Genomic DNA, 53,491 nt, shown 5'->3' with positions numbered 1-53,491 from the left:
CTATTAAAATTATTAAAAACAAGGGGGTTTATTCTGAAGCAGGATAGGGTTAACCAAATCTAAAGCAATTGTCTAGTTATGCTTACAGGAATACTATGAAGTAGGTGAGTTGTACTATTGTTACGCCCTGGCATATTTTGAGCCCGCAGTGCATATTTTGTTTGGCATGACTATTTAAAGTTATCTATGTATATTATCTAAGCTATAAACAGGTAAAGTAAATTCATACTGAAGTTAAATGCAAGGATTTGTTAAGATCGGGAAGGTACGATGCTTTGTAAGAACATGTCTTCATATTTTATCCACATATGCATTTTTTACATGACCAGGATGTGTGGTAATCGTTTTTGGAAAGAGAGATCCATCGTGATATATCGAGTATCATCTCCCATCCTCTTTATTTTCACTGGAATATCAGTCTCCATCACTTTCTTCGTCTCGCTCTCGCATTATACTATATCACATTGGAGACGTAGCCTATTCACATTAGCACAAACGTTTTATTGAACCTAACTTCTGAATACAAATTACATAAAACACAATCATATTTTTCAAATGAATACAATCCTATTGCACCAATCACTTCCATGACTAATTTCAGCTGAAATCAAATATAGCTCACGTTTACCTTTTCTACCCTGCTCACTCTTGTCTTACGATAGTTTGAGTTAATATTTCACATAAAAACTTATCTTTGATACAGAAAGCACTGTAAATCAAGCCCGATATTTGTTAAACATAGTTTGAATAAGGTCTTTAAATTAGTTTTTAGGGATGTGCCTTTATTTTGCACATTATTTTATGTATTCTGATTAATCTTGATTTTGTGTAATACAAACATTGCATGTTCTAGGAAGAAACCTAATTTTCATTTTATTCGAAACATGAGAGACGTCAAAGCATGATATATGTTCTATCAACGCCGTCTGTACCAGGATGGGGAACCCTTGCCCCGCCCCCATATGTAAAATCGAATATCCAAACTGATTTTTTAATTTTCATAATGATCTTGCTTTAGTTTAAGAGCATCATTCAAACCTTCTTACGAGTACATAAACAACATAGCAGCATAGCAACAGTAATATTTTTTTCTGCAAGACTCTACTCAACAAATTGCTGGTACGTACACCTATATCTATCACATCTGTGCTGTTGATTTTGTAAGTCGTGATATAGAAAATAAACACGAGTGCATTGTGTTTAATACAGAATGATTTAACTTGAGTAGCGTCATCAAAAGAATTTACTGGTAAGCACACTTTCTAGGATATCATCGAATAAACATATATTTTTTTAAAGTGAAGGGTTTTTCACAGCAAATTAGTCTACCTAGTCGTAATTCACAGCTGATATTTAGTTGAAGTATGAACATTAATTAAAACAAGTGTCGAAGACATGAGTACGTGTCATACTTACAATAGAAAAATGAATTAATATTTACGCAACTATCTTATAGATAGCACAGTATACTTTCACACCCAAAGGAACATTATTATTGTTGTTATTGACATCAAAACCAAGCACAGTAAATGTAGGAACAAGTACATTATGGTTAAAAACAACCATTATTTCCAAATCATTAATAGAGTAAGTCTACCCTGACATCAAGTATATTTCAATACAACATGAAAATGAAGAAAAAATAGTCTGTGAAGGTTTGAGAAAAATCTTAAACAGAATACAAATTATTATGATTTGTGAAAGTTTCGAAAATCACGACAAAAGTTTGCATAATCATTGATTACATTTTAGCTTACTAAAAGATCCCAAGAACAGCCATGTCAGGATAAAGTCACCTTCTAATATTTAAAATGACTAGGTATATTTTACATATAAATCTGTTGACATTCAGGATTAATGTGTACATCATAAACGATTTTAACTACATAGAATCATAACCAACGCATTCAAATTGCTTCGGGTACTCGAACAAAGGTTTAATTCGTTCAAAGGTAATTGTGTAGTATTATTAACTAACAATTAAAACATACAATATCTCATTTCTATCCATTTTGCTTTTTCAGTGCCATTTTTTTTTTACAAATATTTTTATTTTTTAAACAGTGAGAACAAATAATTTGAAAAAATTCGACATCTTGGAGAGATAAAAACTTGTATCAATTTTTTTTTTTTATAGACCTCATCCCCAATATTCATCACACCATTATGTATTTTTGTACGATATTTATTTTAAAAAAAGTGCTATAGGATCAAGTGATATTGAGGGTGTGATGTTTAATGCAGCGATATTTTGGACAGATATGTCGCCGTTAAAGACCAACTAGCAAGTAATCCTAAAAATGCATCAGGAACACACAGGGACACAATACCACAAGATAATACAATAAATTATCACCATTATTCAGGTCAAATAATCTTTGAAAAATTGAATTTGAGGCTGCAGAACTCAGCTTTTTCAAATTGCTTTTTTGCAAGTAAATAAGTTTGAACAATATTTACAGTGTTTGTATACAAAATACGACGTTTTCTTCTGTCTGCCTTGTCAAAATATATCATCTCCTTGAACGTATAGATCATTGTCTCTTCAGGAACTAAATTCAGGTATTGCATAAAGGTTCTCCTCTGTGCTTTAAAAGAGTTTTATAATTTGTGATTAATTTATCTTTTTTCCAATCTCCTCTGAGCGTTAAAAGAATGGTAAAATTTGTTTCGAATTGTCCTCACAGTTATGTGTCCGGTTGTATCTTGTCTCATTCACACTTTTGTAGTGGCTTCGTCTAGAACAGGTCCATTACTAGCTTTGGCTAAGTCCCATGCGGTTCCGTGTTCACAGTCCATGAGTTGTTCCACACCAGGCGTTGATGAGTTGTGAATGGCTTTCTGCGGAACCGTGTCCCTACCATTGTGAGACCGCTCAGCATCTGGTACATCTTCGTTTATCATTACAATAACGCCATCCTGTGAAGAAACGTCGTTTGCCGCCTTCCATGCCGCACACTTTGAAATACTCGCATTGAACTTGATTAGCTCATCCTGCGGTGCCATGTCCTGAAGATTCTTATCAGTCTCGGTACTTACACAGACCTGTCCATCTTGGCCAACCACTTGACCATCGGCTATTCTACTTCCAGGATCATTGCCAGTGACGTCAACAGGGCTTGATACACTCTTTCGGTACACGACGTCATGTGGGCCGTTAAGCTTACAACTTTCTTCCTGATAATCATTTCCAATAAGTGGCGTCTCGCACTCATTCGATTCTGGTGATTGACCCACACCATTGGTGTTTCTACCGACAGTCTCAACATCAGTCAATTTTCTTGGTGGTTCATCATCCAAGAACTTATGCAACAGACGCTCTGCCCGTTGCTTCCGTTCAGCTTCCTGTACCGTCTGGTTGTTGGCCATCCTTCGATTGTTGTTGTTGGAGCTGTTTCCCACTTTCCCAATCTTAGTCATTCCTATGCGATCCTCATCGTGGTCAGAGACGGCAGAGAACTGCGTGCTCTCGCGTCGGAAGAAGCGGTTATAACCGCGCTTTGCAGTTTGCCGCTCGGTCGCTACCTCTGTTTGTGAAACAGCGGTTACACTGCGGCCGCCACCGCTTCGGTTGCTTGGTCCGACGAGATCACGGTACTGAGGACAACATAGGGTCAAAATCAACCAGAATCCGGTGCGGAAAGCCTGACTCATCAAGGCGTATATTACAGGGTTCATGAAGGAGTTGGCAAAGCCGAAAAGATGAATGAGGAGAAGAGAAAAGATGTAGTTCCTATCATGTAAGAGTGTTGTGAACTGAGCTATCATGCTCACCAGAAAGTACGGGAACCAGCAGATGAAGAAACAAAACACCACGATCAGAACCATCTTCGCCACCTGAAATTACACAAAAAGCAAAATCAATTATTACAGAAAATCATAAACGAAACGTCAATTTTTATATATTTGCTTTTTTAATACACACACATCGAATATATTGGTCAAAATAAAACAATTAATTGTTTTATTTTCAATTGAAAATTAGTAATATTTGAAAACTAAACCCGAACCCCATATAAATATGCCTTTTTTCGTCACCACGTTATACACTTCGTTTTACTTGATGACACATTTTATCTTGCTAACCTCCCTAGAACGTACACTGCCTGATCATACGGACTCTATCAACAGGAGAAGATTGGGCGATAACAGGCCTAAAAATGAGGCTAATACTTTGATTCGTCCATGGGTTTTGTTTTCTCTGGGTATGCATGTCTCTAAAGATACAGGAGCAAACACGTGCACGCGACTCTATTCCCTACCGGGTGTCTCAAAGTACAGCTACATCAGAGGAATATGGACTTTTCAACATCAGTTAATAGAAATGAAGTAAAATGCAATTCACGGGAAGCAGTGATACACAAGTTCAAGACTGTATGACACATGCACTCACGTTTTTTGTGATAAAACAAAACACATGACGTTTTATACTACATCGTCATTTGCATTACTTGTATGTGTGACACATATCTATACAATATATATTCTTGATGTTTACAACTTTTCGTTACATCTTAGTAAATTAAGGTGATCACAAATCGCTCCCTAAATCACCACTCAGAAGATATCGAATATTCGTTCTGTATATGTGATAGTTTATACGATTTCTGTCGCTACAATCTGTATAGATTTGCAGAAAGACACGGGCTAAGCTGATAGGCCTAGTTCATATGGAAACACTCTATATCATGCCCTCTTTAAACATTATGATTTTCCTTTTCCCCATCTCGCTAGAAATCGATGTTTGCAGATACCTTACACATTCACCACTATCAATCATCCTCGCCAATCCCTATAAACTCAGCTCAAGTGAGAAGTGATATCTATAGAAGAGGATTTATGAAGATTAAGAAGTGCCTCTAAAATGAGCAAATGATGATCGGCTGGCGTTTTTTCACCTTGTGCTCCTTCATTTTACTTTTTTTTCCCAAATTTATTCACATAGTTTGTTCTTCTTTATTTCCAATGACTCAGTCACCACTATGATTTCTAAACTGTTCCGAGGGCATTGTATGATCCTGGTATGATCACATTGCAAACACAGTGGTGTTTTCTGCAGCCCCAGTGTGGCACGCAGTCTGAACACAGTTTTAATACAGTGTTTTTACAGTGTCACCACAGTGATATGACGGTGTTCTAAATTAAAGTTATGTTCTCACTGTGATGCATACACACTGTGGTTCAGTCTGCAGCCCCAGTGTGACACGCAGTCTGAACACAGTTTTAACACAGTGTTTTTTAAACGGTCACCACTATGAAAGTGTTCTAAATTCAAGTTATGTTCTCACTGTGATGCATACACACTGTGGTTTAGTCTGCAGCCCAAGCTTGACACGAAGTATGAACAGAGTTTGAATACCAACATTTCATGCAATCATCGCTCTGACAGTTTTCCCAAATCAATTTTTTTTTAAACTTATAGAGCATTTTTTATGTGACTACAATAAGTCACATAGAATGTAAGTTTCAAATCTATTTTGGCCGCACCGAGGTGTGTAGGCTATCCTTCATGGTTTTCTCTGTGTTTTCTATGGGTGTTCTTTCCATGATCATCACTATGTCAACATTATTTAGATGTTCCCAGTTCCACTTACAGGTAACACTACGGTACGCAAACTGTGTGGTTTTATATGTGACCACACTATGTCATATCATGTTAGACAAACGTATCGTCATGTGGTAATTATGTTGTGCGCATATTACGTGATTCTCTTCATGACCACAGTGTGACATTAAGTTTTTTAAATTGTGTAAATTTGTTCACGTGATCTCTCAACACCCTCAAAGTGTTCCAAAAATATCCACTGTTTGTTCACACACAATGTTTATTTTAACCGGATTCGCTTCCACATTCCAAATTCAAAAAGATATTACTACGCATCTTCTTCCTATAAAAAACCCCAACGTAATACAAGTTCTCGTATCTCAGTGGTTGGGATACGGATTACCTTTTGCTCCAACAATCTTTGCGGAATATAACGAGAATTTGTCATAAAGGCATAAGTGAAATTACTCATTAAAAAGACACGGTTGTTTTAACCCTACTTGCTCTTTAAACACCTATTCTAAAACGAAATTTGATTACTATTATTTCTGCAAATGATTGTAACAGGGCTTCGAACAAATCTTCAGTAATGACAAAAGCGTCACAAAAGTGAAGAAAATAAAGTTGATCCTGAACATTCTCTGAATACAGACGTCTTTCAAAGGCCTTTGAAATGAAACCCCTTTTGTACAAATTTGGTAACCGTTAAAAAGAAAGAGGAAGACATTGATGTTTTATATACAGTGATCACGGATCGAAATTATTTCACCTCAAATTCCGTTAGGAGGAAACTGGAAGAAAAAAAAAGAAAGATTTTTAGTATTTTGCTCTAAACAAAATAAAATGACAGAAACAATCAACAAAAGTTTATTTTGGACCTTATTCAAACAAGTGTTACGGTGATGCGATTGGTAATTTTTGATTAAAAATGTGTAAAAGTTATGCTCCATTTATTATGTGAAGACAAGACTTTCTTTCTTCCAAAGTGCTTTCTCGCTGAATTAGCATTGGAACTGTTATACGAATTAAAAAATGTATTTAGATAACTATTCGAGACGTGTAAACATCATCATTTCAATTTCAGTCTTCCTCAACCGATAACCTTCACTTAGGATCTCCTGATGTACCATCCTAATTTGTTTGTCTTGGAGCCGTTATGGGCCGTTTGAACTCCTTAGCTCTTTCTTCTTTTAGTTTTCACATCGCCTTGATGTTGGAGAGGCAACTTGTAACAGGTTATTTAATGCATCGAGTGTAACAACGTGTCCCGGGGCTCGGGAATACAAGCCAACTCTCTTTATACAGTCAGGTCGTCTGATCCAACCAACACAGTGTGCAATTGTGCAGAGTACCAATAACCCAATTACCCACAATCATAATTCTACACTATGCAAACCTTTGCTGAGTGATAGTAAAAGGGGCCACTTGCGCACGTTCCCACGTCCCTGTACGCACGCACGCGCGGAAGAAGCCGCCAAATTTGCACACCTGTGTTTTGTTAGTGGGACGTGGTGTCGTATGCATGAAGGTTGCGAATAGGAATGGGAGGGGCTGCAGTCTAAAACAAGGTGACGCGTCGTGAATCGTCTCCTTTTATTTTAAATTATTTCATCACAAATCTCTCACTTCCTTTAATCAAAAATAACATATGAAATGAATAGCCAAATTTAGGAGACACAATAGTAATCAAGTCTAATAGAGCAATGAACCACATTCTAAATGGGGACACATTGCCTGTGTTAATGATGAAATGGGGACATCTGGAATGGAACTCATACACAAAGAACGTTTTTTTTTCTTTTTGAGGCCGCCATCCTAGTCAAGCTTCGCTTATGATTGCGGTCTCTTGCACTTTTTTCAACTGATAGTTTGGATAATACTTTAAATTCATAATAATATGTTAAGTTTCGATATTGTACATAATATGTAAAAAAAAAAAAAAAAAAAAAAATTGACATGAAGTTATCATTATAATTATGTATATTTTGTATTATACCTTACGTTTATATGTTCTTAGTTATTTTGTTATTTTATCAATTGGAAAAATGCAGAAATAAAATCAAATAAAAAAAAAAGTTAAGTCTTTTAATATGGACAGAATTCGACGGAGGCTACCTGACAGGGGTCCCTCTGCATGTATGGTTTTTGAGATATTGTATGGTAACCGACGATAGAAAGCTTTTCATATATGGTGATAAGGAGGAGCTCAAACCACAACTTAACTTTGATATTCTTTACCTCAAACTTAAAAGTACATTCCGTATTTTTCCTGCTTCACCTCGGCTGAACTTGGAATGAAATATTTGATTTTAATTCCAGCTACTACTTCAAATGGACTAATTTTATTCTACATCGACGCTCCACCTTTACTGACGTAAGTCACGTAACTAGTTAATGGTTAAATAATACTTATGAGGCAACAATAATAACTAACATTCCATTGGAACTCGAGGTGGCTTATGAACGTCTCATTATGTTCTCCTAAATAGTAGGCAGACAAATAAAAATGATTTAATGGAGAGCAAATATTTATCACTGGATGGCACACTTCATCATGTCGTCTTTAAACTCTAACGACGATCTAGAGAGAGGACCATATGGGCACTTCATTTCATCTTCCTCTGATGACGTTCTTATGACAGCCTTTCTACCGCAATGATTTGTTTGATAAAACGATTTATAATCAAGCGCGTCGAATCCCGTTTGGTCGACGACGGCCATTCCTCATGTTAATCTTCCGGCCACCACACATCCCTTCCAACACGCACACACTTGCATATGGTAATCGAGTTCGACTGAGGGGAGAGAGATAATCCTTTGGGGACATATACCATCACGAAGATGAACATCCGATCGCATTACAATCCATAGATACGGATGATTTGGACCACGTCCCATCCATTACAACAAATATTATGTACTCAACGTCTAACCTGGATATAACAATGCTTTAGGGAGGGGAGGGTACCCACGAATGATTATTGTTAAAAATAAAAACAAATTAACCCAATTACTCGTCGGTGAACTCTTGAAATCCCTCAAAGAATAATTTTCTTAAAAGAATGAAGCGGCACTAAATAAGACAATATTTAAGTTGGAGAGAATCGCACGATGCCAAGAAGTAAACTCTGCATAGTTCAATTTAATGGGTGTCTCGTCTAGCTGTTATTGATTTATTGCTCACATTAATATTTAAAAGCAATATAAATAATGATACATGTACATGTAGTAACAAAGTCAGTTATATAGTGATTTTACACATAAACGTTTTCACGTCGTTTTCAAATTGACATACAAACAACAAAAGCTAACGATAATCATAGAATAAGAAAGTTTTGAGAGCCTTCTCAAAAACATCTAATGAGGAGAAGAACAGGCGGACAGATCGTGGCAGGTCATTCCACAGTCGAGAAAAGCATTATCACCAGCTTTACTGATTTTCTGGGCACATGGAGTATGAACACTGTGCAGTCTGAACTTGAACAAAGGACATAAGTTGGATAGGAACTATGGCAGGCCATTCATGCCACTGGTTGTCCTCACCATTGGTGTCTCAGGGGACGTCACAAATATACAGAATTTACATTTGTTTATAGTTTATTGTTAAAGAGTGGTAAGGAATGATGAGAGAGCCGAGATATGTGGGATCTTTACCATGGAGACACTTGTATAAAATAGTGAAGATTTTGAATACCATGCGTTCTCTGATTGGCAGCCAAAGCATTTTCTTCAGTAAAGGAATGATTTTGTCATGCTTACGGGCCATGAAAACGAATTTCGGTTCATATTAGTTACCTTGTGTGGGAAGGTGGCATTGCACGAAACTAAATCAAAATGAAGAAGGGGGCGATGAAGGTCACACTCTGTCCTCCATTTCAAATATTATTCTTCATCACTGAATGAAACTCAAAGTGAATAGAAACAAATCTGCAAGCTCATATAGGGATCAATTTCCGGATGTGTATCGAGGCAATTTGTTGACAGGAATCGATAAAATGCTCACGTTTTGATTGCGATTCAGTGAGAATGGTAGCAGGTTGCACGAGGCAGGAATTTATTTCTTTACAAACTTGAACGAGTTCCAATCATAATGATATCAAGACAAGAAAGATTGAGATGACCGATCAATCGAAATCGCTTTTATTTAAAGGAAAGGGTCACGGTATCAATGTGATATCACTTTTTATATCGTGCCTTGCGGAAAGTGACGAACACTACCTCCAGGATTTATGGTTGTAGCATTTTCTAAGCAACTCTATGTCCTCGCAGCAAGCATCACCGCCCAGTGATTTAATGAAATACAGGTGTTTTCTGCTTCTTCTTCTGCTTGTTCCCTTCCAGCATCGTCTCTGTCAAACATATCTTCTGTTATAAATCTTATCCTATCACATGATATATAAATATTACATTCATATATTTCATTATAACAGTATAAAGCAAATACTTTTTCCTACTGTTATAATGAAATTCAAGTAGAATTAATCGATATCCCGAGTATTCCACTTGTGATAAATAGGAGTAGGAAAGTTTCGAACATTTGTATGTTAATCAGGAAGTAATAATATTTTTTCTAGTGAATACTTGGAAGGAGTTGAGTACTACATCAAGATTTCAATTAATAATATGTCACTCCAACATATTAGTTTTCGTCAAATCAGCGTACGTGTTTGTAGCCAAACACTTGATCAGCTAATATCATGTTCAGCGATAAGTAATATGCATGTATGCATGCATGTATGTGACACTGTATTTTTAGTTAACATGATTAAGTTTGTGGCATTTGGGAGGATCCCAGGAATGACAATTTATTTGAACAATCGAAATATTTAAACTTTTCTTATGTTGTTCTGAAATATTTTGCAACTCCCGTACCATGCAACATGACATGTCGGCGAGTATTATGACTTATGTCTATAATTGTCAAAAACCATTTGAAATACTATTGTGTTTGACTTATCATCTCTCAAAAGTGTTATCATATTCTACATCTGCATTTGTATATATTTGTGTGAGCTGGTCCTCATATAAGGTCCTAGATTCTATACGTTTTCATTTTAATTTATGCTTAATTATTTAAAATAATTTGTATTTTGATGAAATATCCACAAATCCGAGGTATTGAATTAATCTATAATCGATAAATTATTGAACGAATATTCACAAGATCGACTGACAAATTTGCATATTCATAAATTCTTTCTGGAAGACCTCACCTTTAGTATTTTTTTCAAGGGTATTACTGTAACAAAGGGGCATTTTAAATGAGCATCCACACAAGGAGCTAGAAAAAAAACCGTTAAAGCATTAACGAATTCCCCTTTTTGGGTGATCAGTCACTTTTACTGAAGACTTGTTCTGATGCACTCCTCTGTCATCATACTTACACCGACAATCGATTTTCGGCAACTGAAAACAATCGACCTTCAATTACTGTTTAAATTGACTCTACTCAGCATAGATTACACGGAGCCATCAAAATCATGACGAGCTCTTATTTTTCAATCTGTCTTGGCCTATATATTTACCGTTTTGAAATCTCATTTTCGTTGATACAGAAGTATGATGAAAGAGAAAACCCTTGCGGAAAACAATCATTTGATAGAGGAGAATTATAGGAGCGCCTCAATTTACTGAGATGTACTTTTTTTCCTTCATATCTATCATATCTATTTTGTTGTCAGCAGACATTGTAGGACCTGGGGCTCCGTGTAATTTGTTTGATCACTTGCCCCGGGCCATGAAAGCCATCCTGTCTTTTCTTCCAATTTATATACACAACCTCGACGGCCCATTCACTGCAATTCAGCTCGCATTATCATTGTCCCATACCGAAATGAGGTAGGATTTCCCAGCCATTTAGAAGCGGAGCCATTACAAGTTGAAGGGGGAGCGTCGACCCCCTTAAACAGCGTCTATAACAGCTCTCTTTCATGAACACGATCCCGTGGTGGGACGCAAAGAGTTGCTAATCGCCAGAGGGGTGACAGTGATAGGTGCAGTCTTGGTTCATCCTACCTCTAGGCGCCACACACCCATCGGGTGACATGTTTTGCTGGAAGGGTGATCGGCTACAATTTTCCACTACCTTGTTCCTTCCTAAATAGGGGTACATCCAGACGCTATTGAGGCAGAAAAGGGGAGGGGTACTATTAGAAAGTTTTAAAGTAACGAAGTGATGTTGCTCTGTGTCTAGTTCTCTAGAATCCATCCCTTATCACTTTCCCTCATTTTCAATGATACCAACACTTTATGTCTTCCATTTCATTACCTATTATGTATCATGATTGGGAGGGTGTTCAACCACCCACCCCTAATCTTCGCGCAATAATGATCATAGCACGTAGGTCCACTTCACGTTGGGACCCGGTGACAAGTGGCAGGCCGTAACCAGATACAGAGCATCGAACTGTAGCGGCAAGCTAAGGTTGCGAGGCAGTCCAAGTTTTAATTCAGGGGATGTGTGTCGGAGAGGGAAAGAGACAGAAATGCTCCACCTCTATCTAATGACGCCAATTTTGAAACATTGAGCGCTGTATTATCCTACGACGATCAATGTTAGCTCTCTCGTGTTTCGTCCTAGGGAATTGATTATCACCTCGGATTTAATTCACTGCTTTATTTTCACGTAACAAGAAGTTTGTTTTTACATGGGGTGCCTTCAAACTCCGCCACCGCATTTAACCCCCCCCCCCAACAAACACCCACACACACGCACACACACCATATGTTTAATAGACATCCGTCTCTATTTCATCCATTGTCATCTCTCTTTCTTTCTTTCTTAGTAGAGGCGTCATGGTCTTGTGGATACGTCATCGGAATGTGGATCACATTGCTCGCGGTTCGAGCCCCGCCGCTGCATTAGTGTCTTTTGGCAAGACATTAATATAGCTTTGCCACTCTCCACCCAGGTGTAAAATGGATACAGGTAGGAAGGAATTCCTTGAACTGTGAGCAACGAGCACGGTAGCCTAGCAGAATCGGGGTAATATTGGAGCGCCTTAAGCACCTTGCGTTGTGCTCAATGTCGCTAAAAAAAAAGGTCAAATATTGTTATTACTCCATTAAAATTATTTTTTCATCCTTTCTTTCTATCTCCCGACCTCTTTTACTCTCTCTCTCTAAATCAACTCTCTCTATCTCTCAATATTCACCACTTTCTATTTTTCTCTCAATTTTCCCTTCTCTCTCTCTCTCTCCTTTTTGTCTTTCTTTCTTTTTCTCGCTCTCTCTTTCCATCTACCCCTCTTTTTGTATATCATATGTTAAGCATTATCACAATCAAGCCCTCTGGCTGCGAAGATATGTTTTGATAAATCTTTAACCTCACTTTCTACCGGATGTAAATATTCATATCTGACAGACAGCAACATTATGACGACTCCTATCAAGGAAAGGTTCGAGTATTATTAATTTGAAGGTTCTAAATTTCTTTGTAGGTTTTAGGATAGTTTTATCAAAATTCTTAAACATCTGCTTTGAAATGAAAAAGACTCGGTTTTAGCAAGTTGAGTAAAATATAGAACTGTGTGATTCAATAGCTAATTCACACCACAATATTCATGGCAATATATGTACCATAAGTATGAAAAAAAAGTTATGCATTTAGTACCCTTTCTGTAATTTTCTAACATGTTTGTTATACTTTGTTATGCACCTTGAGTATTATTTCCTGGGATGAATATTAGTACAAGAAATGTTGCTATTATAATAAATCTATAATAACTTTCTTACAACATCCTTTATCATCCGGTATGCATTATACTATAACACAGAACGGGTGGTATGGATATAACACGACAAAAAGTTAAATAAATCATTATTCTTCACCCAATAAAGATTTTTCTATTGAAGGCGCTTGCCTCAGGAACATTACTGTGAAAATCATGAAAACTGTATTAATTGAGTGTAATAGGTCATCGGAAGGATGAGAATTGCCTAGAGCAAAACCGAGATATTCGTCACAGGGGAAAGGAAAATAATGCTGTTGTTGATTTAAGAAATTAGATTTGAAGAAGGAAAAGCTACGGGTCCTATGACGAAAATAGGCAGAAAACGGGGAACTGAAAGTAGATATCATATTTGGGCTTTTTCTTTTTAAACTATATCCATTCAAAACAATTCTCCGTTGCTGAAAAATGCGAGATTTATTATCGGAGCCAAATGTTGAGCAGGTGCAACATTCTATTCTTGTGCAGCACAAATTAATACTTTGATGTGAGTGACAATAAATTCATTAGTTTTATAAACAGAACACGTAATAGGGTACAACGCAGAGTGGCATTCGTTCAGTAACGCTTTCAGCGATAGTACAGAATATCCTGTTAAATTCTTTGAACGTTGTGAGCGCCGAAAACGTTGTGCAACAATAAGATCAAGGTAAAAACTTGTCTTAAAAGAATCTTCACGGCATAGTTTTAAGTTCCTTACTAATTACTTTATTCCCGCTCCACATTCATAAGGAAATGCGAACAAGATAAACAGGCAATTCAAGGATTGTCGGTAATAATTCCAACAACAAATAAAATGCTTGCTTGGCGTCACTCCTTTTGGCGGACAACAAATAGTACAAATATTCAGCATGTTGGATGCTCGTACGTCCGACTGCGATGTAAAACGATACAGCTTCTGACACATTTTGCCCGTTCATGTATTTCGCATTTCGCTTTCAAATTCCTTATCCCTACAAGACTTTGTGATCGGGGAATTGTGAAAAACATAAATCTACAGATTTACCGACGGGGGTGTAGCAAAGTGCCTTCGGATGACGATTCCTCGAAAAAAAAATCACACTTTGTAGAGAGGTGTTGGAATGAGATCTTCTAACGACAAATATACCCAAGCTATGATTTCACTCAGTCTACTCTCGATTTGTTCTTCGCAGTGGCACTTTGGTTTTTTACATTTTCTTAGAATAGTTGGAGCTTTCGCACGCATGGTTCCTCCAAAATTGAATGATCAAATGAAAGTCAGCCAAATCGTCAGGAGATAAAGGAATGTCTTCGTATGTAGTTCGATCAATCCTGTAAAAATCTGTTTGTTGGCTTTTCAGTTTCTCTCTATGATTTTCTTTCTGTACATTGCGGCATATTGTCGCTGTGCAACGTAAAGACACCACGACAACTAAAGCTTGCGTCTATGGAAATGTTTAAAGGTGGCAATACATACTCGGGGCGCATAATTGTATCTTATAATGCCACAGCCCTAAAGTCCCAGAGTTCTCTACTAGAGTTAAACAATTGGGGTTGGGGTAACACGATTTAGGCCAATGTCGTGTCGCAACGGGATATCATCGTCGGTGATACCATCTGCTGTGTGTTTCGGCATGTATTGTCTTTTACGAAATTGTACACAATAGTCTCTGATTATGGGCAATATACAATTTACGTTGATCTTTGTTTTAAGGAAAAAAAACATTTAGCTCCCGTTCCTTTAAACTTTTTCAACATTCCTTAGTAGTGTCAAAATATTGTGAACTCCTGTGACACTAAATTGTTCCTGACCTTATCTCGGAGTTGAAGTGGATTTCGCAAAGGGAGCCAAGAGACTTCTTCATTGAAAATAATTCTGACCAGCTATGGTATTACCGAATTAACTTCTGCTGAAACAGTTATGGATATTACTGTAAATAACAGATTGTCAAAGGTTTTACCCCTGGCTGTTGCCTTTTAGTATCCTCATTGGAACACTTCCATACTAAACGCGATTAAATCCAACTCGTGTGTCAGTGAAACTAGGAGCTACTGCCAAAATGCTCTCATTGTTATTAACCAGTCATCTTAGATTCTCCGCAGCCATTTATCCCCCGGTGGCTTTCAATCCATCAACCGTCCATTTCTTGTTGTATTAGTAAGTTTATATACATTTTGCACGGTTAACCTGCCGTGAAGTTGAAGTATCCGTGGTGCGGAATACGCGGTGTCGCCTTCCAGAAAAGAGTGGTACTTGGCGATGCGACGAGACAGTTTGATTTATGTCGTGTCATGTGAAGTCATGCTTCCATTTCACGCACTTAAACACTCCAACGCCTTAGTAAGGTTCTGTGTCAAGATCTATCCTGGTCATGACTTACTGTGTACCAATTTCTCTCGTGCACAATGAATGAAGTGTTCCTATTTGGAACGTGCTAATCCTACTGATGAAAGTACAGATCATTCTTAAAGGCATATAGGGAGTCTCTGTGCGCAGGAGGTCATAATTCGCTGACACCGGACTTTGTGGAAATGCTATGTTTGGGTGCACAAGTCTCACAAGGTACCAGCACCAAATACCCCACTCATCTCGGAGAGTCTTCGGACAGGCTTCGGTTAAGGGAAATGTAAAATAATGAATTGTGGAAAGTGCAGAGCATTTACGTAAAAGTGAAAGCCATTCCCGGTGATTGACAACATCTGTATTGGGTTAACAACCGAGTGGTGTAAAATTCTCCATTAAGAGCCCACTACGAAGCGTCTTTAACATCCTTTTTTTGTTGACAACATTATACTTTACCGTTTGGCCTTTGATTAACCCGTTTTAAATGTTGTCGTTTCTTTCGTGATTTTCGCCGTCCTAAAGAAAAGTTTGCTTTCATTGACATTTTAGTATAATAGCCTAAACTTACAAATTCTTCATGAACTTAGATTAAAAAAAAGACATAAATTGCACTTGCCACACCCATCTCTTCAAGACCCAAGTCAAATCTCTATGTTGCCCTTTACCTAAAAATCCTCTGTACTGGCAACAGTCTAATGCCTATGTATTTGTTAATAAAATAAAATTAAGAACTTATCCAAGAAGAACATTTTGGAAGTCGATTTCATTGTTGATATATAAATAATCCAATGATATGATCGACCTGCAACATTAAAGTTATCTTAATAGTTTTTATTGTTCTTGCGTTAACGGGAAAGAACATGTATATCGTAACATTTGGTTTACTTAATACCTTTTTTCTGCTTGCATCCTCCTTCCTGACCGAATTCTTGAGCATCTTTTCGTCTTCTGTCAGACTCATGAGTCGCTTTGCTATGGAGCCGCAGGTGAACCCCAGTAAGATCACCGGCACCAAGAACAACACCCCAAAGAGGAACACGTTGTATGCCATGGAGAAAGCAGGGCCGCCGATATCTATGAACCGATCGGTACAAATCCGGCGACGGATGACCCCCATCTCGCTCTGGAAGTAGTAGTGGAGGACGTGGTAGGGGTAGAAGTAGGGGGCAAGGATGACAAAAGGGGTTAGCCAGATGATGACAATGGTCCGGAGCGCTCGGGAACGGGTGTTGAAGGAGCGTGCTCTTAGAGGATGGATAATCACCAGGTATCTGAAAGATGAAGAATAATAGCGAAACGCATAGGAGAAAAGGAGGAGGAAAAGAAGAAATGGAAGAGAGAGAGAGAGAGAGAGAGAGGTAAAAAATTAATATGGTAGAAAATGTATAATTTTGCACACAATCATATGACGATTGCTTCTTTGCATGTTCTTAGCATGATATTCGAAAATGTCTGGCATAGTATACAAAAAGATGTAAAAATTGAAATTGTTGACGATGTAAGATTGCTGCCTTCCAAGTTCATGCGAATCGAACAGGAATCTATGTAATTAAGGGACAAAAACTGTTTCAATACCGAAAGGGCGGAGTGCCTTTTCAAAATGGGGGCACCAAGAAAAAATTCCAGCACGTTTATTAGAAAGGGCGATTTAAAGGGGTGAACGGAATGATAGAAAAGGCCCTACATTGAGACAGTATATACCCGTTCATATTCATCAATGCATTACAGTATATATTGCTTTCATAATAATTGTATATATCTTTACGCAGTTATATATATTGCTCCGTATTCAAAGTTTTTGATTGCATGAAATGATTCCAAAAATCCATTTGCAAGCGTGCAAAGTGAGTGACCAGTTTTTTATTTGGTTCCGATGCATGACGTTATTTAATCCTAGTGTATATGGTATATGGCGACCGAGCGATTTTTGTCTCTCTCCATATTCATACCAGGAACACAATCCGTTGATAACAGCAAACGTAAACGTTCTTACTCTTTAAATCAAAGGCATAGATAATGAGCTAGCGGAGAAAAGGGAAAGAGCTCTTGCTTCACGGGGGGGGGGGGGATAAAATGTCTCGTCATAGCACTTAACGTGCATCTTTTTTAACCTGGTTGCCTATTGGTAATATGTTGTTTGTTTAAGTCTGAAAATGGTCAAAAGAGTGGTATTCTTAAATGAGAAGATAGGTCAAACTTTAAAAGGGCTCTTATTAGATATTAATAAGTCATGTCACAATGTAGACAGGGGTTGCCCAGTAGTTTCGCGGGGAATATATTAGTAGTCTGATATAGCATTTTGTAAAGACATTTCTGTGGCCTTGGTAAGTGATGGATGTTTACAGATACGAATTAAAGCTATTGATTGTTTAAGTTAGTAGGCAATTGTAATAGATATCATGAGTTCGATTGTGATAGGAGTAGTCAAAAGAGACATGTTAAGGTATGGAATGGGACACTTTTCGATACTGTGTCTGTCAGATCGTACTGAAATGTGATGCTTTTGAAATAAGACTCTTCCTATCTTAGACATGCAGTACAAGGGCAGTTGGGGTGCAGGGTAAGTATGCTTAGGCCCGATGATGTCCCGTTTAGAGGGTTAGCAGAGAATAGGACATTGGTTGCTGTCCAAAGGGGTATGACCGAGTTGTGAAAAAGGGCTCTGTTCATGCTTGGAAAAAACGGGGCACTTCCCTCCTTTGCCTCTTCCCCGAGACGTGTCGCCCCCGTTCATTTTACCCCAAGATGCAACGTGAATTCCCGGTTCGTGTGTGTGTGTGTGCGTGTTAATGCATTTTCCATTCCCTCCAGTCTGCAAGTTGACTAGAATGAGTGTCTTCCTGTGGTTGTGGCAAATAACTCATTAGCCTCATGATGTCAAAAGTGGGGCCACTAGAGATTATACCAAACATCGGAAATAAAATGAGATAGTTTATTACAATTTTCGAGTGGTTTATGGGAAAATAGAGAGCATTACGCAAAAAATGAGAATAAAGGCAAACATTCTGATAAACACGATATACTGATAGACAAAAAAAAAAATCGATTCACTGTTCTATAGTTCAACCAAACAAAATATTTGATTTTGTTAGTAAACAAAAATAATATGCTCGTATGAGTATGAAATATTGGTGCTGTAAACCTTTATTCTATATACACTAATGTCTTATGCGCTCAATATCATGCAACCAACAAATAAAATGGTGATTAACACAAAATGACCTTTAAGAAAAGAGAGAATCCAATCGTCAACATCAATTTCGTTTTATTCTGTGTTTTTTCACATCGCATTTTTAGTTAATACGTGTAATATTCATATATTTCTTTATTAGATGTTGTAATTTGCTTAATGTATGATAATAAAAAATGGTACATATTTAAGAATCAGTATGGTCGGAAGCAAAAGAAGAGTTGACAATCCCTAATTCATTTGTGCGGTTGTAAAAGCCCACAAAGAAGTGCACTTTGAATGCTGCCAACTATATCTGTCCATCGTTACGCTTTTTGTGGTGTCGGATTTAGTCGAGCTTTCTTGAAAGATCGATTGCTTGCTGAAACATTAATGTATGATGAAATTATATTCCTCTGTGAGAGGATGATTATCTCTAAAATTCACTTTCATCATAAGATTTTGCTTTTTGTTCGTAGTATATGATACACGTTATATTATATTTTCTTCTATGATGCTGATATTGACAGCTGTGTCTGTCAGGGTTTTTAAGCATTCACCAGTGTGAACTGTAATATCATGAAAAGCTCATGGTCAAGTTCCGGAAGGACTCACTTCATAACTCTGCCAGACTTTGTCAAACAAGACAGTATCCTCGGTTATTACATCCTTGTCTTCTTTCTCGCGTTGAGATTTGTGTGATTAGTTCGTATTAATCAATTTTTTAAAAGGGAGGCTTCTTGTCACCAGCCTACGGGGACAGACCAGTAGCATCATCACAATATTGCACAACGCTCAATACCCCTCTCGGTTTCACTCCATTGACAACTGGTGGCTATTCGGATATCGGCATTGCGGCGAACTCCCTAAGGAACACGGGAGCTCATGCCCGAAAGGCCTGTCCGGACTCGGGCACGGGCAGCGGCGCCGTAATCCACCAAACTTGTTTCTGTAGCAGCCTACCCCCATCACTGGCGCTCTTTGTATAATTACACAGACAGGCGAAAGATACATCGGTGCGAAAACGTTTGTTAGATGGTAGTAGACGTTAAAATGATTCACCAAAAGCACAGACCGGTCGTCTTATCTGATTGATTAGTCTGCTGGGGTATCCTTTTTTACATGCAGCTATGGCTCAAGTTGAATGTCTCCTAAATTGCGATGCTAAACCCAAGTTCAAGGGTAATATGAGTACTGTAAAAACGTGGATGGTGTTAACCAGCACGCGTCTCAGTGTTCCCATCTTCTCCTCCATAAGCTCATACGATACACTCACACCATCTCCAACAACATTTGCCTCATTAATTCAAATGTCGCGGGGAATGTTGAAAACAGTGACTCTTTTGATTTATAGCTTGGCGCCGATTTAAAAATTCATTCTGAATTAGATTTCTTATTTATATCTGAACTGCCTGATTTATCGTCTTATCCTGTTCGTTTTCGTCTAGCTTGTTAATCAAACGAAGGAGAAGAATCGATGTTTACATAGAGCAGGTGCTGTCCGCTTTTGATCCCTCGTGTAGTGTTATGAAATGTCATAAATGTACTTAAATCTGACTGGTAAAAGCAAACACAGTTGTTTCAAAGAGCCCTAAAATAATTTCTTCATACTTCTTTCCGTTTTGTTATTGAAATAAACTCTCCTTATCATCCTACCCGTCAAGTAATTTCTACCCCCTTTTTCACTAATTGATAGTGATAGTATTACATTATTAGTGAGAAAGCATCCGTCTGTCAAGTTTACATTAATTGGAATTCAAGCAATGTACATTAAAGAAACAGCATACAAAAAATACAAAGTCGAATAAAATAAACATTCACCTATAAAATGAATAGCATTATCAAAAGTGACATTTATCACGTCTGTGGGCAGAGAGAAAGAAACGTCAGAGTTCGTTTTTTTTAAGTTGAGCAACATTTCACAATATTGACGCTAGCTCCAGATTCAATTTGGGACGTGTGTAATTAAGTAAGAGATAATGCAAGATATCCGGATCAATGGTAATAAAGAGAAAGTATTCTAACACAACAAAATAGAATAGAAGATGCACCACATAAAATGTTTTTGAAAGATCTTGAAATTTTACATTTCAAAACATCTAACATGATTTTTAAACAAACAAAAATATGGCTAATTTTTAAATAAGCCTCAGTCCTTATTCTGGGGGAAACTGTATAAAAACAGCAAGACCAACATAGATAGAGATGTATTATTCAGCAACTTGAGAAAAATCGACATTCAAGCTGTATTTGTATGCCTACTAGTATAATTCTCGTCTCCACCCCAACCCCCTCCTCTACCGGCCCTCAAACTGACAAATTGCATCCTTCTCAACGCTACACGCGGGTCTCGGTGTATCTATACTTCGCTCAGGTTTCAAAAACGAGTTCCCAGAAGGGCAGATTTGAGCACGATAATAATCTAGGAAATGGTGTAGCCCCTCGTTCCCGACCCGCTTGACAATCAAGTCCCCTGATCATCGCCTCCAAAGTTACGCTTCAAATTCTAGGCGCTGCCGCTTACACGAGTCACTTTTCATCAACGGTTGCCTCCTACCTCCTTCTTTCTTCAGCTTTCTCAATCTTCAGCAGCAATTGCTCTTCTCTTGCCTAAGTAACATTTGCCTAGGGGGCTGTGTCTTTATAACGAAGGGGTCGCAGGCGTTCCCAGTTATGGCAGTTCGATGACCAGAAGGGAGATGAAAGAATTCCAGAATTAAGGGTATTCGAATATCTGTCGCATCATATTTCCATCCTTTCATTCTGTTCAAGAGAAATAGGGCTTAGGATCATTACTGGATGATGGAAACTCTACACTTTCTTCAGATTACAAACTGATAAAGCATGTATCATGTGTATGTTCCTCGTAGGAAGATGGTCGTGAGCATCAAATTCTCTTGAGATATGATAGATTTATATATCTTACGTTAGTAGAAAATCTGACTTGAGGGGTTATTTAGAATTTTGCATACAAAATAACCTAAAACTTGTTTAAATTCATATTAAAATATTGTAATCTACCACCACGCGTCAAGTAAAACCACTGCTAAGGTATAAGCTGTCGCAGGAAATCTGCAGATAACCTGTACATAAACCGCATAAGTACCGCAGAATAAATCGTGCGATGCATCTTTACGCGGAATATCTATGACATAATGTCGCGACATGTCGCCTTTGTGGTTTGAAATGCAGGTAGCTGCAAGCAAAATCTTAGAGTGTGCGTGTGCGTGTGCGTGTTCGAATGCGTGTGCCTGTGTTTATATCTGTGAAAATATCTTGATAAAATGATTATTATCTAGTGTATTTAACTTGCACAATGCTGCAATTATAATCGCAGAATACGGTGATTCTTCCGAAAATGATTTGAAATTGTTTTTCTTTTATAAATAAGTTTACAGTTTTCGGTAATCCTTTGATTTATTATGATTATCCTGCGGCTTCCCACAGCAGTTTGCGAGTCTCATTCTTAAAGTGATTTTACCCCACGTCTGACATTAGCTTTAATTTTATCGAAATAATTTAGCTTCAGGTACAAGTCAACAATTAAATGTAAAATAAATCAAAAGGAAACTTTAACTATAATTTCTCAAATAATTGTCACCAAAAAAACCCCGTTACTGAGCCTCTTTACGATTAGATGTCTTTTTCATATTGCGTATATCAATTCATCTTAGAATATGTGTAATATGGCGGAAATAATATGAAATGATGACTTAGTTTCAAGTGACATACAAAGCATGTAACTTGATGAGAATGTTGTAATACCCCTTCTAAACACAATTCCGCCTTCTTTAAAACATAGATGCTCCTGAAGTAAGAGGCCCCGTGGGGTTGACATAGGCCTACCAAGAAAAAACACGATTCGACTGTCTCCAACCGACTGATTAAATCAAGAACTTCATACACATGAACGAACTGGCATCATGACTGATCGATTGCTTACAGAACAATGTCAAGAGCAATCTTTATCGAGTCACTCACTGATTGTGTCGAACCACTGGTCTACTTTTGACCCACCTTATTGAAACTCCGTTCACACATGAAGCGAAATACCATCGCTGTACAATCCAATTACGTGACTGTCGTGCTCTTTTCATTTCTGTATCTTACAATAGCCGTTGCACACAGCACGTCATTTCAATTGCGTCATCAGCTGCGCTAATACGCGCTTGCGAAGATATCTGACGCATACACACGCCATGTTTATAATCTTTATTTTCCAGTCACAGTCTTTTTGCACGGTGACACCCCACATGACGCGTACTGACGCCGTCCTACATGGGGTGAATGATGTACGCCCGGTATGTAACGGGCTTAATACAACCAGCACAAAATAGAAAATATGCATAGGTCTTTATTTTGCGCTTTCATTCTGATTTTTTAATTTCTTTTGTTTATATATTTTGTTTGTCAACACAACTGGTCATTCGTATACGCGCAATAATTTATTTGTTTGTTTCATCGCTTTTATCATGTCTTTCTTTCGTAATGTGGTTAACCTTGTCATTTTGGGCTTGATACGTTCACATCTCACTAAGACAGCAGTCTCTTCGATTTTTAGAGGTCCAAGAGTCCAAGTGAATATTTAGGTTTGGATGCTCAAATGCACTTAGGAATTTATTCATAAATATGTACTTATCTATGTTTTCAACGTCAATCTTTCGTTGTTCGTGTTCTATATCAGGCAGAATAGTTCATACTCTTTATCTCGTTGCCGTATTGAGAAATGGAAAACGTTATTTATTACATTTGCTTTGAAGGCCGACGTAAAGTAGTATGCGCATGTTTTTCGTTCTTAGGTCTGCATTTTGTTACATTTGAAAATAAGTAGTGAATTTAGTTTTTATTCAATAATGACATGAAAATATGCATTCATTACAAGGATAATGTGCGCCCCAAACATAATTTTTATCATAATCATATAAGTCGTGAAAAGTAACATTCATGAATTATGGTTGACTTTTTTCAGCGTTATTTATTCCCCTCCTTCTACCTTTGCCCTCGTTTTCAGACCTCCAAACTCACTTTACAACTTTACCGAATTTACTTCGATACATCTGTATGCATTCGTTAATTTACTAACATTATTGAATTCGATGTTGTAATTACAATGTCATTCTCTTATTCTAATTGTTTTACCTCTCTTTGTTTATTCATTCTTCGGCCAAGGGCTTAAACTCCTTTATGTCTCACAATGAATGCAATGAATGAATGCTGTAGAATAGAGCTTACGCTATGACGCAGCTGTTTAATCAGAGATAATGGAGTTAGCTTCCTCGTTAGGTCCGTATGTAACCAAGGTACGAATCAGGAAAAAAATAATCCCAGCTCTGCTCGATCACAAACCAAGGATTCAAAACTGATATCGAATCCATACAAGTGCAAATCTCAACCCAAACTGAAATTCAAAATGCCAATTCCCAAGCTTTTGGGGACGTCAAGATCAAATTTGAACCCGAAACTATTCCATCTTACAAGGAATATTTTGTTTGTACCTATCAAAATGGAAACAATCGAATCGTTGGTGATTTGATCATTTTGTTGCAGAAGTCACTCCTTACGTTAAGTAACTTAGGATTTATACGTAAATACCTCACTCGCAATGCCACAGAGAAGATTACACTTGCTTATGGAAATGCTCATTTTTGTTCAACTTACCTCAAAATCAGCTTGTATAATTACACAATAAACAGAATGCTGCTGCTCGTATAGTGAACCTCTAGAACGAACACAGTCACATCACACAAGTTCTCAAAAACTATAATTGTTGCCCATGAGTGAACGCATTGTTTTCAAAGTTTTTCTACTTTTATTTCATTGTTTCCATGGCTCTTGACTACAGTATAATATTACTTTTATATATCATTACATTTCGTCCAGATCTCAAAACTCTGGATTTCTTGTTCTTCCTAAAAAATCTCAATGACTAAAGTATGGGGCGGAAAAAAAACTTTGCTAATGCAGGGCCTTCGATGTGGAATGCTCTCCCCCCTAGAGATTCATGCCTGTTTTTTTTTCGAATCTAGCATTTCGCTTTCTTCACTCGTCACACCCCTCACTCTCTGTCTCTCTTCCATTGCTTGTTCCCAAATGTATCCCACTGATATATTTATATAATTGCAAAAAAAAAAGAGATATTCTATTTTATAGATATTGATTATATATACATTCGAAAGTTCTTTATATGTTTTTATAAAAAAGATCACTGTTTTGATTTGAATGATGAAATTATTATGATAAATTAAGTTATTAATAGATATACAGGTACATCCATTCAAACTGTCTTTCGGATGGACATGTCTTTCGAATGGTGACGTTAAAGGTCGGTCCCCAGACGTAAAATCATATCTGGTTGATACAGCTCTGTTAAAACCCAATTACACACACATGTACATACAGACAAGCAACAATTAAATATACCGTGTGGGTCAACAAAAAGTTTACACCTAAAAAATTGCTAATTATTTAAAAACTTATCAATGAACAGTAAATTGTTATTCATCTCATGAAAGAGTGTTTTATCCCAAATCCTTTGGTATCATTGTTGTGTGGTATGTGTTCACGCTTGGATGAACAGGAGGCATATTTTGCGAGAGTGCAAAAAGTGAGAGAATGAATTGAATGATCAAATGTCATGCATTGCATACGCTTTTTGCACAAGCAAAGTCACACACGCATACACACACGCGCACAAATGTTCATTGATATTTGATATGTGTGGCATGATTAATTTTGTTAGGGGTGTTATTTGGATCTGCAACAACCGATTTAATACCCAAATCCCAATTGTTTTATTTAAACATCACATAAGCAGCTTAGGCGCAAGTCGATTTTTGCACTCTCGCAAACAATACATCCTGTTCATCCAAGCGTGAACACATACCACACAAAAATGATACCAATTTGGTATCATTTTTGAAATCATTTGAAATGATTTGTGATAAAACACTCTTTCATAAGATGTATAATACTTTACTGTTTATAGATGATTTTTAAAATAATTAGCAATTTTCTAGGTGTAGACTTTTTTTTTTACTCACACGGTATATTATCACCAGAAGCAATCAAGCGGGTCAAAACAGTAAGAAACTCCCTTGAATACAATATCTTAAGTCATCCTCCTTAGATCCTTAGCATTTTCTTTCTTTCTCTCCCCCCTGAAATTATTTTCCAGTTCTTTCCTCTTTCAGACAAAGGATAAACTCTGAAGTATAATTGCTAATAACACACCAGACAAAATTCTTGTTATGCCTAAATAACGACCGTCTTTATAAAGGTTTCTTTTGTTAAGAAAAACTAACACCATTTCTGCATATGTATTGTGGAGATGTTTTTATTGCGAATGCCTCTTTATTACCATGTGATTAAGGTAGTAATACGTGTCTGTGCACCCTTCTAAAGTATAAATGACGCACGGTTTACGTCTCAACTTCGACAGCAATATAATATTATCGTTACTTGTATCTGTCTAAGGAGGTATAAGCACATTTCTGCTCCCGCGTGGCTTTAATGGCAATTGATCCCTTGGCATTCAGATCAGCCTAAGAAGCAATGCATCATATTTTCTCTAAATTCAGGTCTGTGCATAAGATACCTAAATTGACACTTCTGTATTTCATGGAATCAAGCGAAGTAATACAAAAATTGATAAGACTCCTTGGTGATAGTAAAGGATATATGAAACAGACAATTATATTTATACCGATGACTGCAGAAATGTGTGATCATTTATTAATTATATTTGAAGAATCCACAACATCCTCCATGTTCATTCCTGCAAACCCATATCTTTTAATCCGAGCGGTAACAAAAATAGACTATACAAATTAGTATATTCCCGTGGAAACATACAAGATCATATCACTGTGCAAATTGCAACTATTGATTATTAGAGTGTGCTTTGTGTTTATTCCAGAAATAATGCTGGTGAGTGAAATCCTATACAGTTTTCAAAATAAGGATATAAATATCAAACATCTGGATAGCTGCACCTTTGTGGATATGGAAGCTTTTCTTAAACTACGAGGGACTGAGTAGAAAGCCAAGTATTGATCATGGGATATATAAAAACTTTAGAAATACAGACGAGGGATCATTTTGTGAAAAGAAATCTGAAGCTTTGCAGTTTCAAAAAAAGTTGTTGAAACTATTTGACAACGGAAAGGTCAAATTAGCTCCAAAGCAGATTTGGAGAGTCAGAACTTTGATTTAAAGTTTTCCCCTCTACTCCTGTACTGATACTTGATTAATCTCTATTGCCATTCTCCACCCAAGAGAGAAATGGAAAGCTGAATGAATGAAATAGTTGTGAAGAGATTCGTAATCCTAGCAACGCCGATATGATATCTTGCAAGGCCATATCTACCGGCATCGCAATGCGTATAACCGATAGTTTGGCCTTTGGGCATCGGGAGAATTTAGATTTAAACTATTGTCAAACGTTTAGAACAATTATCACATCTTAAAGACTTTTTATATAGTTAAAAAGATTTCAAAGTAAAAAGAATTATGCAAGAATATGACTGGTTAGTGAAAATGTCTTTATATTCAGGATAGGTCTGTACCTCTTGATTTCTTAAGACCAGAGTAAAGTCCTTGCCCTGGTTCTTAGCTACTCAAAAACGGATGTGTGAAACATTGGTTGAAAGGATTTCCAACTGTTTTGTCTGCCTGCATGTGTGGAAATGATTATATCCCCCCCTGGGAGTGCCGATGGAATAATGCGTTTAAAGAGCAGGTTGAGTTCCGGTAAAGAGGTGAAAAATAATTTGTGAGCGTTATCATTGTAATATGCAAGTGTGGAAGAACATCAGATAAAACATATTCCCTGAAAAGCATGTCTCTTCAAATGCCCTAATATTATAAATATGGCATGTAACATCATAAAAATCGGGACGGATTTTTATGCCACATATTCCTGTAGTCCCATATACATCTTTTTGTGTACAGTGCTTGTAACTTTACCAAGACTGGGCCAAATATCTTGTCATTTTGATGATTTTGGAACCAATACTTATATGCTAGATGATCAACCTTTTCTGATCGATTCCACACCTTTACTTTCACAATGCAATCGCATGACCAGAACTCAACTTTATCTTTAAGTTTGATGGATAGCAGCGACTGCCGTGTTTTATAAAGAGAGTTGCTAAGTTGAGTTGATTTGATTTGCAGTTTTTCGATAACAGTAGTAATATAAAATACGATAAGTATTTTTCTGACAGTGAATAATAATTAAGCAAATGTATAATAACAATTGTTATTTTCAACAAAAAAATGATACAATGTCATTAATACTCAATTTCATCAAACATTATAAAAGAAGGACTGTCATTGTAAGCAGACCGCTTGAAAATACGAAAAGTCTCATGAAATAGATTATCACATTTATTGAGCAGAAATGAATAAGTAATTGAAAATACAAATTATAAGGATGGTGATATTGACAATGCAGATGGGGATAATGCTGAGAATGGTGATGAAGATGATGATAATGATGATGATGACGATGGTGATGATGATTCGAATGAAGGAAAAGATGATATTATGATGAAGATTGAAGAGTTAAAACAACAATTTTACCTTGGGTATTCTGATATTAACATCGTTTTAACTTTGGCCTTAAATGAGTAGAGGTAGCAACGTGATTTGGTAGATTCTGGAAGAGTTCCATAGGTCTGGAAAATGGTGAAGTATGAATCTATGGCAATAAGTAATTTCGGGTTGACTAGATGACAATTTAAGGAATTACGAGTAGGGTAAGAGTAAATGGCTGCCGGGCTCACGATCAATTGGGCAAAAAGAATTTCCGTTTCGGTTTAATAAAATTTGGAGTGGACTATTAGGCTATTATTATTATTATTATTATTATTATTATTATTATTATATAAATACTTAAACATGAGTAGTAAAGTTTGTAGCGAATTTATGTCGATTACTGTTACGGTTTTCAGTTGGTAAAATATCGGACTTATGTGAGATAATATGGTGAACCAGTACAGTTGAGTGGAATAAGCACCATTATTACCATCATGTTATTATCATTGTCGCTATTAATATCACCATATATAGAGAGAGCAGGAATCTTTGTTATCAACCGAACGTGTAATTATTAAGAAATCCTCAATGCCTGCTCTGAGTTGATGGATTGTCAAGCCTTTCTCACTTAGCGATTGTATTTGTCGGTTTTATCATTACTTAGAGCAGTCAACGTTTAAGAGCAGAATACACGTTTGAATATCCCCTCATTTTTAGATTGTATATATCTAACACCCCAGTATTCAATTGGTGATATTATTCTCATCAACAAATATAAAAAGATAAGGACAGAAGTAAAACAAAAAAAGAATGAGATTATTCGGGACAGGTGACATCCACGATTACATTTCAATTGGCATATGAAAAAGATCGAAAATTATACTGATCAAAGGAAGTTGAATAATGCTTTAAGAAAAGTTGTCTACTGTTAAGACAGGAAATCTCCGAGTTTTCGTAATCATATTACTGTGACCAATCTACCATTACACTGAATGGTTACTTTGTTTTTCCCGATGTGACAAAAGATAAACAAAAGGGGTTACATCCCGAGTTGTGTTTCGAAATATCAGAAGACTGGTCAACTTCGCGTATGATATTGGATAGAAACCATTCTTTTTATCTACCGATATACGATATTGTATCAAGTATCTAAGGATTTTCCTTTGCTTTCCTTTTCTATGTAAGAACTGGTTAACAACATTTTGACTCATAACAAGGTGTGATCTGACTCTGATACGAATGCTGAAACCAGCATATTTTCATACTTAGAAAAAGAAAGGGTGTGATGCTCTTTCCCTTTTTCTTTATCTTCCCCTTCCTTCCCTTCTACTTCCTTTTCTTCCCGTTCCATTTTCTTTTTATGCTTACTTCCTAAATTCTGTTTTTCAAACTGCTTTTGTATGAATGATGAGTTCCGCTCAAACTTGTTCAATTTATTATGACATATATCAGTCGCACGCATTGTTTCTTAGCTACATGAATTACATGTTTATCTCACAATTCCTATTTTTTCCAACAGCTCTCGTATGAATGAAAATACCGGATAAATCATGTTTGTTCGTTTTGATGATTCTTACGCGTCAGTCACAATACTGTACATGTCATGTATTGCTTCTAAATTATGTATTTATATATCTTGTATTTATGTAACATCATCTGTTTGGAGCCACAATGACATTCATCCATACTACTTTAACATGGAGTTAACGCCCTCGTAACGCCAAACAGACGACATATTAAAAAAATGTCTGTTAACATCGTTGTACATTGGGTATCACTATCCATCATAAATAGTGTGACTTTTTAGCCCTGTATTTTTAATAATAAAACCTGACCTAGGCCAGTTAATTTTTTAATTTTGTTTCATATATATTTTATCTATACAATTGAATAGTATATTTCATTACTTTCTTTGTTAATAATCACGATTGTTAATAAAATAATATTGGATTTTTTTTTTAAACAAACATCACATTTTTTAAAGGAAGCCGTTACATTCTTAAGCTTCCCTTTAATTCCTAACACATTCCCGACCGGATATATCCTTATCATAATGTGTTTTCTAGCCGTTGGCGGGATTAATGTCTAAAATCAGCGGAACAATCGATAACACTTACCGGTCTATCGAGATGGCCACTAGGGTCCAGATACTGGTAAAAACCACTGCCGGCATGACAAAGGCTGCGAAAGAACAGAGAGCCGTGCTGAATATCTTAAGATCGACATCCGCTGTGTATTCAATAAGTTTAAGCGGCATGGCAAACGTGATTACCAAAAGGTCACTGACCGCCAGACTGACGATGTAATAATTGGTCGGAGTCCTCATTGACCGATTTGACCAGACGACACCGATGACCATAGAATTGCCAGCTATTCCCAGGGCCATGATAACTACGAAGATGACGATGAAGATGATGTAGACGCTGGCTAACTGTGTAAGATCGCTGTAATAACCATGGAACATCCAGACACATTCTGGAGATCCTTGAAAGCATCTCGGTTTGCTTACATTTTCAGTGTCGAACGGGAGAGTGGAGTTCTGAAAACCAAAATCCAAAAACGATTCGGTCGTCCCGACTCCCGCCATTCTCAACAATTGGCCTTAGCCTCCTATCATTGGTGTTAAATCACACAAGGATTGAGTTATCTTCACTTTCTTCACGTATTGTTTGAAGTTTGAAAACCTTTTCCTGTAACCGTTCCCTCCCGATCCGATCCGGACGTTAATAATGACCCTCGATCCGTGCGTTCACGGGAGCGACTCGTTCTACAATGACACAATCTCGCGTTGCGCGCGATACCACCCTACTACTCATTTTCCTCGCGGCATACCAAATGATCTAATTGGTAAGACGTGGCGACAATGTCATGAATATTCATGATCTGACCACTCTACTCTTCGTATTCCACGTGCGTTGACCAATATTGATGGAGACAAAAACGTAAGATAATAAGTCGTGACCGGTTTAGGTTTATTATTTGAAAGGACTATGATTACTTAATATAAATGAAAACTGTGTACAACCGGTATTTTTTTTTTACGTGTCACAAATTAACTATTATATTTCTCTTTTATTTTCAAGTTAAAAATAATTGTTTAGATATTTTTCGTGAATATTATCGTTCTAATCTTATCGTAAACACGAATATATCAATAAAAAGCCAAATATTAGTTCACTATTTCATCACATGCTAATGCGCCTAGTGGTACAGTGGTATCAATTCGATGCCAGTTGAAATTAAATATAATTGTTGAAAGTTGCACTGACAACATAATCTATTATTATGTCTACTAAATCAAATAAAAATCATAGAGTCTACCGAAATTATCTTTGGGTGATGCGTTTAAAAAAAATATAGGAAGAATGATTGTTTTTGCAGCAGCGGCGATTGTGATTGATCATGAGCTCGCAACCTTCCAGTAATGCACGTAATTACGTAGAATGTCAAATATATTTCGTTCATTTCTTTTTACAAAATTAGTAGTGGACACCATGTGTGTGCACTTCCAGAAATGATTATCAAAACGTGAGATAGTTTAACCAAATCAAGCACAATATGAGAGGTACATAACGGGGAAGGCGAGAGAGGGACGGAGAGTGAGAGGGGGGGGGGAGAATGCGATAGAGAAAGGGTAACATAGAGAAAGGGGGAAGCGATGCAAAACCACACTCACACACATTACAATGAAGGCTTACCCACTGAGATAAAGTAGACGTTCATGAGGGAGAGAGACATAGAGAGAGAGAGAAAGTGAGAGAGAGAGAGAGAGAGAGAGAGGGGTGTGACGGGAGAAGAAAGAGAAATGCTACATTCGAATAAAGCATGCATGTGGATGAATACGAATCTACATTATCTGAACCATTACCACAGGAATCCAGTCAGGAACGATTCATTCATAGTTGAATACCAAATTACATTGAAAGTTAAAGGGGCACGACCGACCCTTTTAAGGTAACATGGCATTAGAAACCGATAAATGTCAAACTTACTTTATGTTCCAAGCACTAAGTTCCAAGTGCTAAATAGATGACTGTAGAAAGCTAGCAGAAGGAAAAGAAGAACTTCTACTACTTCCTTTCCCCCTCCTTCTACTAAAATGAAATGCAGTCTGAGTTGTACTCATACACAATGTACACAAATTGAAACTTACAAAATTTCATAAACTTTTATGCAGTTTTGTAACTTCGAAATAACTTCAAACCAATGCAATAACATGTTCAATAGTATTTGTTTTCATTGTGATAGGTAAAATGAAGGCCATGACATACTTATATCCCAGGGGACCTTTTAGCTGCAAATAAAAAGTTTTATCCTTTTTTTAAAACAATAATCTAAACAATATTTATCATTATTAATGGCATTATATAAAAAGGTGATATCTAACATAAAGGACTAGCCGCCCAGTGTGGTAAACACAAGGGAGTCATATCTGTAACAAAATGCAGTGATTTGAACATCACAAAAAGCTATTGAAAGCTATTTGATACGCTGACTGGACTTTAGGCAATAAAGCAATGGCCATAATATACAATGAAAGAATTTGAACGTGTAATAGCAATTTCAGGAAAACACGCTTCACTTCAGTTACCATTTTTAAGCCCCTCTAAATTGTTTGTAGCCCCAAAGATTTGATGGCAAAATTTTACTTAAATTGTAACTACCATTATGTGAAAGAAGATGTAATTTAAGACACATTTCTGCAAAGAATTTCAAAACAATTGTGTTTGGAGTCAAATATTGTGGAAAGAATACAAAAGAATTGTTTTTTTCTGCGTACAACTTACGTACGTCTTTTATCAATATATATCTTCAAACACATTTGGGGGGGGGGGAACTTTGCTGAAGTTTTTCTTAAATGACATCCTCTTTCACATTATGATACAATTTAAGTGAAATTTCGCCATCAAATTTCTGGCGAATTTGGGGCTCCCAACACTTTAAAGAGGGGCTTTAAGGTTACATAAAATCCTAAAAACTATTAAAAATATAAATGATCGTGTCCAAAAGACTAAGCCAGTTTATATATTATCTATCATGATATTACTGAATACCCTTCTGATACGTCTTAATGGTTTTAACATTTGCCTGTGTAGAAGAAGGAGCCTCAGAAGAAAATAAAAATGACGGAATCCATGGGCGGCACATCCCCTCCCCCCACTCTCCTGCAAAACAAACTCTGATATACCGTAAGTTCACATTGAGTGTACACACAAAAATGTTCCCCCTTTATCTGAGATTATCTGACTTTGGCCTCGCCCCAGCAATAAGATCCTGGGTCCTTACTGATTGTGTGGAGGATTTTCTTTTACAATAATATGTTGTTCCAAAGATGTTGCTTTCTAGATGGTACGTCGTCTATCATGACCTAATTAAAGTACTATATACACCCCTTTAGTCTGATGATATGTTATCAAGAAATAAAACAGAGACAATATAAGTAGTATGACCGCATTAGTAACGCGGTTTTAGGTTATTTTATGATTGAAAGGTATTCTTACATTTCTTAAACTCCATTCTAGATCTTATAATACCAGCTTTAGACTCTGTTTTAAAAAAAAATAATTGTTAGAAGCATTATGTTACTTGTTTTAGCACTTAATAAACGACGGGAGCATTCAAGTACAAACGTTTTGTCCGCGGCTGTGTGAGTTAGTGGGGTGTAGATTGGGTGTGTGCGTGCGCGTGGGTTGCTAGATGTGGTGTGTATGTATGTGGTGTGTTGATGGGAGTGTGTGTATGTGCACGTGAGGTGTGTGGCGTGTGGTGTTTGGGTGGGAACGTGTGTGTGCTTGGGTGTGTGGCGTGTGGCGTGAGGGTGTGCGTGTGGTCTATGCGTATGAAAGAGTGTGTTACTATTTTTGCTATAGGCTGTTATCTCCCTGAGATATGAAAATACCAAAATATTTTTTTTTTATTTAGTTGCTTGCAATGCATATTTTGGTTCTATACTTTATATTTCTCATTTGTAGCAATAATTATGTCTCCAATTTGGTCGAATTAATTAATGAAATGATACGTTTCTTTATATAGGAAATTATACAGCCAAAACATGTGTTCCAGCATTGTATGTCTATTAATCGAAGTGTGATCGGTATATTTGTTCGTATGTGAGGGGTCGAGGTACTTGACGTAAAATGGAAAGCGAGAAGCAGAAGGCAGAGAGCGGTATACGACGTGAGGGAGAAAGAGAAGAGAGGGAAGGAGGGTGGAAGGAAGGGAAAGAGGCAGAGAAAAACGGAACTTGGTAGAATTTACGAGCAAAGATTGAGACTGGTAAGTGCATTATCGGGATAGCTAAACAGACTTGATGGATGTTCCCCGGAAATTGTTGAAAGTATCAAAATAATGATCGTTCCCAAAGATTTATGTCTCAATGTCAGCGGTATCGACCCTTCGTGTCTCCCAAAAATAATCGGCGACTTTGGTTCAGTCTTACATATATATCGTCATTTGTCACTCAGCAAGAAAACATTATGTAGTATGTTTATATTGCGGCTCTTTTTATTTCCTTAAATAGTTTCGACGGGAGATAGTAAGCTGCTACATTGCGAAAATTTGAAGAGTTACACCTTCATGCTTTATGTTCAATAACGTGTACGCTGTTAGATGTTTAACATACAGTGTGCCAGCAAGTTTACTTCATTGATTATTGGTCCATTAACTATCATATGTTTCCTAGTAAATAAAACATAACATTATGATACTGTAGTTACTTCTAAAAAATATATGTATTGTTAGCAATTAACATCAAATTACTGCTTTTGATTGTTTGATTGTTTGTACGTCTTGCATTGCTGTAATGTTGGATATCAATGGTTCCCTTTGCCCCCCCCCCCAAATAAAGACTACTGATGATAATCATTGATAAAAATAATAATAATATTGGATGATAAAAGACGAAGACCAGTGAAGTGCAGAGTCCTCGAGCTTTTGTTTTAGCAATGCAATGGATTTATCAGACGAGAAGCATGAATTATTTAAACTTTTGATTGATGTACTTCCAGAATAACACAATAAATTAAAATTAGACTGGAATTCGTCACTTCTGACAATTTAGGTGATCTGCTGCAGTTCTGAATTGACGTAGAAACGATCGCCAGACGGCATCTAATACGTACAGTACTATCGCTCTAGGAAAGAGGAGCTGTTAGTTCATTCACATATTTGAATGACGGAATTTCCTTATAGATTTTGTACACAAAATTTCGGGCTCGATATTAAAACAATGAACGTCTGAGAAGGATACCAGCATCACAGAAATGGAGCAATTTCGTGTTTCACTACCTGTGAGTTGAACTCGATAGGAAAAAGACCAAAAGGTAAAAAAGAACCATATGTTATGATGCGTTAGCCAAGGTATGAAGACGATATGCAATACGAACAAAAAATCAAAAGGCTTTGTTCATAAAATGTATAATGTGCAAGACAAAAATTATTTAAAAATTCAAATCAATTAATTTTTCATAAGGCTTTGTTCATAAAATAATAATGCAATAACTCATAATCTATAAAAAGTTTGCGCATGAGACTAACGTAATGGAACACTCAATATAAAGTTTGAAAATCATCCCGCAAACAAATTTCTTGATTTTTTTAAATAATAAATTGGCCGTAGAGTTTATTTAGGCGTGCATATTATTCCCACACAGCCGATTTTTACTTTAACATTAAAATGAAGAAAATTCAAAATGCTCTCGTCGTCCACTTTCGTTGTCCAAATTAAACAAAAATTCACAAAATGCAGTATTCTCTCAGCTAGAACTTAATGGGCTATATAATGACGTCACAACAACAGTATGGTCAAATGAAATATAAAATCATATCTACAATTATACTCTATCCGAATATGAAAAGAAATATGGGGGTCCATTTATTCGTTTAAGAGCTGTATTAAATGAAATTAACTATATTATAAGCATATTTTGTAATTTTTTAGATTTTTGAAAATTTCGGCTCGCGCGGATTTTTATAACTAGTATAGACAAGATTAGTATAAGAAATCTGATCCATGCAAACAAAATGCATTTCTACGTTTCGTACATGGCATGCGCGCAATGACACACCCGTGCGTAAACTACTAGTATCCAAATATTGAAAAAGGCCTGAACATACTTTAATGTGGTCATGAAGTGATTTGTAGCATTTTAAAAATTTGAGGCGGGCATACGCGCACGTGATGGCGCACGTGCGGACATTACTATGCCTGGCTATTGATCTTTGACCTGAAGTTTATGTGTAGCTATTTGTTATTTTTTGATAAATGGTTAGGTAGATTGATTATGTGATTTCACAAAATGGCGCCTAAATGACGTCATGATTGAGTGATCACACTGAGAGGGAAAGGTTTTCTATTCCCCGACCAAGACAAATTAATGGTGAAAATTGATGGTGATTGGATTGTGCGTTTATAAGAAAATCTGACCATAAACAAAACATATTGAAAAAAAGGAATAGGCCTACATAAAGAATAAAGATTCTGATGAAGCCAAGAGCTGATCTGCAGGATGTACCGCAGATCACTTATATATATGCGTGCACAAAGAATAATCTTTTCTTCAACAAAATTGATAACACCTATAATAACCAGGATAACCTATGCCTTATTTTCTTCTACATTGTATGTCATGTGTCATAGATAGTTCCATTAAATATTAACTACTAGTTAACAGTTAACGAAGAAAAAAAATCTAGAATACGTTAAGCAATTATACACTGATCGTTTTTTTTAACGAGAAAATAAAGCTGTGTATTATCATTATCTACTCCAAACATCTAATTTTATATCATGGAAAGCTTTACAACCAATTTACTAGAAATAAAACATGACGTCATAATATGAGACAGCTTGAGTGGAACTGATGACTTTACGACGAAGAAACTAGATCACCCAGACCTAAATATTACCTAAATGAAATGACTTGGAATTCAGGTTGCCATTCATATAGAAAATGGGTGAGATCAACCTCAGGCTGCAAATGACATCATATTGGCGCTGTATTATAGTACAGCTATTCATAATAGAATCATTTGAGAGAATATTTGGAGAATTCACTCGACTGTAGGATTTGCGCGACTAAAGTACGGCTATCCCTTTCCTCCTCTTAAATCTTGGGTGCTTTTAGCCACGATTCACTGACAACCCATTTCGCTTCACTCGATAACCGATTGGCTCCCCGCGCAAAATCCATGTCGGTACCACTTTGAGTATGGGATACCAGCCCGAATAGAATGGCATGACAAGGTCTTAAAGAGTGAGGGGGTACGACAAAGCCTATTACAGTTAAGATGGTGGTGATGATAATGATGATGATGATAAAAATATCTCTGTAGATACTGAGTACTTTACTGCATACAATCTTAAGTTACATACAGGGTAATTACATGTTTTCATACTTCATTATCAGCTATAACAGTATATTACTTGGCGACTGAAAAAACTTTAGCTTCTTAAATGGTTCAGTGGACTTTTAAAAAGTATTTAGTATATATTCAAGGTCAAATTTACCAGCACAATGTTGCTGGCATAGCGGAACTAGTTATTTTGTCAAATGATAAACCATATCCACGGAAGTAGAGTTCATATGAATACTCTTTGGTGGAACTTAGTAAACCCCTTTTCATCCAAACCTTTTCGTCAGCCGACATTTCAAAGCCTGTGCTATCGATAGTCATAGTCGTATCTACGGTATCTTGATTAGACAGGGTGTGTTGTTTGAGTACCGATATTGATTCTTGACGCCTATCATGTTTGTCTTAATAAAAAGCTTTTGTGCAGATTCTTGGAAACATACCAGAGTACAGAAATGTGATTTCTGGAGCTATATCTTAAGAAATTGATTATTTTCTCTTATAGTATGTACATCTAGCCTTAAAACTAAAAGGCAAGTCCACTTTCATCATGCTTTTATGAAGATAGCAAAATTCTTTTAGGTCCATTTTTTTCTTGGAAACATACCAGGGTACAGGAATTTGATCTCAGGAGGTATATCTTAAGAAGTGCATCATGTACCAGGAGGGAACATCCATCTAGCCTTAAAGCTAAAAGGCAAGTCCACCTACATCATGCTTTCATTGACAATAGCTAAAAGAAATCGTGTCCATTTTTCAAGTTTTGTATTTCTGCCCTCTTACTATAGGCCCAGGTCCAAGGATGGATTGAGCCTAATTGGTTACAAAATACTGTATATTGAATTTGCAAAGATATTAGTGAACATCAAGCTGTTTTTTACAATGTATTAGTTGACTAAGATCACACCAAAAATCTTTCAAAATAGTAGCCAAAAGGCTGAAACAAATTGAATCTACAAAAAGAAAAGAAATGCCATCTGAAATACAAAATGAAATAATATTCAAAATAGAACTACCATTAAACAATAAAATGAACAGGAAAATGAAGAAAACAACTAACAATGAAATGAAAAGGACAGTTTAGTTAGAGATAGGTGTCGGGGAGATACCAAAAAGAGCTGGAAGGAGAAAAGTAAGATTTTATGTAGAACAATTTAACAATTGCACAATTGCAATTCCACAAAACCAATAAAATAACTACGAATTTGAATATGTTAAAGGAATCGCTTTTTTATGACTTGTATGTCGGGCCTAGGTCGTGCGAGAAGCTTTATGTTACCAGATAAGATTACTGATGAGACAGAGTTTTGTCTTTACTGTTGCATGTATATTTGTTTTATGCATTGTTGTCTTTATGTGTTATTATTATCAATAACATTCATTTTCGTAAATGTATTATTGTCGTTGCTTTAATGTTATTTTATCTCATTCCAACCCTTTAGGTACTTTCAAGATCATTGCATATAACATGTGTGTTCAATTTGCAATTAAAAAAAGCATGTCACTTTTGCGAAAGAATTTAGCTTTAAAACAAAACAAGATTTGTCAATCTCTAACTATTTGCACAAACCCATATACCTTTTACCCTTTAAATTAAAAAAAATGCTGTTCATAACAGTTGCTGTTTGCATTATTGCACATTTTTAACTTAATGTAATAAAAACATTATTCAAAGTAACAATTAATAATCTAGTTGTTCAAAAACGGCCCCCCTCCCCTCCCTCCAAAAATGAAAAAGTAATAAAATGAAAATAAATAAATAAAAACAGCGAAAAAAACAGCCAAATACCGTACGTTTTAACCTCTGTGTTTCAAGTCAGGGTAATTGTGGAGTGTGCAGAGTGCAGCATACACCTCTCATCTGTCAATCATCGTATACATTATGTGGCTTTTGCGATTAAGAAATGTGACATTCTCATTTGGCTGGAGATCATTAAAATGATGGTCGATTAACGAGCTGGCCAGATTGCATTTTGTGTTAGGAACATCAATTCATCCATAATTATAAATGTCTAATTTCAATGTTCATTGTAAAGGAGTGGTGGTGACTGCTCATCTTGTCATACTGGGAAGGTGTCATAACAGATCACTAAACAAATATATAAGTTATTATATATGATAAAATAATTACGAGTTACGCTTCACATCGTGAACAGAAAAAATATACATCCCAGGACATACCCAAAGGGCCTCTAAAGTATCACTATTTCCCTGGCGCACCCCTAAGGCACTGAAAGCATTCAATGAATTTTACCCCTACTACTACACACTTACCACACCTGGGTTGAGAGTGGCAAATGTAGATTGATGTATTTTAAAGGAGTATCACTGCCGTGGCTCGGACTCATAGCACACACCAATCAATCCATAGCCGAGTGAAGTATCCACTACACAACAGTATCCACTCTCAACATCTTTACAATTAATTTTATAGGTGCATTCATTTTCTTTGGTGGCATGAATGGGATCGGTTCAATGCAATATCAAATAATCAATTTTTCATCATTTCATCTTCCAATGGATAAAATACGGGAGCCTAAGAAGCGTCAATAATCGATATGAGTGCTTTTTCTCCCCCTCCCCTTCCACCCCTCCCAGACATCATGGTTGATTTCAATATTAATCATTAAATCTTTCACTTCCACGCACAACGTGTTCAAATTTCACTGTTTCAACATTTAAAACTACATTATCCTTTTTAATTAAAACAAAAATCTGTATGACTAACGTTTTCAATCAGACAGCAATAAAAGAATATTCCTAATAATACACGTAGATTAACTAAATAAGGTCAAACAGAAACAACAATGTAAATACATTTATCCACAACGAGTACGTAACACTCTGTATTTGTCTTTTTCAACGTTGCTGATCCATTTGATATTATCTTTACTAAGAATTCACATGGCGTTGGTGAAAGCATGCGTTGGTTCGGAACATGTATTCTTAAATTATAGATAGGTGGATTTGTAGTCGCATAATCATGTCATTAGAGGAGAAGGGTGGGTGAGAACAAAGAGAATGTGAAACGATATTGCAAGAAGATGGGAGAATATTGTAATTTGCGATGTAAAGAAGAAAATGCATCACAACATATTTAGTCGGAAACGATTTTCATTGCGTTTTGAGTATCATTTCCGGAAAGAAATAGATAGAGAGACATATAATTAAGTGGAAAACCATATAGGAAACCAGTATTCTTGGTACGAGGTTATGGTTAACGCTTTCAACGTGTTCGAAAAAGCGACTCTAGGGTAATATTGAATATCCTATCAATATTGCATACTGCCTTTCATGAATTGTTTTCAAGTTCATTTTTTTTTTAGTTGAAAACAATTATTCATTTTCCAGCTAGTAAACTTTATATCGTTGTTCTAATCGCTACGTGAGCATCAATGGAACACGTTTAATTTTGAATTTACGGCTTATTTCTTTAAGCGCCTTTTGCCCCAGTTATCGGATTAAGGTTTGACTGCACACTTTCTTTACTCCCTCGTGTGCGCTCCATCCAGTCGCCATTTCATAGACGCTCATGATTATAGGGTTGTATATAATTATGGTACCAACTAAAGAGAAGCAATACATTGCTTATCAAAAAATGTTCGCCCAACTTTGGTAGCTCCTAATTATAAATTATAACCAACTTGATATCAATCTCTACCTCTCTACACATAAGAATTGTAGGCATTTAGTTAACCTTTGACCTTTGCACACGAGGCGTCATTTTACTGACGTAAGGCTGCGCCAGCAAAGCAGTTTTTGACGCACAATGTGAGAGTGACAAACAAATCGGTGCAAAATTGATGATGAAATTATACTTTCTCTTGCTGGCACATGCAATTATTGCCGGTATAGGTTAATGTAGCGTACGTAACAGCGTTATCGAATTTAACCATACGTGCGTATTACAAGTCATTAATATCCGTTACTTTAGCCGACGCCCTGTTAATTTTTTTATGTGTTGGTATGCAAATTGGATCTTGCTTTAATCATACATGGATCCGACTTCAGTAATAAGGAAGTGGTAACAGGAGCTTACATGGCATCCAGGCACTGTCGATGATTTTAGTTTTCTTCAATGTTTTTACCGAACACAGGTTATTCAACTCCATCTTACAAGCTGAAATCAAAGGAAAAGAAACAAAATGCTCGATCTTTGTTCTCAAGAAGGTTAGTAGTTGAATCGTTTATTTTTATGTAAAATGCGCCTGGCTGGGGATGAGATCATTGTAATAGCAGAAGGTAAAAGAAGAATAGTAATAAATGGTGTAGCTTCGGGTGGGAACAAGGGGAAATGGGAATTTTAAAGAGAAAGCAGGGAAACGAAAGGAGAAGGAACCGTGAAAGGAAGATGATACGACGCTCTTTGAGACCCTCTGTCCTCTCGTTATCCCTTTTCTCTCGCATCTTTTCTAGCTAATTAAACCTGTGCCCCCCCCCTCCATTCATGACTCCAGCCCACCTTCAATGGCTGTACTCTCGCTACTTCACTGATAATGAGAAACACCTATATCTGATAGACCAATAGCGTTTCTCATCTATTTTGACGTCTGAGTGTAATGTCGTGTTTGCAAATATCCCACACCTATGTCAGCACGTGGGACTAACAAACGCTGGGACACGGTACGCACGTAAAAGATGAACATTATGAGCTCATTGTTTTAAACAATAATTATTGTTAACAATTACGTGACTGCTTTCTTCAATCGATGTGACATTCTCAAAGTAACTGTAAAAATAGTTATCTTTTTAGATTAGAAAAGTATAGGTACAAAGGAAATAAAATCACTAAAGTATTTTTATTTTGCTTCCATCATAATTCCATCATGACGTGGAGCCCAGGACCCCGTCGCACAAAACTTATTGATGTTAACTTTGCCATCAATGGTAACTACCATGATTTTGATTGGCCGCTGAGCCCTATTACCATGGTAGTTACCATTGATGGCAAAGTTACCATCGATGGTAAGTTTTATGCAACGGGGGCCCAGATGTAGAGACAGGAACCGGATGCGTACGCCATCTTTTGAAAAAAAAAAATTGTTGGGGGGGGGGGGGGGCGTCGGCTGGATACTCCGTTGGAGGAGAGATAATCGATTGCATGCAAACACTTTTTAAACGCGCTATCAAAGAAAGATATTTGTTAATCAAAATAGAATTCATGCTTTCTCTTTTACTTACATCTCGAGCAAGTTCAAAAGAAACCCTTTAGTTTCAACCCACACATTTTTATTAAAGACATCATTTCAAATCAGTTTAATCCAGTGATAATGCGAGGTTTTATCTTCTCTTCCCTCGTGTCCTTCACGATTAGAGTTGGCCTCTCTAACTCTCCCGGGCCTATTCCACCCATTACTGCATGCTATTTGGCCTTGGGGGCCATTTTCTCTGCTTGGTGCAGCAGGATTAGTTCGCCAGCACTTGCCGAAGCTATTCAGTGTCGGACAACATCTCTATGGAGCATACAATTAAGGATAAGAACTGGTTTCGGAAATGAGACATTTTCTCCAATTGACCCATGGCTAAGTGCTATCATCCAGATCATAACTTTAAATTTGAACAATGGGTCTCACAACTGCGTGACGTTCCCTTTTCCCACAGCATTCAAATGTACATAATGTATGCATTATCCTATAGGCATTTGTATTTATAAGATATGGAGTTCTCTCATATGTGCTATGCAATGAATGTCACTTCTTAAGAGAATGGTGCTTCAAAGAACCCGAGAATCAAAGAAAGAGTATCTGCAATGTGTGACACCTTAGTAACACATATTACCACAGAAAACTATTCATATTACAAATGTCCGGAAGTTACTTTCTGGTGGAAAGATAGAGGTTAGCTACCAATCGGAGCAAAACAATTTTTTATTTTAAGCACGGCTTAAAACTAACATTACAATGAATAAAGATGCCAAAATGATTATGGGATGAATATAATGTCTATGAACATGTAACAGAAGCACACATGGATCATTCTAGCGCGGAAAATGAAATTCACATTAATTTTATGATTGATTATTAACATTTACATGATGTATATCTATTCATAATTTCATGCTGTTCCTTGAAGAAGAAAAAAATAAATGATCGTAGCTACGGTTCTTTTCATGTTATGTGACAATTTTGTCTCGAGGAATATGTTATTTTAATTAAAATGATGAGGAATCGATTTTCTAGAGTAAAGTAGAAGAAGAAATCACAATTGTTATTAAGGTTATTTATGCTCTTGTTTACTTTCTTAAATGTCTCGGGGTTCAAAAACTAAAGCTTTCTCTCTCTTTTAAAGGGTTGGTATTATGTCATTTACTATGAATAAGTCATTGCTCTTGGTTTGTAGGCGTGTGCCATCCTAGAACATTTTCAACTCCTACCTGGTGTAATTTTTGTGTTTGTTTCAAACAAAACAGATACAGGAAACAGGGTGTGGAGGGAATTACACGCTCAACGAAGCAGAGTCGATTTATCTTCGTTTAAAACTGAAAAGGAGTTGTTTCAGCTTTGTTAAATTCTCTTCAGAGTTTAGCATGGTAATTCAATCACAGACGTTCTCAGTTGTGTTTCCTAGCTGGGTGTGAAACGCAATTATGCAATTGTGCATTCTTACTCTTACCAAGAAAATTGCAAATCCTGACCTCTTGTAGCATATTATTCAATTATCAAAACACTGTTACTTTGTGCGTCTGTTGATTCTGCCTTTTATAGTAACTATCTCCAAGATTAGTCTCGCAAAAAGCCTATGCGGAGCGCATTGTTACAAGTGATAGCTATCAACTTATTTCCGCTAATTATCCCTTCGCATTTAGAAAAAAGACCGTGATTTCACAGAATTTGCATTTAGAATGCTTCTCTTAATTTTAGTATTTACGTTTCAATATATCAAGCCTATTGTAATGCATATTTTCCTTTCCAAAGTTTTGTCTAAAAATAAGCATGAGCTGGTACTTTTTCCTGAACATAAACTGAAAATTACCCAGATTTACATCTTAAGTAGATGTTAAGCTGTTGATGGAGACACCATGCCATTGACTCTATAGTACAACCGTGTTGTTGTGAACAGGATGTTGTCTCAGCGATCCCTTGTTTTGATATATATATTGTGATATAATATAGATTACCATTTCTAAGTCATCTATAAAGGCATTTATTTCATTCTGCAAATGTGTCCATTATCACGAATTCATTAAAAAAAGATCGCCCTTTGAAATTTAATATGGAGTGTAAGGCTTGACGGCAGCATGACCAAAAATAACTGTGAACCGCAAGGGATCATGGCAGCTCGTGTTTTCATCGCTATTTCATTTCGTATTCACCAACCATACATACTTAGAAGGCCAGACTCAATTAGCCTTCACCACTTCAGCAACAAAATTGGCAATCGGAGTGCGATTTTTAAAATTTTTTTTTGTATTCCATTTCGAAATAGTCGGTGAATTTGTTTTTAAAAGTACAATGATTTATGAAAGATAAAGGTAGGATGAAATAAATGAGTGACAGAAAGTGATATTGTCGGAGACAGATATGTATTGTGTATGGAGAAAGAGGCGACGTAGTGAATAAAAGAGGGGGCAAGAGGCCACATTACGTTACAGGAGGGAGAGGAGAGCGGAAGCGTCTTATATTGGGATGCGAGAAAGCATGAAGATGAACAAAAAAAATTTCAACTGATGAGAAAAAAAGAGTGATAAGCATTCACAAGAAATAGATAGGGAGAGGGGGAGGGCGATAGAAGAGGATACAGAGAGATGTTATAACGCGGTTAATGTACCCAGTGAGCAGAGCAATTATAAGAAATTCGATATGATTAAGAGAATACAAATTTAGATGTAAGCAAAGACAGAAATTTGGCAAGAGAAAGAATATGGAATATAGATAAATACACTGAGAGAAAAAAGAGGGGAAAAGGAAAGAGTTAAGTTGAATCTTTGCGTTGAAAGCTCAATGTTATTTGATAGGCCGCACGAGACGTTTTAATAATGCGACTCGGGCAACCTGCTTGATCAAATGGCGACTAAGTGCCTTTACACCATATCAGCATTTCAGAGGAAACGTATATGAAGTACTCTTTTAAGGGAAAGAACATGTTTCGCTGTTTGAACCTGTCTTTATTGTTCTTCTCTTCCCGTTACATCTTGTTTCGCCTTGAGTTGTTCTTTAATTACGTCTTTTTTTCGAGAAATTTCCGATTGTCCCTTACATGCACATGTCACTTCACCGCATAGTTTTTCACACTCTGCATTATCCCTCTCACTTTTTACCTTTCTATTTTTCCTTCTCCCCCTCTATCTTTATCTCTTTCTCTCTCTTTCTCTCACTCACTCTCTCTCTCCCTCTCTGTCTATCTCTCTCTCTCTCTCTCTCCCTTCTCTCTCTCTCTCTCTCTTTTCTTGCTCCTCTGACTCTCTCTCTTTTTTCTTTCTCTCTCTCCCTCTCTCTCCTTCTCTCTTTTTACCTCACTCTCTTTCCCATTTCCTTCTCTTTCTCTCCTCCTTGTCTCTCTCCCTGTTTCTCTCTGTATCACTTCCTCAACCCCCCCTCCATCCTTCATCTTGTCTCTACTCTAATCTCTCCCATCCCCTTTCTCTTTCTGTCTGTATATCCTTGAATTCCTCTTTCTTGGGTTTCCTACTTCAGAGGAATCATCCTAGGATATCGCGTACAAAAACTTACGATGCTTTTCCCTGTATTTGTTCAAACCTGTCCTATTTTTTAAATGTATGTCGACAATGACACCGATCCAATCTCGATTAATCTGATATTCTTATCGGCATATCTGTTGTCCCGTTTACCAATCCTTTAATTTCCTCTTCTTCGTCTGGGCTTGAACGAGAGAAGGACTGATTATCATATACGTTATATCAAATAAACCTTTAAATGCCTTTACTGCTTTTCATAGCTTAAAGGGCAAATCCGGGGACAGAAAAATAAATGCTTTTGGTAGAACCAGAATAAAAAATTAATACTAAATTGAACAAGATCGCCTGAGACGAATGACGAATTTATTATATTACACCCACCCCTTTTAATGATAGGAAATGCAAATCAGTTGTAGAGATGTAATGTCATCCCTTGCTTTTTTTAAACCAATCTTTCACACTTGTTTTAATTATAAATTTCGATTAAACAATTCCAAGTTACTAAATCATTTTGTTCAGGTTGAATTGATAAACACATAAATGTACATCATTTCATGCATTGTATGTCATAAATTCTTTTTTTAAGGAAAGTAATTATAAAATATTAGGATATGTCGGTTTGTTATTATAATACCTAATTCCGATACTCATTCTTTCAAATTATTATTATTTGTCTTTAGTGTTTTATGAACATTTTTACTCATTCCCTATTATTAGTCCATACAGCTGAACATGTTCCTTTTTAAGCACAAAAAAGAGAAAACAACTTTCATCTATAAAATTGTGATTGTAAGAAATGTTAGAAACAAAATATTGTCATTTGAAAATCATCGCTTCTCATTAGTTTACGCACTTCTTTTCCCTATTTATAATTCCGAATTTTCCAACTCATTTCCTTTCGTTGATACTCACTTGTTTGGGGGATGGCGTTCTCCTTTAAGGCTTTACAATGGATTGAGGTTTATCTGCTGTGATGATGTGGAAGATTTAGAGGGTTTTTAAAATTTGATACAAGATATAATTTTTTCAGAAATGTTCGAAATCCGAAATCTGTATCTCACAACTTATTTACATTTGTTGTATTATTTCTGTCACAAATTATGTCCGGTTTTTTTTCTTATTAATAATACAAAAAAGTTTATCAATTTATTTTTTAATTATCTGATCATAAATGAGACGAGCTTAATGCTTTCCTTGTAGAGTAGGGACGTTCTGACTTATTTAATCACATTTCTATTAAAAAACTGTTTATTACATCACGATCGAACCTCTGTCAACAACTCGGATATGATTTTCAAACTGTTTCTTTTTGCCTTAATTCCTTTCCTTTTTTCTCCCAGACGTAGACCAGTACGCTGTTTATTGAGTTTAACCTGTTTCCCCAATACCTAATATGGAAACCATTAAGATTAACACTAGACAATGTCTTGACACCATTACTGCTTTTGAGACCTATAAATTCACTCCTTCAATCGCTTTCTGATGACGATAACTTGTCAAAGTGTTACAGACAGAATGATACATGATACTTGAAATGCTTGAGTTTTTTTCCTCCATTTCTCCCCGAGACATTTATCGGTCGGTCGGTCGTCGTTCTGCGGATGAGTTTTTATCTGTCCTTTTACCCTGCCACCATCTTAGTCACAAATACTGGGCGGATGCGCAACAACGGACATGGTTCTCTTAACATGCACTTTACAAAGGGTCAATAATTGCTCTTTTTGCGATGACGAGTCATTTCTGATCACTATTTAAAGGACTGCCACTACCAGCAGCCAGTATTGACATCAATTTATCATCCTTGTTGAAATTTTCTTTCTATATAGCTCTAGCTCGATGATATAATATTTTGTTTCATATGAGTGGGTTGAAAATAGCTCTTTTTTGGTACTTTACGAATTCATTGTAAATATAAGAATGTTGTCTTTAATCTTACAAGGCCAATTTTATAGGAGAGGAAGATCCGATTATACACTTTCTACTCAAATAAATAAAAGTATATACAAATCATGAACATTCCTCCTGAAGAGATCGCCATCGGTGCCTGAATTCATCCAATATACACTTTATGAATGATAAGAAAAAGAAATCGGGTTTATATAAACGTGGATGAATATTTATTTCAAATCTTCAAACTTTCATGTAGCAATATATCGAATTAGAAAACAAAATTATTTTAATAGTAACCAAAGGATTTGATTGGAAAATGTTAACATTTGATTCCTATTTAAGTGTTTGTGAAAAAGAAAAACCTACGATCAAACAAATTCAAAGCATTTTTATAGATTCAGTGACGTATATCTCATTTAAGCGACATAGACTATCACCTTCGTTTTAAATACATCCTTTAAAGCTACCCATTTCGAGAAGTCATCCTATCCCTCGAACTGATTAGGAATTCCCATCTCTGAAAAACAAGTTTTCCCCTTTCCGCCTGCCTCCTAAACAAAACCTAACCTAGCGTTTTATACGAGTCCTTTTCTACGGAGAGCGTGAAATACATCGTCCCTTTTCTCCCGCCCGAATTAGTTTGCAAATGGACACAGCACTGCGTGTTCAGCCTCTATACTCCCCCGACTCCTTCTCAACCCAATCAGTGGGGGGCAAAATCAGTGGTAATTTTTCTCGACATTTTCGGCGAAATAGAAGACCGGAGATAGATGTGAGATTGAATTACATGGTTGGGGCTAGGCTTCATTAGTCTAGAGGTGACCGAATATTGCTTGAACTTGGGGGGTTGAGAAGAAAATGGCGGGGTATTTATGAAATGCGCTGCAGTCGAACCTTTATCTGAGATGTATCAACAAGTCTCCTCCTGGTTAACAACTTAGCAAAGGTATTCCTAAAGTACATGAAAACAGAGCCATCATAACGTATTTTTTGTATATCTATATTGTCTGCTTTAAAAAAATACCTTTTTTGATAACATCTCTTTCTTTCTCAAAATATTATTAAGCTTTCGCTCTGGACTTCAGTTAAATCTTACAGAGGATTCCACCAAGACCGTAAAAACCATTGATTCACCGCAATAAAAAATCCATATACTGCAAATTATGCATCATGAAGACAATAATATAAAAAGATATTTTCGTATCCGTGCTGTGTAAAAACTGATTACAATCATCATAATGATTTCGAGTATGACAGGAAACTTTACACTGTTTTAAAAGTTGTATTTTTACTGTTTCTAATTTTCTCTGGATTGATTTCACCTATTTCACTATTTTTCTGTATGATATCCAAATCCTAGTTTAACATACTTCAGAAAAGTCGGCACATTTGCAATATATTTCCTCCTTCTAGTAATTGTCTTTCTTATAGTATATGGAAATGTTAAAAACGGTAATAATTGGAAAATTAATGAAAGCTATGCGTCTGAAGACCATTCCTTGCACACTGGTGAGTTCAGTAACCGCTTACTGTAATTGATTTTAGATAAAGAGGAAACGGAAAAATCCATGCGAATCTTTCGGTTAATTACAATGAAGCTAGTTGGGATACAAAATCTAATTCCGTTTTGGATTTACCCCGATTATTTCTTTTCCTTATTTCTTCTATGATATGCACGAATTTCTGTTAATGAATATGTATCTGATTTGCATTTAGTTGGTATTTACTAGGATCAGTTAGCACGCAGGAGCGCTTAACTTGCAAGTTCCATTTATCATGAGTTAAATGTTTGAAGCGTATTTTGGGACATGAAAATATCACTTATCTTCTTGGACTATATTCAGGATCTTTCTGGACTCTGGAAGTGGATATTGGGCAGTGGTCCAGAAGATCCAGATCTTCCATCTGCTGTTTTTGTCTCTACTCTGGTCAAACGCATCCGTTTTGTAAGCTGCTCAATGTGCATACTATCCTTGATGTCCACTCAAGCCTGATTACCCTGATGACCCATTGCGATGGCTAAGAACGATCTCTAGCAAAAAATGGACGCAATCAAGAGTTTTCCTTTTTGTGTTTCTGCTCGGGTTTATCATGTGCATATTTGTAGCTGTTTAAACCATGGTTCAGAGAATTTCACACTCTGGCCCGAATTCACAAAGGAGGTTTGTCGACAAACCTTGGTTTTCGTACGTCATATGACGCGTTTTACGCGTTTTTTACAAACCTGGTTTGTAAAGAACAAAAGGAGGTTTGGCGAAACAAAAGGAGGTTTGAGCTCAAACCTTGGTCTGAGCTCAAACCTTGCTTTGTGAATTCGGGCCAATATGTATAGCTAGTTCTACATTTTGTCTACGCAGTAACGGCTTTCTGCTATCAGAACCTACAAGGAAACACAGTGGTGGTCGACATTCCTACTTCCCAAACTCTGATGCCTCTCACCAGATATCACTTCTGCAGGATGGAGACATTAAGTCCAAATCCAAGGGCCCGTCGTTGAATCTAACATAGGATGTAAACCTGTGGGAGAAAGTATCACCTATTGTAAAGAACAACTGTTCACGTCGGCTTTATGATATATGTTTCTCAACGCTGTGGAGGAGTCTCACCTCCTCAGGGATCTCATGTAGAAAGAAAACAAGACGGGATGGAGAACTGGAGTTGCCAAGGGGGAACCAGCAAGAGCGGACCAGAATACGGAAGTTGTATCTCTACGTTCATCGGTCTATTTATTTATTTATTTATTTCGGTTTAAAAAGACATATAAACATACATGATTCAAAGGTCCAAGGACCAAAACTGATCATGTTTACAAATTATACAATACGGTTATAAAATACAGTAGATATACAATAGTGAGCCAAACGAACAGGTATGATGGATATTAGTAACTCATTTGGGGCAAAATGGCGTAAAAGTTGAGAATATTAATTATGTAAAGACTGTCTGAAATGCTTCACCACAAGTGATACTTGACCTATGGAATGTATTACTGTGTACTACAGAATGATGTTCATATCATGGTCATTACAGGGACTTGACTCCAGGAAAATGACCCTGCCGTTATTTCGGAACTGTAGGTGTATCTTGTTCAAATATCATCTAGACCTTCGACTGAAGCAGATAGATTGTTCTCTTGAAACCTTTGAGTTTGATGGTGTTATTGACTGACGTAGGCATTTGTTGACGACGTCAATGACTTCTTAGGCATATGTTCAATGTTGAACAGCCATGTCATCATTCTTAGGGACTTCAATCTACATGTTGACAAGCCACTTTCACCAACCACACGCCAGTTCCTTAATTCTGTTGAATCCTTCGCGGATTCTTCCGAACTCAAGAACTATAGACCTGTATCTGATCTTTCTTACTATACGTATCCAAGGTGATAGAGCAATTAGAGCTTGCGGTATTTTCAAGGCTGAAGCTTCATTGGAAAGCGAAGACATTTTAAATTTCCCCCTAAGTGCAATAAACATTTTTTTTTTTACTCTAAATGTTTTCAGTATGCTTTCTATAAGTGCTTTAAATTAAATATATGCATAATTAAACCACTTATGTGTCGACACATAGTTACTATATACTTAAAAACCATTAACACATACACAATACCATTTACATCGCAATAACTTCAAACGACAAATACAAAGATATTTTCACTCAGAGATGCTTTTTTTTGTTTAGTTATCTGATTCCCTCAGAAGCAAACATCAATAAAAGTGTTTTGTTTATTTGATATGAAATTAAGATTTTACAGAATTTATAAGAAATTCTACATAATTCATGGGCGTATATTTCTGTCTAGGCTAATGATGTTTCTCGTTCGATGTATTATGTAATCAAATTTTAATATCATTTAAAAAGGAATTATTTTGTGATTCTACGTGTAACTATAGAGCTGCTTGTGGGAAGGGAATGGAAGAAGATGAGTTTGTTAGATAGGTTCCAGAGTGGACAGAGACAGAAAGGAAGAAAGAAGAATGACCGCGTAGAAGACGGAGAGACTGCATGTATGTACATGGGAACCATGCAGGGAATAGTGAATAAAGGAGCTTTTAGCCTCAGCCTCATTTGAAGGGATAAAGAGAATTACGATGATGATGATGACAATTATAGTGATGATGATTTTTATGATGATCATGATCATGATGATAGTAATGATGATGATGATGATAATGATGATAGGGATGATGTTAATGATGAAGATGATGATGATGATTATGGTGATAATGATGATGATGGTGATGTTAATGATAATGATAACGATGATGATAAGGATGAGGATGATGATAGTAATGATGACGAAGAAGAAGAAGAACATGATGACGATGACGATGATAGTAATTATGGTGATAATTATGATGAATAATTATGATAATGCTGATAATGCTGATGATTACTGGAGTAATAATTTTTATGAAGATGATGATGATGATGATGACATTGATGTAGATGATGCTAAAGATGATCACGACGGGATGATTATGATGACGACGACGACGATGACGATGATGAATCTGAAGATAATTTTGATGATAGTGGTGGTGAAGGGGGTGGTATTGATAATGATGAATGATGATGAATATGATGATGACAGTGATGTTAATGAAGACTAGTTGGATATAAAGCTAACAATTTGAATATTGTACATTGGTGAGAACAACTATCTTTAAAAAAATGTTGGTGGTTTTGTTGTAAACTATTCTTTTATTGAGTTCTCTAATCATGTGTTTTACAATACACAATATTACAAAGACTTTATTATGGGGTCTACATAATCATAATAGACTATTTAGAAGGGAAAAAAGCGGGATGAAACAGGAAAGCTGAAATAAAATGAAAAATCTTCAAGAGATAACCTTGAATCCTGTCAGCGACAAAATGATAACTTAGCTGAGCATGCCTTGAATAAAAAATACTGAAACAACACAAAATTGAATAATGCAGAAATACCGACACTGATAAAAGAAATCGCTGTGTATACTCTAATCGATTGCAATAGATTTTATATTAGCTTTTTGTGTGAACAGTGTGTGAAAGTGTGATGTGGTGTCAATATTCATACGGGGTTCACACCTCAAAACTATGCCTGTGTCCACAAAAAATAATCTCTGATCGATAACAAAGTCCAGGTACATGTTGAGTTTATAATGAAGATCCGAAGTGAGTCCATATGACCAAGAATATCCAATATTAGTATTTGTTTGATTGACGATAGCCAGCTAACATGATGACTAGCTGGTGAAACGATGACTACAGAGCCTCGAAATCGAGTTTTTTTTTTCTTCAAACTTTTGTGGTCAGTATTTTATACAGAGTATTATCATCATAA

General features: G+C 36.5%; 1 protein-coding gene across 1 annotated transcript; it reads right to left on the bottom strand.

Moving 5' to 3' along the window:
• Window positions 1-480: 480 nt before the first annotated feature.
• LOC764194 (substance-P receptor) lies at window positions 481-31,034 on the bottom strand. Its single transcript, XM_001200425.4, has 3 exons — window positions 30,404-31,034; window positions 16,473-16,851; window positions 481-3,837 (listed from the first exon to the last, which is right to left on the bottom strand). The coding sequence occupies exons 1-3, from the start codon at window positions 30,871-30,873 to the stop codon at window positions 2,716-2,718; spliced, it is 1,971 nt and encodes a 656-aa protein (XP_001200425.2). The 5' UTR covers window positions 30,874-31,034; the 3' UTR covers window positions 481-2,715.
• Window positions 31,035-53,491: the final 22,457 nt, after the last annotated feature.

The sequence above is a fragment of the Strongylocentrotus purpuratus genome, unplaced genomic scaffold (genome assembly GCF_000002235.5).
Source record: "Strongylocentrotus purpuratus isolate Spur 01 unplaced genomic scaffold, Spur_5.0 spur5_scaffold_5, whole genome shotgun sequence".
Classification (NCBI taxonomy): domain Eukaryota; kingdom Metazoa; phylum Echinodermata; class Echinoidea; order Camarodonta; family Strongylocentrotidae; genus Strongylocentrotus; species Strongylocentrotus purpuratus.
Note: the sequence above shows the minus strand (reverse complement) of the source record. Positions and strands in the feature narration are given on the sequence as shown.

Excerpts from the sequence above, each read along its gene's own strand:
- LOC764194 (XM_001200425.4), bottom strand. The coding sequence starts at position 30,873 with ATGGCGGGAGTCGGGACGACCGAATCGTTTTTGGATTTTGGTTTTCAG. Across the intron at positions 16,852-30,403 it reads GTGGCCATCTCGATAGACCG|ATACCTGGTGATTATCCATC; the intron begins GTAAGTGTTATC and ends TTCATCTTTCAG. Across the intron at positions 3,838-16,472 it reads AGGATGCAAGCAGAAAAAAG|GTGGCGAAGATGGTTCTGAT; the intron begins GTATTAAGTAAA and ends GTGTAATTTCAG.